Source organism: Nomascus leucogenys, chromosome 22a (genome assembly GCF_006542625.1).
Source record: "Nomascus leucogenys isolate Asia chromosome 22a, Asia_NLE_v1, whole genome shotgun sequence".
Lineage (NCBI taxonomy): Eukaryota > Metazoa > Chordata > Mammalia > Primates > Hylobatidae > Nomascus > Nomascus leucogenys.
Genome location: NC_044402.1, coordinates 50826547 through 50896681, shown reverse-complemented (window position 1 = coordinate 50896681; position 70135 = coordinate 50826547). Strand labels below are relative to the sequence as shown.

Sequence of the window (70135 nt, the reverse complement as noted above, 5' to 3'; positions counted from 1 at the left end):
TTTTTTGGCTGTTTTCAGGGCAGTATCTGTCATCTCTGAATGGTCACACTGGACATTTCTATTCCCACCCTTGTAATGGGACTCCCCAGCTCAGAGAAAGGGAAATTATCACCCATGCTCATTTATACCTTTAATGCCTCCACCCATTCCCTTGGTCCTGGCTTCTCGGTTGGAGGAGGGGGAGGAAAAGCAGAGGCATGAAATTGAAATGTCTGTTCTGCCATCTGCTGGGGATTTGCCTGAATAACAGGAAAGGCCTACATAAAATATATGCAGCCAGGAATAGAGGTTCCTTTTCCTGTTTCCTTCAGGAAATTTCCCCTGGGGCAGACAGAGCAACAGCAATGGACAGAGGAACAGGAGCAGGACCCAGGGGGAGATCTGGTCATATGTGTGCATTTCTGCCTCCCTGTCTGTCATTGTCCTTCCTCACCAGGCCTGCAGACCACCTGCGATGACCTGGCCTCTTGCCATCCTTAGCTGAGCCAAAATTCCATCACAAGGACACACAGGATGGCAGAAGCACAAGGCCTCATTCCTGCTGGGGCAGCCTCCTGCAGATGGCCTCAGAAGGGCTTCTGGGAATTTCTTTAAAACTTGCACTGCAGGCACCAATTACCCCAGTTATCCCATCCTTAAGTGAAAAATCAACCACAGAGATGATTTATTTTAATAGCCTTATTTCAGTACAGGCAGATGAAAAGTGTTTCTCTTCATTGGCCCATTAGTTACAATAGGGAGGGGTCACTGAGTGATCAGCGGGTGGTGGCAGTGACGACCACACCCTCTCACTGTGGCCCAACACTTTTGAGACAAGTTCCCACTTCTCCATTAGATGTGTCTTCTCCACATGCAGAAAATGTGGTCTCGTAGCTTCCCTTCTCAGTGCTGGATTGCTGGCGTTTCTTTTATCAGAGACATGAATATCTTTTTTCTTTGTGGATTTCTAAGACTTCAGGATTTCTTCAGGGAGAAATTGATTAAGGAGGCTCCTGTGTGGACCGAGTCCTCCCTGAGGGTCTGCTGGATGCCCCCAGACACTGTGTGGCTGTGTCCTCCAGGGTCCCCAAAGCTGGCACATTCTGCTGTGTACCCAGAGGTGGGGACAGATGCTGCCAGCTCCACCTTGCAGCTGCCACATGAAATTTGAGGTCAGAGAATTCTCTTGTCTTTAAAGGCCCCCACATTTGCCTTCTTCAATGTTTCAGGAAATCATAACTGAATTTAGAAAGGTTCCCTTTTCAGTTTACTCTCTGGAAAGAAATATACTGAAAATTCAGTTTATTTTCAAGTATTGAATAGAATTGAAAAGTCAAACTGTCAGTTTGCTTGCGGTGCACACAGAGAAATTGAGTGTTCCAAGCCATTGGGACATTTCTAGAAGTTCCATCCTTTTCCAGTAGGACATGAGTAAAGTCAGTGAGGAGCGAACCTGCAGTCCACGGGCACCTCCAGGATTGCGGGAGGAAACGCACACGTCTTTCTGATGTGTGGAGTCCTAAGGACAGAGCCTGAGACCCTGCATTTCCCAAAGTACTTGTCTTCTAAGCAAGTGTTTCTGCTACTTGAAATAAACTCGGGGGTGTGGAAGCCACCTTGCAACCAACCAAACACAGGTGAGAAAATGAATACAAAGTGTTCTAGGAGAAAGCAGAAAAGCCCATTGCCATCATGTTTCCTTATTTTTACAATTCTCTTAAACAACGTGCCTAAGGTTATAACCCCTCCCTTTTGTAACAACTTCCAAATGAGAAAATCATTGAAAGGGCATTAGTAAGTGGTGGATACAGAATAAATGCTGAAAATCAGTGCTTGATTCAAAGTAGTGATAGTCAGAGTCTCCCAGGTGTCAATAGAGAGGTGGGCCAGGGACTTTTCCCAGAGACCAGAAACAAGAGCCTCAGGGAGATGAGGATGTCTCACAGCCAGGGACGGGACAGTGAAGGGCCCCATGGGAGTGCATCCCAGGGGTCTGTTCCTGTTCAGACTCCAACGCTCAGCACCCAGTGCGGCACGTGGCAAGACCTCAGCAAATACGTCAGTTGGCTGGATGAAGGAGGGCAGGTGTGAGCCAAAGAAAGATTTTTGTTAGAGCATAAATGTAAAAGTGTTAATGAACCTACCTTGCAAGGAGATAGAAAGGTGGATGGGTGGATGGATGGATGGATGGACGGATGGATGGATGGATATTCATTTTCTCTGTGTGTGTGTACGTGTGTATCTATCTCTATATCTGTCTCTCTGCTCTTTCTCTGCATTTGCCATTGTTCCTTCACAATCATGGTTTCACTATCATCAGTAACATGTTTTTTTTTTTTTTTTTTTTTGAGATGGAGTCTCACTCTGTCACCCAGGCTGGAGTGCAATGGCATGATCTCTGCTCACTGCAGCCTCCACCTCATGGGTTAAAGCGATTCTCCTGCCTCAGCCTCCTTAGTAGCTGGGATTATAGGTGCCTGCCACCTTGCCCAGCTAATTTTTGTTTCTTATTGTTTTTTGTAGAGACGAGGTTTCACCATGTTGGCCAGGCTGGTCTCGAACTCTTGACCTCGTGATTCACCTGCCTCAACCTGGTCTTATAGGACCTTGCCTGTCTATTTTATTCATGGTCATAAGACAGAAAAAGGAAAGGAGTGTGTGGAAAACAAGATAAGGAAACAGATGCTTCTGACGTGGGGCAGTGGGGAGACAGGGGCTGCGCCTCACTGCAGAGTCCATCTGCTGAACACAGAGGGGCAAAAGCGTCCAGACAGCCATGCCCATGCTGATCAGAAGGGAGGGCTGCGCCTCTCGATCCTTCTACCTGTGTCTTTCAAGCTTTGCTGTCTAGGTCCAAGTTACGGCTATGAAAAGGGATTTGAGAATTCCCAGAGGGGCCTTTCAGCCTCTTTCCATGGCTCTTCTGCCCTTTCGAAAGCACAGCCAGAGATATCAGAAATGAAATTGTACATAATTCTTTTGGATTTTGTTGCAATCTTCGGAAAGAATTTTTGTAAATGCCAAGCTACATTTTGGCAACCCCATCAGAGTCAGGTGTGCCCAGGGCAGTCAACACAGGCCCTGGACTCTCTTTCTGGTTGGATTCTATGACAGCTATTTTGCCATAAGAATTCTAGAGCCAGATCTTGCTACACCACAATTGCTTCACGTTGCAAGACAAACAAATCTAACCTGAGTCCTGTGGATTCCAGGGCTGCTCAGGAGGAACCTCCATCCTAGCGTGGATGACCTCAGGTTCAGCCCCGTCTGCCCATTCAGCCCGCAGCCCGGTCCCAGAGAGCACTCAGTCAGAATCCGAGAGCAGCGCAGCGGCGCCCCCGTGTGGCCACAGGGCCGAGGACAGAGGAACCCGTTCCCCTTTCTCCCCAGCCAGGACCTCCCAGGCTCTCTCCTGCTCCCAGCACGTGGACAGGGCTCTGCACATAAGGGGGTTCCCGATCTCAAGTCAGGCTCTGAGTCCATCCAGCTTCCCAAAATCCATGTTGACACTGACGTTTCCTCCCACCACTGAGTGACTGGATTTTGGCTTCAGGGAAGAGATACCTCCAGGCCAAAACAGAGGGATCATATCTGGGGCTGATCCACCCCCAAACCATTGCTACCACATGACCCAGTGCGTCAGCCTCCAAAATGGGGCCTTGCGCTCCTGTCCCCTCCTTTGTTCCTGCTGCTGCTCCTGCAGGTGGAGGCTGCTCATCCCAGGAATCAACCTGTGAGCTCCAACCCTGGAGTCCAGGCCTGGGGCCTTGGTCCAGAGAGCAGAAGGGAGAAGAAATGGATCATAAGAGAAGGGGGAGAGTGGAAGGAACCCGGGGGAGAGAAAAATGGGAAGGGTCCTGTTAGAAGTTGTGTGTGCATGTGTGTGTATGTGTGTGTGTGTAGATCAGGAGGGGGTTTCTAGGGGCCTGGGGAAAGGAGAGCTAAGGGCAGGTGCTAAGGGGCCCAGCCTTGTTAATTCCAGGGTATGGAATTAATTCCAGGATACTGCACTTCCTGCAGTATCACTTCATGGCCATATCCAAGTCCAGCCCTGAGCAGCCTATGGTCACAGAAAATCGTGAGAATAACCAGAGAAAAATGACACGTTACATACCTGGGAACAATTATGAGAATGACCAGTCCATGTGTTTTTAATTTGTCATCAGAAACAGTGGTGGTCAGAAGACAATGAAATGGCATTTTTTTGAGTGCTGTAAGAAAACAACCTAACTCAGAATTACACATCCAGTAAAAATATTTTCAGGGAAGAAAAATGAAAAGGTGTCTCCAGATAAAATAAAACTAGGATAATTTGTTGCAAACATAACTCTATTACAAGAAAAATACTGAAGGAGTTTCCCAGGTTGAAAGAAATCATACCAGATGGTAACTTGAGTCTTCAGATAGGAGTGACCAACACTGGAAATGCCAAATATATGGTGGGAAGTTAAAGACGCTCTATTTTTTCTTAGTTTTTTTTAATAAATTTTTTTTTGAGATGGAGTTTTGCTCTTGTTGCCCAGGCTGGAGTGCAATGGTGCAATCTCAGCTCACTGCAACCTCCGCCTCCTGGGTTCAAGTGATTCTCCTGCTTCAGCCTCCCCAGTAGCTGGGATTACAGGCATGCGCCACCACGCCCAGCTAATTTTGTATTTTTAGTAGAGACGTGGTTTCTCCATGTTGGTCAGGCTGGTCTCGAACTCCCGACCTGAGGTGATACATGTGTCTTGGCCTCCCAAAGTGTTGGGATTACAGCACCCAGCTTTTTCTTAGTTTTTTTAAAAATGCAAATGAACAGCACTATCAACCGTCTTGATCTGACATTTACAGTCACTGTGTTCAATAACTCCAGAATATATATTTTGTAAAGTGAATATGGTGCATTCACTAACATAGGTCATATGTTGAGACATAAAACAAATAACAACATATTTCAAAGGACTGAAATCATACAGAATATGTTCTCTGACAAAAATAGATTTTATTAGAAATCAATAATAAGTTGTCTAGGGGCAAAAAAAGTATTGAAAATTTTAAATCTTCCTTCTAAATAACCTCTGGATCAAAGAAGAAAACATAAGGGAAGTTAGATAATATTTTCAACTGAATGATGATGAAAACATACCTTTCAAAATTATTAAATACTATTTCCAGTCTTTCTGCAAAGGACAGTGATCAAGAGAGTGTGGTATTGGCAAAAGGACAGACACATAGAGCAACAGAACAGAATGGAGAGGCCAGAAATGGAAGGACAAAAATAGAGTCACCTGATTTTGAATACAAGTACAAAGGTCATCCAATGAAGAAGGGAATCTCCTTTCAACAATGATGCTGAGCCGGGCACGGTGGCTCACGCTTGTAATCCCAGCACTTTGGGAGGCCGAGGCGGGTGGATCATGAGTTCAGGAGATCGAGGCCATGGTGAAACCCCATCTCTACTAAAAATACAAAAAATTAGCCGGGCATAGTGGCGGGCGCCTGTAGTCCCAGCTACTCGGAGAGGCTGAGGCAGGAGAATGGCGTGAACCCGGGAGGCGGAGCTTGCAGTGAGCCGAGATTGCGCCACTGCACTCCAGCCTGGGCGACAGAGCGAGACTCCGTCTCAAAAAAAAAAAAAAAAAAAAGATGCTGAAACAATTGGCATCCATATACTTTGGGAGGCTGGGGCAGGTGGATCACTTGAGGTCAAGAGTTTGAGACTGGCTTGGCCAACATGGTGAAACCCTGCCTCTACTAAAGGTACAAAAATTAGCTGGTGTGGTGGCTCATGCCTGTAATCTCAGCTACTCGGGAGGCTGAGGTAGAAGAATCACTTGAACCTGGGAGGCAGAGTTTGCAGTGAGCCGAGATCACGCCATTGCACTCCAGCCTCAGCAACAGAGAAAGACTCAATCTCAAAAAAAAAACAAAAAACTTGACAATACTTCACACCTTTAAAAAAGTAACTCAAAATGTATCATAGACCTAAAAATAATATGCACAGCCATAAAACTTCTAGAAGAATATAAAGGAGAAAATCTTAACCCTGAGTTTGAGTTTTCAGATAAAACACCAAAAGTACAATCCATGAAAGAGAAAACAAATCAATTACACTTTATCATAATTAATAGTTTTTGCTTTACAGAAACACTGGTAAGTGAATGAAAAGACAAGGCACAGACTGGAAGAAAATACTTGTCAAAAAACTGGAAGTTATAGATGTGACAAAGGACTCGTGAAGATAATATGTGAACAAAATTAAAAACACAGTAATTGGGAAAAAAAAATCTTGATTTTAGACAGGGCGCGGTGGCTCACGCCTGTAATCCCAGCACCTTGGGAGGCCGAGGCTGGCGGATCACGAGGTCAGGAGATCGAGACCATCCTGGTTAACACGGTGAAACCCCATCTCTACTAAAAATACAAAAAAATTAGCCTGGCGTGGTGGCAGGCGCCTGTAGTCCCAGCTACTCGGGAGGCTGAGGCAGGAGAATGGCATGAACCCAGGAGGCAGAGCTTGCAGTGAGCTGAGATCGCGCCACTGCACTCCATCCAGCCTGGGCACCACAGCAAGACTCCGTCTCAAAAAAAAAAAAAAAAAAAAATCTTGATTTTAGAAGTGGGTGAAAGATCTCAACAGACACCACCAAAGAAGATATATGGGTGGTAAATAATACATGAAAATATGCTTAAGATCATCTGTCATTAGGGAAACGCCAATAGGGTGCAGTGGCTCAGGCCTGCAATCCCAACACTTTGGTAGGCTGAAGCAGAAGGATCACTTGAGCCCAGGAGCTCGAGACCAGCCCGGGTAACATGGCAAGACAATGTCTCTACAAACAAACAAAGAAACAAACAAAAACTAACCAGGTGTGGTAGCATGCGCCTGTGATTCCAGCTACTTGGGGGGGTGAGACGAGAGGATTGCTCGAACCTGGGAGATGGAGGCTGAAGTAAGCTGTGATGGCATCACTTTACTCCAGCCTGGGCAACAGAGCGAGACTCTGTCTCAAAAAACAAAACAAAAGAAAACACCACAATAAAGTACTACTACACTATTAGAGTAGCTAAAATTTTTTAAACTTACAATAAAAAATGCTGAAAATATATAGAGCAACAAGAATTCCCACTCACTGCTAATGGGAATGGAAAATGGTAAAGCCACTTTGAAAGACAGTGTAGAAGTTTCTTATAAAGTTAAGGAGAGACTTACCATCAATCGTGCTCTTAGATATTTACCCAAGTTAATTCAAGGTTAATATCCACACAAAAACCTGTACATGAATATTTATGGCAGCTTTACATATGTTCACTAAAAACTGTAAACAACCAAGATACCTTTCAGCCATGCAAGACTAAGCAAACTGTGGTATAACCATATGGATCAAAAGAAATGAGCTATTGTCAGGCTGGACATGGTGGCTCACACCTGTAATCCCAGCACTTTGGGAGGCCGAGGCGGGCGGATCACCTGAGGTCAGGAGTTTGAGACCAGCCTGGGCAACATGGCAAAACTCCGTCTCTAGTAAAAATACAAAAATAAGAAATTAGCCAGGCATGGGGGCGAGCAACTGTAATCCCAGCTCTTCAGGAGGCTGACACAGGAGAATCACTGGAACCTGGGAGGCAGAGGTCGCAGTGAGTCGAGACTGCATCATTGCACTCCAGTCTAGGCAACAGAATGAGACTCTGTCTCAAAAAAAAAAAAAAAGCTATTGCCCTGGTGCAGTGGCTCATTTTGGGAGGCCAAGGTGGAAGGATCACTTGTGGTCAGGGTTCAAGACCAGTCTGGGCAACATACTAAGACACTGTCTATGTTTATTTAAAAAAAAAAAATAGGCCGGGCACAGGGGCTGATGCCTGTAATCCCAACACTCTGGGAGGCCGAGGCATGTGGATCACCTGAGGTCAGGAGTTCGAGACCAGCCTGGCCAACATGAAGAAACCCCGTCTCTACTAAAAATACAAAATTAGCCGGGAGTGGTGGTGCATGCCTGTAATCCCAGCTACTCAGGAAGCTGAGGCAGGAGAATCGCTTGAACCCGGGAGGCAGAGGTTTCAGTGGGCCGAGATTGCGCCATTGTACTCCAGCCTGGGCAACAAGAGCAAAACTGTCTCTCTCTCTTTCTTTCTCTCTCTCTCTCTATATATATATGTAAATGAGCTGTTAATCCATACATCAATTAATCTTAAATGCATTTTACTACGCGAAAAAAATGTCAGACACAAAAGGCTTCATTTTATCTGACTCAATTCATATACCATTCTGGAAAAAGCAGACCTATGGGGACAGAAAACAGATTAATGGTTATCAAAGATTGGAGGGAGAAGGGATAAAGAACATTCAAAGGGAAATTTTTAGGATGAAGTAACTGTGTTTTTTTTTTTTTTTTTTGAGACGGAGTCTCCTCTGTCGCCCAGGCTGGAGTGCAGTGGCCCAATCTCGGCTCACTGCAAGCTCCGCCTCCCGGGTTCACGCCATTCTCCTGCCTCAGCATCTCCGAGTAGCTGGGACTACAGGCGCCCGCCACCACGCCTGGCTAATTTTTTGTATTTTTAGTAGAGACGGGGTTTCATCGTGGTCTCGATCTCCTGACCTCGTGATCCGCCCGCCTCAGCCTCCCAAAGTGCTGGGATTACAAGCGTGAGCCACCGCGCCCAGCCGAAGTAACTGTTGTATATGGTAATAGGGTAGTGGATATATGATTCTATACATTTGTCAAAATCCAGGCTGGGTGTGGTGGCTCACGCCTGTAATCCCAGCACTTTGGGAGGCCGAGGGGGTGGATCACCTGAGGTCAAGAATTCAAGACCAGCGTGGCCAACATGGTGAAACCCCACCTCTACTAAAAATACAAAAATAAGCCAGGCATGTTGGTGGGCGCCTGTAATCCCAGCTACTCAGGAGGTTGAGGCAGGAGAATCGCTTGAACCTGGAGGTGGAGGTTGCAGTGAGCTCAGATGGCGCCATTGCACTCCAGCCTGGGAGACAAGAACAAGACTTCATCTCAAAAAAAAAGAAGTCATTGTTGTAAAAAGGGCACAGGCTTTTCTACAGATTTTTCTACCAGTGAAAAGATGTATACACTTGCCTGGCCTCATCATTCAGACCAATTCATAAAATAACAAATGCATGGAAAAAAACTTAAAAACACAATCATCATGTGACTGACTTCAAATCAGAGAGTATTGCTTGTTAATAGTGTTTATAAATTTTAATTCCTGATTGCTGAGACAATAGGTACATAAAATATTTAACCAAAGAGTTCAAAATAAAATTACCCAAATTACCTATTTATTTTTTATACATAGTAATTATTTTTTTTAAACATTTTGACTGGGCACGGTGGCTCACGCCTGTAATCCCAGCACTTTGGGAGTCCGAGGCAGGCAGATCATGAGGTCAGGATTTCGAGACCAGCCTGACCAACATGGTGAAACCTCATCTCTACTAAAACTACAAAAATCAGCCAGGCATGGTGTCACGCGCCTGTAATCCCAGCTACTCGGGAGGCTGAGGCAGGAGAATCGCTGGAACCTGGGAGGCTCCATCTCAAAAAAAAAAAAATCTTTTGGCTTTTGTTTGGGCCAGGAGTGGTGGCTCACGCCTGTAATCCTAGCACTTTGGGAGGCCAAGGTGGGCGGATTATTTGAGGTAAAGAGTTTGATACTGGCCTGGCCAATGTGTTGAAACCCTGTCTCTACTAAAAACATAAAAATTAGGGCCGGGCGTGGTGGCTCACGCCTGTAATCCCAGCACTTTGGGAGGCCGAGGCGGGTGGATCACGAGGTCAGGAGATCGAGACCATCCTGGCTAACATGGTGAAACCCCGTCTCTACTAAAAATACAAAAAATTAGCTGGGTGCGGTGACGGGCGCCTATAATCCCAGCTTCTCGGGAGGCTGAGGCAGGAGAATGGCATGAACCTGGGAGGTGGAGCTTGCAGTGAGCCAAGATCGCGCCACTGCACTCCAGCCTGGGCGACACAGCGAAACTCTGTCTCAAAAAAAAAAAAAAAAAAAAAAATTAGCTGGGCATGGTGGTGTGTGCCTGTAGTCCCAGTTACTCAGGAGGCTGAGGTAGAAGAATCACCACTCAAATCTGGGAGGCAGAGGTTGCAGTGAGCCAAGATCGTGCCACTGTACTCCAGCCTGTGACAGAGTGAGACTCTGCCAAAAAAAAAAAAAAGAAATTGTTTAGGGGATAATCACTCTCACATCATGGCTAAGTCACAAGGAACTTCAAAACGTTGGGGAAAAAAAAAAAAAACTCATCCCTGATAAGTGAGAAATAAAAAAAAGGTATAAAAAAACAGAAGTGACAGTCTTGTACTCTTAACAATCTTTACCACAGTATGAACTATTATTAACAGCAATCAAAGGTATTCCAGGCCTGGAAAGTGGCTGCCTCTGAAGATCTGGTCTTTTTGTAATGAAACAATGAATGCAACATGTTAAAACTCGGATAAGTAGGAACTCTGATTTTATTGTCAGCTGTACATTTTTGTCAAGTGCAAGATCAGCCTGCTAAGATGTGAATCTTCCAATAATGACTGAAGTAATAGCTTCGGCTGGCATTTCTTCTTCTGAGTCTCCATTTCCTCTACTGATGGTCACACAAACAAAAGTATACAATTGCAGTTGAGTTTGCTGTTATCAATAGCACTGTCGTCATGATTCTTACAGATTAAGTTTTATTAGCTGAGATCTAATTCCTGGCTCCTCTCAGAATCCACCGGTTCTGACTGCTCCCCAGTCGATGTTCTTGAAGAAATGCTCCTCTGGAAGTATGACAAGGGCATTGATGCAGAGCAGAGGTGTCTACAACAATAAATACAGGGTAAAGGCCATGGCCGTCTGGAGCTGCCCTGAGGCCCAACTGACTCCCCTCCTGCAGCTGTAGGCACATCTCCTTTCTTACTGGATTCAGTGCATGGGTTGATTTATGCAGGTTTCCTCCGCTCCTCTCAGATATTGGTCCAGGCAGCTAGAATGTGAAGAAGATTCAGAAACTCTTAACTCTATCTTCAAATAAACCAGACAGGGCTCCACTTCTAATGATGGTATACCAGCGTATTTCAGACTAATTCTCCCTCCAAGAACAATTACCAGAGCTCTTCAGCAGGTAAGAACATCCACAGAAAGTCTGGAGGGCTGCCCAGGCAGTGAGGATTTGATGGAGCCAGAGTTTAGAAAGAGGAAATCCCCAGGTACGTGAGCCCCATATTGGGTGCACTCTGGTTCAAAGTATTGGTCAAGTTCCGAGTGGAGGCTCAGAGCCCCAGAAGCTGAGTAGGGCTTTTGGCAGCCTCTACTGGTAGAGAAACTTGAAAATAGAGAATAGAATATTCGGCGGCTGTGCCAGCGCATCGAGGGGAGAGGCAGCCGCCGCAATGGACGTGTTCCTCATGATCCGGCGCCTCAAGACCACCATCTTCACGGACGCCAAGGAGTCCAGCACGGTGTTCGAACCGAAGCACATCATCGAGGGCATCCTCAAGCGGCCTCCTGACGAGCAGCGGCTGTACAAGGATGACCAACTCTTGGATGATGGCAAGACACTGGGCGAGTGTGGCTTCACCAGTCAAACAGCACGGCCACAGGCCCCAGCCACAGTGGGGCTGGCCTTCCGGGCAGGTGACACCTTTGAGGCCCTGTGCATCGAGCCGTTTTCCAGCCCGCCCGAGCTGCCCGATGTGATGAAGCCCCAGGACTCGGGAAGCAGTGCCAATGAACAAGCCGTGCAGTGAGGACCCCCAAGAGGCCCATTTCCCCCAATAAAAGAGATTTGGGAGTCTGCAAAAAAAAAAAAAAAAAAAAAAAAAAAGAATAGAATATTCTACAGAAACGAAAATGACTGAACTATTGCTATGCACAAAACATGGATGATCTTAAATAAATAAATAAATAAATAAATAAATAAATAAAGTTGAACAACGCAAGCCAGGCACAAAAAAAGTAGATGCTCTATGATTCCAGATATATAAATTCAAAATCAGAACAAACTGCTTCATGGCATTTACCAGCTGGGAGAGTGGTTACTTCAGAGGGCAGCAGTCCCTGTCTGGAGGAAGTACGGAATTGATGCTGGCAACCTTCTCTGTCTTGGCCTGTGGAGTAGTTATCACTGTGGAGAATTTTGAGTAGACTGAGCTGTACAGTTATGAGCTGAGAAATTTTGTTTGCATGTGTTACTCTCATTTTCAATGTTTATATATATATTTATATTAATATACACACACACATATATATATGTATATGCATATTTTTATTTTTTGTAGAGACAGGGTTTTGCCATTGTTGCCCATGGCTAGCCTAGAACTCTTGGACTCAAGTGATCTGCTTGCCTCAGCCTCCCAAAGTGCTGGGATTACAGGTGTGAGCCACCAAGCCTGGCCAAAGTTCATTTTTAAAACTTTTAGGATGTTAGCCAGGCGCAGTGACTCATGCCTGTAATCCCCACACTTTGGGAGGCCGAGGAGGGTGGATCACCAGAGGTCAGGAGTTCGAGGCCAGCCTGACCAACATGGAGAAACCCCGTCTCTACTAAAAATACAAAATTAGCTGGGTGCGGTGGCACGTGCCTGTAATCCCAGCTACTCTGGAGGCTGAGGCAGCAGAATCACTTGAACCCAGGAGGCGGAGGTTGTGATGACCCGAGGTAGCACCATTTTACTCCAGCCTGGGCAACAAGAGCGAAACTCTGTCTCAAAAAAAATAAAAAAAGACATAAATAAAAAAAATAAAACTTTTAGGATGTTAAGCCCCTCAAGCTCCACCTACAAAGTAGGGTAAAAGGCTGCCTAAAGCAGTGAAGATCAAGGAGTGATCTTGGAAGCAGCAGAGGGAGACTGTATTAGTCCATGTGTGTTGTTATAAAGGAATACCTGGGGTTAGGTAATTTATAAAGAAAAGAGATTTATTTGGCTCACAGTTCTTCAGGCTGTACAATCATGGTGCCAGCTCCACTAGGCTTCTGGTGAAGTCTCAGGAAGCTTTTACTCATGGCAGAAGGCAAAGGAGGAGCAGGTGTGTCACATGGAGAGAGATGGAGCAAGAGAGCTGCTAGGCTCTTTTAAATAATCAGCTCTTGTGTGAACGAATAGAGTGAAAACTCACTCATTACCATGGGCAGGGTACTAAGCCATTCGTGAGAGAACCGCTCCCATGACCCAAACGCCTCCCACTAGGGCCCAGCTCCAACACTGGGGATCACATTTCAACATGAGATTTGGAGGGAACAAACACCCAAACCTTATCAGAGATGATCCCAGCCACAGGTCTCAGAGAACCAGCAGAGGGCACTCCTCCGGGGTCCAGCCTGAGTGTGGAAATAGCTATCAGAATCATGTCAGAATGTTTCAGAACTCATGGGGAAAAGCTGAGACAGAAAAAAAGAAGAAAGTAAGAGGCTGGCAGAAATCAGCTAGGAACCTTGAGAAACTTGGTGTTTCATTGAAAGGTAAGATAGGAGTGCTTTGACTCCCGTCATCCCTAAGAAGATCACCAGTATCTGAACTGTCAGAGAACTCCTCTGCCCTCACAAAGCCAAACACTGATGTGCATGGCAATTTGGGAACTTCTGGAGGGCATCACACCAGACAGCCAACTTGTGCTGGGTCACTTGTCCCTCCCCCAGACTCGGGCAGTGTTGGCAGGGTGCCATATTGGGAGTGTAGCTTTCAGGGGACCGTGTCCTTCCCAGGGAACCCCAACCTTTGTATATTCACATCACAGAAGCTCCTGCAGCCATTCCCCCAGTGCCCACTTGGATTGTGGCAGCCACAGAGGGCTGGCTGGACCCAGTGGAGCTGCAGGGTTCCCAGTGGTCTAGCCATTAGGGATTGCTGCTCCTAAGGAAAGGGAGACTGCAGCACACAAAAAAAGCACCACTTGGGACAAAGGAGGCCAGACCATGTGCTCTTCTGTGTCCAAGAGCTCCTTGTTTGTGGGCTGAGTGACTGCACCACTTCCAGCAGAGTTGTGGACATTGTGTTCAGCTCTGTGCCGAAGCAGTGTAGTTCCATCCCAGCAGCCAAGCAGCCCCAGCGCTTAGGATCAGGCATGGAAAGGGGAAATTCTCCTGCCCTTCCCCCATCCACCACTGCTTCAAACACAGCATGGCCACTCCCATGGGAAATTGGCACATGTGTGCCAGAGAAGAGCCTTTCTAGGGCTATCAGGGGTGACTGTGTTTCCACTGGCAGTGTGGCCATTTGGGCCAGGTTTGTGTGAAAGACAGGGCCCTTTCCCCTCTCTACAGGGAGTGCCAGCATTCCTGCAGTGGAGAGCAGGAGAGCTGAAAAGCTGTGTAAAAGGCAGGGCCCTTTCCCCTCTCTACAGGGAGTGCCAGCATTCCTGCAGTGGAGAGCAGGACAGCTGAAAAGCTATGTGCAGGCCAGGCGCGGTGGCTCACGCCTGTAATCCCAGCACTTTGGGAGGCCGAGGTGGGCGGATCATCTGAGGTCAGGAGTTCGAGACCAGCCTGACCAACATGGAGAAACCCCATCTCTACTAAAACTACAAAAAAAATTAGCCAGGCATAGTGGTGCATGCCTGTAATCCCAGCTACTCGGGAGGCTGAGGCAGGAGAATTGCTTGAACCTGGGAGGTGGAGGTTGCAGTGAGCTGAGATCGCGCCATTGCACTCCAGCCTGGGCAACAAGAGCAAAACTCCGTCTCAAAACAAAAAAAAAAAAAAGAAAGAAAAAAAGAAAAGCTATGTGTTTGGGACTGAGGGAGGATGCTCTGCACCAAAGACATTTAAATGGTGAGCTGAGGAGAAGACATCTTTAATGAGTCTCAACTACATTGCAGCTTGGAGATAGAGAGTAGTTCTGGTCAATTTGAGTGTCCCCGATGACAGGACTGGGGAATGACAGGAAAATGGATGGCATTCTTGCCTGGCCAGGTCATGAAACTGGGGCAGCCCTCTCCTCATCTGTGGAGACCCAGGCACGTTTCACCAGAAGCTTCCCATGCCACCACTCCTGCCTGAAAGCTGCTGCCTGTACTCACCATCTTGGGGCAGCCTTGGGGATTCAGCTCTGCTCAGCTATGTCCCCCTCTCTGGTGCTGAGCAGGGAGCCCAGGCTGCTATACATTCCCTTACCAGCACATTTCCTGAGGCAACAGAGAGCTTTTCTAGGTATACAGTGATGAAGCATATACTCACAAGCTTCTGCTGCATAGGCGTTTAGGCATAAGCCCACCTACTGTTCTGGAGGCTGAACCATGCAACGCAATACAAATCAGTTGACAAAAGGGCACATGAATGGAAATAAATTTCTCATCTCTTCCAAAAGTGGAAATGAGATAAACTTCTTAAACCTCTGCCATCCTGGCCCTGCAGGAGGCTATGAGCCTGTTCACACTCCCAGTACATCACCACCACAACCAGCATTTGAGAAAGCCACCATACAAAGGCTATCTATAACCAAGGGACAGCTACAGAGTCTTTGACACTGAAAGCATCCACAACCAAATGCAAAGGACCTTAAACAACATACATTATAGTCACATCATAAAGGGGAAAAAAATCCTGCCCAAATGAAATAAATTCAAAAATAAGAAGAGAAAGTTTCTACAGATGAGAAGGAACCAAAGAAATGATTCTGGAAGTCTCTATGTTTTCTATTTTTTAAGTTCTTTGTTTCTCTGTTGAAAACAATAGAATGTTTTGAAAACATACTCTGAAAAAATAGAATGTTATGACATCCCCAAAAAATTACACTTTCTAGCAATAGATCCTAACAAAAATAAAATCTTTGAAATACCAAATAAATAATTCAAAATAATGATTATAAAGAAGCTCAATGAAATCCAAGAGAAAGTTGAAAACAACACAAAGAAATTTAAAAATCAATTCAGCATATGAATAAAAAATTTACCAAGAGATAAATATTTTTAAAAAATTAAACCACCTGGGCCAGGCGCGGTGGCTCACGCCTGTAATCCCAGCACTTTGGGAGGCTGAGGTGGGCGGATCACGAGGTCAGGAGATCAAGACCGTCATGGCTAACACAGTGAAACCCCGTCTCTACTAAAAATACAAAAAATTAGCTGGGCCTGGTTGCAGGCGCCTGTAGTCCCAGCTACTCGGAGGCTGAGGCAGGAGAATGGCCTGAACCTGGGAGGCGGAGCTTGCAGTGAGCCGAGATCGTGCCACTGCGCTCCAGCCTGGGTGACAGAGCGAGACTCTGTCTCAAAAAAAAAAAAAAAAAAATTAAACCACCTGGAAACAAAAAATTCATCAAAGTAGTTCCAAATGCAGCTGAAAGCTTTAACAATAGACTAGACCAAGCAGAAGGAAGAATTTCAGAGCTTGAAGATAGGTCTTTCAAATTAACCCAGTCAGACAAAAAGAAAGAAAAGAGAATTAAAATATGAACAAAGCCTTCAGGAAGTATGGAGTTATGTAAAACATAAGGGAGAATGAAGGGTAAAAAGTTTGGAAAATCTACTTGAGGAAATAATTGAGGAAAACTTCCCTAACCTTGGCTAGAGATTTAAAATCCAGATAGAAGATACTTAGAGATCTCCTGGAAAATACATTGCAAAATGGACTTCACCAAGACAAATAGTCATCAGACAATCTAAACTCAATGTAAAGGAAAAAAAATCCTAAAATGAGCAAGCGAAGAGAAAAGTGTCCTAAAAACCTATATAGGAAATTCCATCAGACTAACAGTGGATTTTTCAGGCCAGGCGCGGCGCCTCACGCCTGTAATCCCAGTACTTTGGGAGGCCAAGGTGGGTGGATCACGAGGTCAGGAGATCGATACCGTCCTGGCTAACACAGTGAAATCCCATCTCTACTAAAAATACAAAAAATTAGCCGGGCGTGGTGGCAGGCGCCTGTAGTCCCAGCTACTCGGGAGGCTGAGGCAGGAAGGAGAATGGCCTGAACCCGGGAGGCAGAGCTTGCAGTGAGCTGATATATCACCACTACACTCCGGCCTGGGAGAAAGAGCGAGACTCCGTCTCAAAAAAAAAAAAAAGAAAAAAGAAAAAAAAAAAGAAAATGGTACAGAAATGAAAGAGATGTTTACCTATTGAGCAAAAGATGTGTGGGTGTGTGTGTGTGATAAACAATACTAGAAAGAAAGAGGGCAAATGAATGATATGGTATTCTCTTCATAGTTAAGGTGTTCTGCTGTTTATATTTTTTTTTGGTGGGGGGCGCGGGGCGGACAGAGTCTCACTCTGTCGCCCAGGCTGGAGTGCAATGGCGTGATCTCGGCTCACTGCAAACTTCTGCGTCCCTGGTTCAAGGGATTCTCCTGCCTCAGCCTCCTGAATAGCTGGGATTACAGGCATGTGCCATCACCCCTGGCTAATTTTCCATTTTTAGTAGAGACGGGGTTTATCCATGTTGGTGAGGCTGGTCTCAAACTCCCAACCTCAGGCAAAAAAAAAAAAAAAGTTCTCAATGTGGTGGTGGTGTTGGAGCTGGGGCTTAGTGGGAGGTGTTTGGGTCATCGGGAGCAGATCCTTCATGAATAGATTAATGCCCTCCCACATGAGTGAGTAATTTATTACTCTGTTGGGGCTAGGTTAGTTACCAAAGAGCAGGTTGTTATAAAAGCAAGTTTGGCTGGGCGTGGTGGCTCACGCCTGTAATCCCAGCACTTTGGGAGGCCGAGGCAGGTGGATCACGAGGTCAGGAGATCGAGACGGTCCTGGCTAACACGGTGAAACCCCGTCTCTACTAAAAATACAAAAAATTAGCCAGGCGTGGTTGCAGGCGCCTGTAGTCCCAGCTACTCGGGAGGCTGAGGCAGGAGAATGGAGAATGGCCTGAACCCGGGAAGCGGAGCTTGCAGTGAGCCGAGATTGGGCCACTGCACTGAAGCCTGGGTGACAGACCAAGAATCCTTCTCAAAAAAAAAAAAAAAAAAAGCAAGTTTGGTTTCCTAAACTCTCTCTTGCTTCCCTGTCTCCCTGTGTGATCCTTTTGCACATGCCACTCACTTTTCCCCTTCTCCACCATGTTTTGACCTAACATTTGGCCTTCACCAGAAGCTGGCCAGATCCGGCACTATCCCGTTGAACTTCCCAGCCTGCAAAATCATGAGCTAAATAAACATCTTCTCTTTATAAACTACCCAGTTTCAAGTTATTCTGTTACAGTAATACTCAACAGACTAAGGCAGTCATTGAAAACAAAGTCAACCTGGAGGAGCCTTAAGGAGACATGATTAGGACTAAATACAATCTGATATCCTCGATGAAATCCTGTGACAGAAAAAGGAAGTTAAAAGAACTAATGAAACCTGGCTGGGCATGGTGGCTCACACTTGTAATCCTAGCACTTTGGAAGGCCAAGGCGGGTGGATCACTTTAGGTCAGGAGTAAGAGACCAGCCTGGCCAACATGGTGAAATCCTGTCTCTACTAAAAATACAAAAATCAGCCAGGCACGTAGTCACAGCTACTCAGGAGGCTGAGGCACGAGAATCGTTTGAACTCGGGCAGTGGAGGTTGCAGTGAGTGGACATCATGCCATTGCACTCCAGCATGGGTGACAGAGCAAGACTTTGTTTCAAAACAGAAAGAGCTAATGAAATCAAAATAAAGTTTAGTGATACTGTATTAATATTGTTTTACTGGTTGTGAAAAATGTATGACAGTGATATAAGATGTTAACAATGGGGCCAGGGGCATTGGCACACGCCTGTAATCCCATCACTTTGGGAAGCTGAGGCGGGTAGATCACCTGAGGTCAGGAGTTCGAGACCAGCCTGGCCAAGGTGGTGAAACCCTGTCTTTACTAAAAATACAAAAACTAGCTGGGCATGGTGGCACGTACCTGTAATCCTAGCTACTCGGGAGGCTGAGGCAGGAGAATGGCTTGAACCCCGGGGGCAGAGGTTGCAGTGAGCCGAAATTGTGCCACTGCACTTCAGCCTGGGCGACAGAGTGAGACTCCATTAAAAAAAAAAAAAAAAAAAGATATTAACAATGGGGAACTGAGTGTGACATATATGAGAACTATGTATTATCTTTGCAACTTTTGTGTAATCTAAAAGTATTCTAAAATAAATAAGTGTATTTAAGAAAAACAACAATAACAATCCTCAGAAGAGGAAAGCAATAGGGAGTTAAATAAAAAACAGTATACTTTTTAGTTTTCCCAGGGTTTTCCATCAAGGGGCTGGGAAGAGGGAGAAAAGACTGGAACCTCAGAGACAGTGCAGGGCTCCTGAGTTCTCTTGTCCTCTGACTACTAGGGCTGCTCAGAAATTGTCTTCATCCCCCTATTGATGTCAGGTTCCAGGGTCAGCCACCTCTGCCCAACTCAGACCACAGACATCCCAGCCTTTTCTGATTGCTCGATTTGTGTCTGAGACACCAGAGAAGTGGCACCCCCAAGTGGCCATAGGCCTGAGGACAGACGACCTGAGCCCCCTTTTCTTCTCGCTGGGGACCTCCCCTGCGTCTCCTTGGGCTCCCAGAAGTCAGACAGGGTTCTTCATGCAGGGGCAAGTGTTTTAGTCTCTTTGGGCTGCTATTTAAAAATATATATCATAGACTGGGAAACACTGCCCTAGCTAAGTGATGGAGGTTAACATAATCATTTGCTAAATCAGGCTGGGCGCGGTGGCTCACGCTTGTAATCCCAGCACTTTGGGAGGCCAAGGCGGGTGGATCAGGAGGTCAAGAGATCGAGACCACGGTGAAACCCCGTCTCTACTAAAAATACAGAAAATTAGCCGGGCGTGGTGGCGGGCACCTGTAGTCCCAGCTACTGGGAGAGGCTGAGGCAGGAGAATGGCGTGAACCCGGGAGGCGGAGCTTGCAGTGAGCCGAGATTGGGCCACTGCACTCCAGCCTGGGTGACAGAGCGAGACTCCGTCTCAAAAAAAAAAAAAAAAAAAATCATTTGCTAAATCAACTGGGTAATATACACTCTTGGTATGTTGTATTGAGAGTATTGCATTTCATCTCTGTGTTCTTCTTCCCCCAAACCTATAGCCCTGTCAAGCACACTCAAATTAAGGGAGATTTTACAATATGCCTCACCAGTACTCCTCAAAAAATACCAAATTATCAAAAACGAGGTCGAAGAAATTGTCACAGACCAGAGGAGGCTAAGGAGATATGAAGGGGACTAAATGTAATGTATCCTGGATGGGATCCTGGAACATAAAAGTGATGTTAGGGAAAAGAATAAAATCCAAATAAAATAGGAGTTAGTAACAATGTCAATATTGTTTCATAACCTGTCACAAATGTATAATAAAATAAGACATTAATAATAGGGGAAACTGAATGTGGAACATACGAGAACTATGTAGTATCTTTGCAACTTTTCTGTAAATCCAAAAATATTGTGGATTTGATTTGATTTTTGAGTTTTGCTCTTGTTGCCCAGGCTGGAGTGCAATGGCACGATCTTGGCTCACCACAACCTCCACCTCCCGGGCTCAAGCGATTCTCCCGCCTCAGCCTCCTGAGTAGCTGGGATTACAGGAATGCACCACCACGCCCGGCTAATTTTGTATTTTTAGTAGAGACGGGATTTCTCCATGTTGGTCAGGCTGGTCTCAAACCCCTGACCTCGGGTGATCCGCCCACCTCGGCCTCCCAAAGTGCTGGGATTACAGGTGTGAGCCACCGTGCCCGGTCAATATTTTAGATTTTAAAAGGATATTTTTATAACTAGTGCTCAGGAAAGAAAAAGAAAGTGGAAGTAAAAATTATCTACTTTTCGGGCGGCTCACCTTCACTCCCTCATTGACACCCAGCCTCCACGCCAGCCATATCTGTCTAGTTTAGACTGCAGCCCAGTCCTCTCCCAGGCTGCTCAATCAGAATCCAAGAGAGCAGAACATTGGCACTCATATGTGGTCACCGGGCTGAGAACAGAAGACCGGACCCCTTTGGCCTCCTCAGGTTGAGACCTCCCCATTGTCACCCCTGGCTTTCAGCAACTGGACAGGACAACGTACCCAAGGGGGCGCCCCAGTTCTGTGTTAAGTTTGGAATCTGAAGTGTTTCCCAAATCCACGCTGACAGATGTTTCCTCTCCACCTAGTGAGCATGGATTCTGACCTCGGGACAGAGCGAGGTTTCCAGGCCATAACAGGTGGTTCCCAGGTTACAAGTGGACCCCACAAACATACTGTCACTTCTGCTGCTGCTTCCAGGGACAAATGTGGCTTATCCTGGGGACCAACCCCTACTCTCCATCCCTAGGATGGGGGAGAGGAAAGGAAATTCTCAGGGCATTGGCCTAGGGAGTTGGAGAGGCTACTGGTGAAGTGAAAACAGGAACAGAATAGGGACATTAGAGATAAAGGGGCATAGAAAGGAATCAGCTCTGATGATGACACCTGTGTAGGATCAATGGGCTCTGCTTGGGGAGAGGCTCACAGGTTTCTAACTGGGGTGGTGTTTTTCGCATGGATGATAATTACAGCTGTGTCAGTTTTATAAGGATCAGAAAACTACACTTAAATTTTAGGCAATTTTCTGTGCTTACCAAGATAGTATAATGTGCTTACACACGAAGAAAGGGAATAAGACAGGGGGAGAAGTGATTGTAGGAATTAGGTTCCTGTTTCCTTGCTAGCTGTCAACCAACGGTTGCTCTCAGTTTCTGGAAGTTACCTGCATTCTTTTGCTCATGGCTACCTCCATCTTGAAAGACAGCCATGGTACAGTGAATACTTCTTTTGCTTTGAATCTTCCCAACTTCTCTTTGATCTTTGTTTTTTCTGCCTCTTAAGGAGTTCATGTGGTTAGATCAGGCCCAACCAGATAACCTGTTTTATGGTCAATTGTCTTGGGACTTCAATTACAACAGCATAATCCCTACATAGTGGTACAGATGGTCCCTGATTTACGATGGCTCAACTTATGGTTTTTCAACTTTATGATGATGTGAAAGCAACACACATTCAGTATAAACTGTACTTTGAATTTTGATATTTTCCTGGGTTAGAGAGTATGATAGTCTCTGATGGTGCTGGACAGCAGTAGTGAGCTGCAGCTCCCATCAGCCACACAATTATGATGGTAACAACTGATACTGTACTCTACAGTGTACTGTATGCAACCAGTTACATGAGATAGTCAACGCTTTATCATACAGTGGGATTTGTGTTAAGTGATTTTGCCCAACTGTAGGTGAATGTGTTCTGAGCACATTTAAGGTAGGCTAGGCTGAGCTAATATATTCAGTAGGTTAGGTGTATTAAATACATTTTCCACTTAAAAATATTTTTCACTTACAATGGTTTTATCGAAACATAACCCCATTTTAAATTGAAGGGCATCTGTACTTAGATTAGTATTTGACTGAATAACCAGGGGAAGCAATCTTGAGGGGGAAAGCATCTTTAGAATTCTGCCTATCACAGTACCTTGGTGGGCTACTGCAAATGAATGTATCCCATTAGAACTTCTCTACACCTCTAATTACCTTTTGTCTTAAAGTGGCTAAGGTGAGATAAAGGGATCTAAAGGGATCGGGAGCATGGAGGGAGAAACCAGTTCTGTTCCATTAAAGTTGCACATTTACTTTCAGTTTCTTGCTGCATGGCAAGCTTTCAATGTTCTCAGCCCACCCAGTACTTTATATTGGGCAGAAACATCCTGATGGCTGATGCCATCGGTTTTGGCCTTGGATCTAGCACCCACAGCCATAGGCTCTGGCTGAGTCCATGGGGTTTGCACCTTCAGGCTGACTTGAGCTTGACTTGAACAGGGGTAACCTTGAATGAGGAGGATTCCATCCACTACCAAGTCAACATTTTTTTAAAGTTCTCATCAGGTTTCAACATAAGGGCTAGGGGAATTTTTCAGAGGAACAGGGCAGACTGCAAGCATTTATTTACATTTCTTTAGGTCAGTTTGTTGTTCATCAATGGATCGCCTTCGTCAGTACGGTAACACCAACCCAGAGTACTAAGAGGCTGAATATGCACTTGATTTCCCATAGTACTTTGTCTCAGGGAAATCTTACCTAGAGGACCAAATCTTCCTGATGGCAGCCAGGGCTCACTGCAATGAAAATATGAGACCTTTTACTGTTGCCTACAAATGGTTCTAAGGTTGGGCCCGCAGACTGCAGGAGGCGCTGATCTGTAAGGCAGCACAGTTGTTGCCATTCTTTCTTAACAAGAATTGACATGCTACCTCCTTATACCCCCCACTGTCTCAACTCCCAGGTGATCCAGCTAAAGTGTAACGATTTGGTTGGCTCTGCCAATAGCTATTGTTAATTTCCCTCCTTTCACATTTACTGTGTGTCTCTGTAATTTTCTGTGGAAAAATTGCAGATGCTAGGATGAAATAACTTTTGTCAGACTCAGATAAAATAGGGCCAGGCCAGGCGCAGTGGCTCACACTTGTAATCTCAGCACTTTGGGAGGCCGAGGCAGGCAGATCACCTGAGGTCAGGAGTTCGAGACCAGCCTGGCCAACATAGTGAAACCCCATCTCTACTAAAAGTACAAAAATTAGCCGGGCGCAGTGGCTCACGCCTGTAATCCCAGCACTTTGGGAGGCAGAGGCGGGAGGATCACGAGGTCAAGAGATCGAGACCATCCTGGCTAACACAGTGAAACCCCGTCTCTACTAAAATACAAAAAAAATTAGCCGGGCGTGCTGGCGGGCGCCTGTAGTCCCAGCTACTCGGGAGGCTGAGGCAGGAGAATGGCGTGAACCTGGGAGGCAGAGCTTGCAGTGAGCCGAGATTGCGCCACTGCACTCCAGCCTGGGCGACAGAGCGAGACTCTGTCTCAAAAAAAAAAAAAAAAAAAAAGTACAAAAATTAGTCGGGCGTGCTGGCACGTGGCTGTAATCCCAGCTACTGGGGAGGCTAAGGCAGGAGAATTGCTTGAACCTGGGAGGTGGAGGTTGCAGTGAGCCGAAATCACACCATTGCACTCCAGCCTAGGTGAAGAAGCGAGACTCTGTCTCAAAAAAAAAAAAAAAAAAAAGGCCAGGAAAACATGAAGGAGAGGAAGGTCATGCTTACATGTTTGAAGTAAGAATTGTTTTGTTGGGCGTGGTGGCTCACGCCTGTAATCCCAGCACTTTGGGAGGCCGAGGCGGGTGGATCACCTGAGGTCGGGAGTTCAAGACCAGCCTGACCAACATGGAGAAACCCCGTCTCTACTAAAAATACAAAATTAAGGCCGGGCGCCGTGGCTCACGCTTGTAATCCCAGCACTTTGGGAGGCCGAGGCGGGCGGATCACGAGGTCAGGAGATCGAGACCATCCTGGCTAACACGGTGAAACCCCGTCTCTACTAAAAAATACAAAAAATTAGCCGGGCGCAGTGGCAGGCGCCTGTAGTCCCAGCTACTCGGGACGCTGAGGCAGGAGAATGGCATGAACCTGGGAGGCGGAGCTTGCAGTGAGCCGAGATTGCGCCACTGCACTCCAGCCTGGGCAACCGAGCGAGACTCCGTCTCAAAAAAAAAAAAAAAAAAAAACAAAATTAGCCAGGCATGGTGGTGCATGCCTGTAATCCCAGCTACTTGGGAGGCTGAGGCAGGAGAATCGCTTGAATCCGGGTGGCGGAGGTTGCGGTGAGCCGAGATCATGCCATTGCACTCCAGCCTGGGCAACAAGAGCGAAACTCTGTATCAAAAAAAAAAAAAAAAAAAAAAAAGAATTGTTTCAAAGTACTTTTTAAAAACTCCACAAGAAATCTTTTCTAGGGAGCGGGGAGGGATAGCATTAGGAGATATGCCTAATATTAAATGACGAGTTAATGGGTGCAGCACACCAACATGGCACATGTATACCTATGTAACTAACCTGCACGTTGTGCACATGTATCCTAAAACTTAAAGTATAATAAAAAAAATGATAATAAGAAGAAATCTTTTCTAGCCGGGCGCAGTGGCTCACGCCTGTAATCCCAGCACTTTGGGAGGCCGAGGCAGGCAGATCATGAGGTCAGGAGTTTGAGACCAGCCTGACCAACATGGTGAAACCCTGTGTCTACTAAAAAAAAAAAAAAAAAAAAAAAAAATTAGCCCGGTATGGTGGCATGCGCCTGTAATCCCAGCTACTCGGGAGGCCAAGGCAGGAGAATCCCTTGAACCCGGGAGTTGGAGGTTGCAGTGAGCTGAGATGGCGCCACTGCACTCCAGCCGGGGCAACAGAGATCTCAAAAAAATAAAAATAAAAAAATAAAAGAAATCTTTTCTTCATCCTTCATGAATGTCCTGTCACAAGGTTTATCAGCAGACATTCTTTTTTTGTTTTGTTTTGTTTAGAGATAGGGCCTCACTCCATTGCCTAGGCTAGAATGCAGTGGTGCAATCATAGCTCATTGTAACCTCAAACTCCTGGGCTCAAGCAATCCTCCCACCTCAACCTCCTAAGCAGCTAGGACTAAAGGCATGTACCACCACACCTGGCCAAATTGTTTTCATTTTTTCTAGAGAAAGGGTCTTGCTATGTTGCCCAGGCTGGTCTTGAACTCCTGGCCTCCAGCAATCCTCCCTCCTCAGCTTCCCAAAGTGTTAGCATTCTAGGCGTGAGCAATGCGGCCCAGCCTAGACATTGTTTAGTACTACAGTAATTCAGATAAGATGCTCTGGAAAGAACACTTGCCCAGTAGTGGCAATGCCTCCCAAGTAGCTGGGATTACAGGCGTCACCGCCACCGGCTAACTTTTGTATTTTTAATAGAGACAAGGTTTCGCCATATTGGCCACGCTGATAACGTTTCGCCATATTGGCCACGCTGAGGTCGAACTTCCGACCTCAGGTGATCCACCCCCTCGGCCTCCCAAAGTGCTGGGATTACAGGTGTGAGCCACCGCTCTCGGCTGCGTGTTTTAATCATAATACTTTGGTCTTTTTTTTTTTTTCCGTAAATACTTTCCTCTTTTTTTTTTTGTTTTTTTTTTGAGATGAAGTTTCACTCTTGTTGCCCAGGCTGGAGTGCAGTGGCGTGATCTCGGCTCACTGCAACCTCCGCCTCCCAGGTTCAAGTGATTCTCCTGCCTCAGCCTCCTGAGTAGCTGGGGTTACAGGCGCCCGCCACCACGCCTGGCTAATTTTTGTACTTTTAGTAAAGACGGGGTTTCGCCATGTTGGCCAGACTGGTCTTGAACTCCTGACTTCAGGTAATTCACCTGCCTCGACCTCCCAAAGTGCCGGAATTACAGGCGTGAGCAACCGTGCCCGGCCTTTTTCTTCTTCTTCTAGAGTCTATTAAGACTGGGAAAACGAAAATCCTAGCGCTAGTTGGGACCAGCAGTTAGTTGGTCGGAGGCTCGAAGTGGTGGCCGGGCTGTCTATGATTGATTCTTAGGATAGGAAGCTCGACCTTAGCTGACTCACCCTCTCAGCTGGGTCAAGGGGCAGGTTCTCGGTGGCCTGATGACTAGGAGGGAGTGGAAGCGGGCGGGGCCGGGGCGGGGCCGCGGCGCCGGGACTGCGGGTGCTGGGCTGGAGCGCTCCAGCGGCTGGTCCCTGGCAGACTCTGCTCCCCTAAATCGCGGTCCGCTGCGCGCGTCAGGTGAGTAGAGCGGCGGCGGGGAGTCGCGCTAGCGGTGGTAGAGGCTGATGTTGGATGTTGTCCCCACTCTTCTGACTCTTCGGCAGGCCAGGGGAGCCCCGCACCCCTAATCTTAGAGGGGCTTCCAACCTCTGGGGTCCTCCGGGGAAACGTGGATTGGTCTGGGGTGTAGCCAGGTGCCCTGTCCACTGTGGGCACGCTGGGGATTCGGGGCCGAGGAAGGGCTCCTGGCACGTGTTGAAAAAGTCGGCATCCCAGAAGGAAGATTCTGGGCAGATGGGCATCGGGGAAGGTAGTCCCAACCAATGGGACCGTTTCTGAGCACATAAGCATATTCAGTGGGTGCTAACAAGAGCCTGCTTTGCCAGGCAACAGCGAGCAAAACCTGCTTTGTTCCCGGTCACCGGAAGCTCCAAGGTTGGGGTTTCAGAGCTGGGCGCGCAATGGCAAGCTAAGCGCGGAGGGCCAGGCCAGGAACGCCCACCAGGGCGGCGATCTGGTGGGTAGGGGCAGGGCAACGGCTGGAAAGGGTCTCTGAAGCCCTGAGCAGAGACCCAAGGGCCGTGCGACTGCAGGAAGGCTATTTTGCTTGGCTGACAGGCAGAAAACTCACGTGGCTGGAGTAGCAGGGTTGGTGACGACAAGGGTGAATCCCACTAAATCTTGCAACTGTTTGGGGTGTGAGGGGTGAAGTGAATTCTCATCATTCTCAGAATTGCTGTGGATAAAGGGTTTTGGGTTAGAGAGAGATTGGGTGCACTCAAAGGACTGAAAGATGGCGACGACACATTCCCTCAGAGGATTTACATTCTGGAAGGGTGGGGACAGGCCCCGGTACAGATAAGCCCACAGGGCGGACTCCAGCCCTTACAGTCGAAAGTCTGATGAGTTATGCCCAGTCTCCTTCCTCCTCCCGCCGGTATGAGGTCTGGGGCCCCGTGGATGAAGGAAGTTCATGGGAGGCAAACGTGCCTGGGCAAGCAACAGCTGCAGAGATTCAGTCCCCACGGGGGTTAGGATCCACAGTTAGGACCTAGGGCCTCTTCCTACCGCCTCCAGCAAATGCCATTTTGAGGACTAGCGGCAGCAGTAGGTCTTCTCCGCCAGAGAACTAGAAGGCCAGGTTCTTGAGGGAGCTGTTACTAAGGCTGTTTTTCTTTTTTTCTTTCTTTTTTTTTTTTTTTTTTTGAGACGGAGTTTCGCTCTTGTTGCCCTGGCTGGAATGCAATGGCGCCATCTCGGCTCATTGCAACCTCTGCCTCCCGGGTTCAAGCGATTCTCCTGCCTCAGCCTCCCTAGTAGCTGGGATTACAGACATACCACGCCAGGGTAATTTTGTATTTTTAGTAGAGACAGAGTTTCTCCATGTCGGTCAGGCTGGTCTCAAACTCCTGACCTCAGGCGATCCGCCCGCCTCGGCCTCCCAAAGTGTTGGGATTACAGGCTGAGCCACCGTGCCCGGTCTTATTAAGGCTGTTTTGAAGTGCAGCTGGCTGGAAAGTGGAAGAATAATCCAAGATCTGCATGCCTCATAAAAGGAGTGTGAATGGTTTTGAAAGATAGGAAAGGAAAGGGAGAGAGAAGAAAGAAAGAGGAAGAAAGGAAGGAAATCAAATTCATATCCCAGGAATGCAGCTTTCATGACAACATTTTGGAGATCCAATTAACTCTATTCCTCGAGGGCGTTTTTCCTTGCTGTGTTTTCAGTTCTATTAACACTTCTCAAAAAGTGAAAGGAAAAAATAGTCAACAGGGTTTTTTGGTCTTTATTCTTTTCTTTCTATCTCTAGTGAGGGAGATGTGGGTGAGTGACTGTCGGCAGGAAAAGCTGAGAGTTCAGCTATGTTTGCATCTGAGCAGGAAATTTCCAAGGATGAGCAGGGAACTCCAGTGCTGGGCTCATTGTGAGCCCTGAATAAGTGATTGCTCTTGGGTTGTTAGCAGTATTCTTTACAAAGATCTGTGTATACAGTGGTTCCCCGTATGCACAGGTGATACGTTCCAAGACCTCTAGTGGATACTTTGTTTTTGTTGTTGTTGTTGTTTGAGTCAGAATCTCGCTTTGTCACCCAGGCTGGACTGCAGTGGTACAGTCTTGGCTCACTGCAACCTCCACCTCGAGGGTTCAAGTAATTCTCCTGCCTCAGCATCCTGAGCAGCTGGGACTACAGCGTGCCACCACGCCCAGCTAATTTTTGTATTTTCAGTAGAGATGGCATTTCTACATGTTGGCCAGGCTGGTCTCAAATTCCTGCCCTCAAGTGATCCACGGCGCCCCACCCCAGTGGATATTTTGAAATCATGGATAGTACCAAATCCTGTATACACTATGTTTTTTTTTCTATACATACATACTAATGATAAAGTTTGATTATAAATTAGGCATGGTAAGAGATCGACAACAGTAGCTAGTAATAAGATAGAACAATTACAGCAATATATTGTAATAAAAGTTGTGTGAATATCTCTCAAAATAACGTACATTGTAAATCTTAGCAACCTCAGCATATGATTATTTTTCCTTTCCTTAAGACAAGAATTTTTACCTTTTTATTTTATGGCTTCTCTTTGCATATCTGAATTTCCAGTGTCTCCACTCTTGTGCTTTAGGGTCATTGTTAAGTAAAATAAGGGGTTCTTGAGCACAGGCAACTGCTATACTGCAATAGTCAACCTCGTAACTGAGATGGCTAGCTACTAAGGAACTAATGGACAGATATTGTCTGCAGTGTGGATATGCTAGTCAAAGGGATGATTCACATCCTGGGCAGGCCAGAGAGAAAAGGTACAGATTTCATCACGCTACTCAGAATGTTAAGCAATTTAAAAGTTAGGAATTGTTTATCTCTGGATTTTTTTTTTTTTGACGGAGTCTCGTTCTGTCTCCCAGGCTGGAGTGCAGTGGCATAATCTTGGCTCATTGCACCCTCCACCTCCAGGGTTCAAGTGATTCTCCTGCCTCAGCCTCCCAAGTTGCTGGGATTACAGATGTGTGCTACTATGCCCAGCTATTTTCTTTTTGTATTTTTAGTAGAGGCAGGGTTTCACCATGTTGACCAGGCTGGTCTTGAACTCCTGACCCCAGATGATCTGCCTGCCTCAGCCTCCCAAAATGCTGGGATTATAGGTGTGAGCCACTGTGCCTGTCCTCTGGATTTTTTCATTTAATATTTTTGAACCATGGTTGACCATGGGTAACTGAAGCATTGGATAGCAAAACCATGATAAGCGGGAGCTACTACATGTATTGAAAATCCAGATCACAGAATTGTGTGTGTGTGTGTGTATGTGTAATTTGGTCATGGAAGAGATCTTAGAGAGTGTCTCCTTTATTCTCACATTTCTGATGAAACCAAGTCAGAAAGAATAAAGAGACTCACTCAAGGTGATCTGTGACAGATCCTAGCCTGGTTACCCCAGCTACATGATTTCCAATGGTACTGAGTCTAACATTAACATTAGGTTTAAACATTAACTTTTGTAGATCAAGAATGTCCACTTGTCCTTGGAAAATTATTTAGCATCTCTGCATTAGGTCCTTAAGACAGGGCCAGTAATTGTTACCTCATTGCTGAGAGCATCCAATGGCACACAGCAGGGGTTTAGTAACTGCTGGCATTCCCTGACCAAATAAGGAAGCTGTTTCTTACCCTCCCACTTGCTGATATGTTTTGTTTTTCTCTGACCTCAGGTTTCTAGAAGCAGGGTAGAACAGAGGGCAGACACCTAGCCCAGCCTGATGTTACTAAACAATGGCAGCTGGTGAGCCAAGGGTGACCAGGACCCTGAACTCTGTGGCCCCGGCTTTGAGGGAAGCAAAGTTGTTCTCAATTGTGGAAGAGGAGAATTTGGACAGCAGAACAAAAAAGGAAGACAACCTCTTGGAGCAGATACATTTGTCACAGGAAGCCACATCAAACCCTGGGGCCTTTGCTGGGCCTTTCCATCTGCCCAGTTACTGGGAGGTAGATAGCCCCAGGAAGGAATCCAGTCAGCCCTGGGCACCAGGCCAGGAGTGTATAAAGCTAGAAAGAGACACCACAGAAGAGAAGATGTTTGAACAGCTGAAGCCAGTTGAACCTGTACAGAAGATGCTCCCATGGGTGGGCGAGGTATCTGCTACCCTGCAGGAAGCCATGAAGAGAGATTGCTGGAGGGAGGCATGGGTGAAGAAGGTGAGGAGACTAAGCTAGAGAGAGGTGGGGTCCAGGTCCTGGACTCCAGGAGCCCTTTCATGCATGCTCCTGCCTGCAGGTCAAATGAAATCTCAGATTGTTCCAGACTGAACGACATCCAGAAAAAGGAGCTACAAGACCTTTCTCCATCTCCCTCACCACCCTGGCATCCTTCATGGAGTACTTCCTGAAATTTGTTAGAGTGGCAGCATTTTTTCTTTTGCTTTGCTTTCCTATTTCTATTCTGCATATCCTCTTTCCTCTCTCCCACATCTTATCTTTCTCCCTTTCTCTTCATCTTTCCTTTCCTTTTTTTTTTTTTTTTTTGAGACGGAATCTCGCTCTGTCACCCAGGCTGGAGTGCAGTGGCATGATCTTGGCTCACTGCAACCTCTGCCTCCCAGGCTCAAGCAATTCTCCTGCCTCAGCCTCCTGAGTAGCTGGGATTACAGGCATGCGCCACCATGCCCGGCTAATTTTTGAATTTTTAGTAGAGACCAGGTTTCACCATGTTGGTCAGGCTGGTCTCAAACTCCTGACCTCATGATCTGCCTGCCTCAGCCTCCCAAAGTGCTGGGATTACAGGCGTGAGGCACCACGCCCAGCCTCCTTTCCTTTCTATAGTTCACAGTTGCTGGCCTTGTGTCTGTCTTTTAATATTTCTCTCTTCCTTCCATGGTTTTATCTTTCTCTTAGGTTTTAATTCTCTGAATCTTGAGACTGGATGTTAATTTTGTATACACACACACACATATTTATATAAACTTCTTGAGTCTCTCCTGTTCTTCCAGAAGCCAGTCACCTTTGAGGATGTGGCAGTGAATTTCACCCAGGAAGAGTGGGACTGTCTAGATGCCAGCCAGAGGGTCCTTTACCAGGATGTTATGTCGGAAACCTTTAAGAATTTAACATCTGTGGGTAAGAGGCTGGGCTTCCCTCAGCAAGCCCCCTGTCCTAAGGGCTCTGGAACATCTGGTTTCCCTGGACAGGTAGATCAGCTTACAATTAGTTTCACTGACCCCTGGTTCTATGCTTTCCAGGTGTGAAAGATCTGAGTCACTAAGCTCAGTGGTAAAGAGAAGAAATGATAGCCTGCATGAAGGCAAAGATAACACTTGTAACATGATGACAGTGTTCTCAAAATATGCAAATTTTTCCATTCATCAAACAAATATTTTGATGACTAAGTCACTCCTGAGAACCAGGTACTTTGCTAGCAGCTGGCCTTTTGAATGTCTCCTTTCTGCATCTACGTGTCCCAGGTTATGGTTCTTAAACAAAGGCTACAGGAGGTAGCCTGCTGTCCCCATCAGATGTGAAGGGGCCACACCTGGGACCAACTCAACTCTTTCTCATTCCCACACATCAGCCAGAATCTTTCTGCATAAGCCAGAGCTAATCACCAAGCTCGAGCAAGAAGAGGAACAGTGGAGAGAGTTTGTCCATCTCCCAAACACAGAAGGCCTTTCAGGTAAGAATTGCCAAGCAGGGAGGAAGGAAGAAAGGGCCCAGGATAACCCCTGAACGGATGGAGAGCTGATGGAGAGGACGAATGCTCTATAGATGCTCTCCTAGTGTACCTCTGTCCAGCCTGGTCAGACTAGGAGTTGAGAGAGAGCTTAATATCATAGGCTCAAGTCCCTTGACTTCAAGTTGAAGATCCAAGTCTTTTTTTTTTTTTTTTTTGGGACACAGTCTCGCTCTGTTGCCAGGCTGGAGGGCAGTGACACAATCTTGGCTTACTGCAACCTCCACCTCCCGGGTTCAAGCGATTCTTCTGCCTCAGCCTCTCAAGTAGCTGGGACTACAGGCACGTGCCATCATGTCCAGATAATTTTTGTATTTTTAGTAGATACAGGGTTTCACCATGTTCGCCAGGATGGTCTTGATCTCTTGACCTCAGGTAATCCACCCACCTCGGCCTCCCAAAGTGCTGGGATTACAGGCGTGAGCCACCGCACCTGGCCAGCTGAACATCTAAGTCTTTTAGGAGAAATAAATGTCTTCAGTTTCTAGAGATTGAGATATGACCTGAAGGTTGCTTATGCCCGTGACACTGCTCTGATTAAAATGTTCTTTCCAAGAGAAAAGAGAAGCAAAGGAGATAGGCTTCATGCTGGGTTGGAGTAAGGGAGGCTTGTCCCTGGTAGTAAATAGTTGAGAGAGATATCAAGCCAGGCTGACTACACTTTTTGGTTTTCCAAGACAGCCCTGGTTTATACTTCTCATCCCAGCTTGATTATTAATAACACCTCTTTTCACCCTCAAGTGGCCCAATGTTCATGATGCATTATTATGTGGGTGTCTGTGGAGTGTCTATGGGAGTTTGAGCAATATTTAGAATGAGATAAGATAGATTTCACGAAGTGTTATTGTAAGTTAAAATTTAATTTCTGACGGTGTTGAAAGACTCCAGTAAAATTTTTATTTGCTTTTAATTTGAAACGCCAAATTTTTCTTTTTTTCTTCTTATTTCTAGCCTATGAGACCCAAGGGTGAGGATGAATGTGTTGGGTGGGAGAGCAAGGGCAGAGACAAGAAGTGTCTTGGGCTGAATGGAGAGCTGTGTTGGAGTTCTTCTTCTTCTCCTTCTCCTCCTTCTTCTTTCTTCCTTTTTTTTTTTTTTTTTTTTTTTGAGACGGAGTTTCGCTCTAGTTGCCCAGGCAGGAGTGCAGTGGCGCCATCTCGGCTCACTGCAACCTCCGCCTCCCGGGTTCAAGCGATTGTCCTGCCTCAGTCTCCCTAGTAGCTGAGATTACAGGCAGATGCCATGACGCCCAGCTAATTTTTGTATTTATAGTAGAGACAGGGTTTCACCATGTTGGTCAGGCTGGTTTCGAACTCCTGACCTCAGGTGACCTCGGCCTCCCAAAGTGCTGGGATTACAGGTGTGAGCCACCATGCCCAGCCTCTATTGGAGTTCTTATAGTGAATTTTGTGTTATTCTTCCTCATTCACTATAGAAGGCAAGAAGAAAGAGCTTCGAGAACAACAACCCAGTCTGAGAGATGAGGGGACTAGTGATGACAAGGTCTTCCTTGCATGCAGAGGGGCTGGCCAGTGCCCCCTATCTGCCCCAGCTGGGTCTATGGACAGGACCCGGGTGCTTCAAGCATCCCAGGCTGGGCCACCCTTTTTTTGCCACACCTGTGGTAAATGTTTCAGCAGGCGCTCCTACCTCTATAGCCACCAGTTTGTTCACAATCCCAAACTGACTAATAGCTGCAGTCAGTGTGGGAAGTTGTTTCGGAGCCCCAAGTCCCTCAGCTATCACAGACGCATGCATCTTGGGGAGAGGCCCTTCTGTTGCACGCTCTGTGACAAGACCTACTGTGATGCTTCTGGACTAAGTCGTCACCGCCGCGTCCATCTGGGTTACCGGCCCCATTCATGCTCTGTGTGTGGGAAGAGCTTCCGGGACCAGTCTGAGCTCAAACGCCACCAGAAGATACACCAAAACCAGGAGCCAGTGGATGGAAACCAGGAGTGTACTTTGAGGATTCCAGGCACCCCTGCTGAATTCCAGACACCCATCGCCAGAAGCCAGAGGTCCATCCAGGGGCTTTTGGATGTGAACCATGCACCAGTGGCCAGGTCCCAGGAACCCATATTTAGAACTGAGGGTCCTATGGCCCAGAACCAGCCATCTGTCCTTAAGAACAAAGCACCTGTGACCAGGACCCAGGCAGCCATCACTGGAACCCCCTGTCAGGATGTCAGATCCAACTCTCATCCAGTGAAGCCCTCAAGACTCAATGTCTTCTGTTGCCCCCATTGTCCTTTGACTTTTAGCAAGAAATCCTATCTCTCCAGACACCAGAAGGCCCACCTCACAGAGCCGCCCAACTACTGCTTCCATTGTAGCAAGTCTTTCAGCTCATTTTCCAGGCTGGTCAGACACCAGCAGACCCACTGGAAGCAGAAGAGCTACCGTTGCCCTATCTGTGACCTCTCCTTTGGGGAGAAAGAGGGCCTTATGGATCACTGGAGGGGCTATAAAGGCAAGGAACTGTGCCAGAGCAGCCACCATAAATGCCGGGTGATCCTGGGCCAGTGGCTTGGCTTCTCTCATGATGCCCCCACTATGGCTGGGGAGGAATGGAAGCATGGAGGTGATCAATCTCCCCCAAGGATCCATACCCCCAGGAGAAGAGGCCTAAGAGAGAAGGCCTGCAAAGGAGACAAAACAAAGGAAGCAGTGAGCATCTTGAAACATAAATAAATGGCCTTTCTGACTGAGCTCTTTCTTTGTGTTTGGTTTTCCTGAGCACTGACCTCTGGGGTAATGAGGCTGGAGTAGAGGGAGACAGGTGCGTGGATAAGGAAGGAAATACATAAAAGAAAAGGGGTTAGAAGTGTGCATACGAAAACTTGTATTATATTTATTTATTTATTTATTTATTTAAGACAGAGTCTTACTCTGTCACTCTGGCTGGAGTGCAGTGGTATGATCTCAGCTCACTGCAACCTCCGCCTCCTGGGTTCAAGCGATTCTCCTGCCTCAGCCTCCCGAGTAGCTGGGATTATAGGCGCCCACCACTATGCCCAGCTAATTGTTTGTATTTTTAGTAGAGATGGGGTTTCACCATGTTGGCCAGGCTGGTCTCGAACTCCTGACCTCGTGATCCGCCCACCTCGGCCTCTCAAAGTGCTGAGATTACAGGCGTGAGCCACCGCGCCCGGCCAAAACTCGTATCGTTATTAATTAGCACCTAGCTTGTTTGTGTCTGACCATCAAGTAGTAGTTGTTGAATAAACAGTGGATACTCTGATAGATATGAAGATAGGAGGAAAAGGATGAAAGGAAGGAAAGATTCTGAGACCTGTGGAAGATGTGTAAGTAGAAGGAAAACATTCTAAAGCAGGCATGTTGCCCAGCTTTCATTTTTGCTTCCTCAGGTCCCTAGTAGGCTACCAAGACAAGGTGGAGCTCTGGCTAGTATTCTGTAGGTTTCCCCCCATCTCCAGGTTTGGGTTGGAGCTACCCATATCCTCACTCTTCAGCTCACTCAGCTCTCTCTTCAATGTTTTGCACTCTTCCTCTTCCTTCCCTTCACATGCCTCTCAGTTTTGCGCAATCAGGGCTGGAGTCTTGGAAGAAACAACCACCATTTGCAAAGTTATCATACTGTAATTTTCAGTGAGGAGATTCCTGGCCTCCAGTTCATGGCAGAGACCATCCTGTGTTGCTCTCCAGTACAGGTGTCCTCTGATGGAGAGAGGGGCACCTGCCTGTCCTTAGTCAGAGAGGGCTTCCAGGTGGAAGACTGGAGAGAGAAATGGAAAGAAGGGTAATAAAAATGGGAAAATGAAGGAAGAGAAAAGGTAGATGAGAGAAGAAGGGAAATCAATTCTACTTGGAATTCAGAGTGTTCCTGAAAGTGCAAATTGGAATGTCCCCATAGCAAAGATGCCAGTGAGTGTGCAACTTGATGGATGAGATGTCCCCAAGGACCAATCCCTGGGCAACCAGGCTCTCCTCCACCCCTGCCAAGATGTGACATCACTCAGAAGGGATTTCCTAGAAGAAGGAGAAAATAACTTGAAAAACCTATGTCAGTAGTATGTATCATAAAACCATTGAACTAGGGAGAAGAAAAGCCCTTTGGGTCATCTTGTCTCCATTCCTGCCTCAATGGTCGATCTGAGAGGTGAGGCACTGGGCAGTTGCTGTGGAATGGGCAATGAGACCAGCTAGGGTGGGATTCCTGCTTAGGGGCAGTGAAGGAGGAATGAATCAGGTGGCAGATGGGAGTGCCTCCAGCTTCTCTGCCACCTGTAAATGTGTCTCTAACAGCTGGCCTCTTTCCCCTCTACCTCCCAGGAGGAGTCTTCCCTCCACCCAGGCTCTCCAGCTCCTCCTTTCCTCTGGGAATGTGATCCCTCAATAGCCCCCCTCTTCCTCTTGTTGCTTCTGTTTCCCTTTCCTGGCTTTTTATTCTCTGCTTATAAGAGAGAGAAGAGAACTTACTTAGCTCTTCAAGGAATTGCCCTGAAAACAAAAAGAAAGAAATAAGTGATCAGTGGAAGATGAACAGCACCTTCCCCACATCCTCCCTATGGACATTTGGAGTGACCCACACTGCCCTTTCCACTGGGGGGGCCCACAGATCCAGTAAGTGGTTCTCTTCACAGTTTCTCAGAAGCACCTGGGGTTGGGCATGGGGACAGAGGAATAAGGAAATCCCAGCTCCCCTAATCTTGAGTCCTGTTTCTATTCTCTTTCGGCTTCCCATTCAGAGCTGACTTGGTCCCCCACTATTTGGTGGTCTTGCCTGCTGCCCAGCCACTGCACCTGCTAGTCTTCGATGTAGCCAGTTGTAGCAGATGATCAAGGCAACCAGGGGTCCAAGAACCGGCACAATTACAAACAGGGTTATCTTCCAGCAGGGCACCCTCAGAAAGTGGGGATCTGAATTGTTCACCAGAACAAACAGGGTTAACATGTGTTCCCCTCATGCCCCACCCACCTGTCTTTTTTGGTTCCTTAACCTGGGGTCCTAGAACACCAAAGGACTCTGGGGACAGAATTCAGAGAGTCCACAAACTGGGATGAGAAAAGTACTGCCTCCTTATTTTCAATAACTGGATTTAACATTTTCTTTCATTAAAAATGTAACAACTGCCAGGCATGGTGGCTCACGCCTGTAATCCCAACACTTTGGGAGTCTGGGGTGGGCGGATCACGAGGCCAAGAGTTCAAGACCAGCCAGGCCAACATGGTGAAACCCCGTATCTACTAAGTGTAAAAATTAGCTGGGTGTGATGGCGCATGCCTGCAATGCCAGCTACTTGGGAGGCTGAGGCAGGAGAATCGCTTGAACCTGGGAGGCGGAGGTTGCGGTGAGCCAAGATCCTGCCCCTGCACTCCAGCCTGGGCCACAGAGCAAGACTCTTGTTGATCCCACCAACACCCATTCCCCCAAGTCTTGGAAAAAACAAAACAAAACAAAACAAAACAAAACATGTTACAACTAACCACAATATGAGCAGTACCTGTGACTTAATTACCAATGGAAGCCATAGATGTTTTCATTCCCATTAGAGTTATTGCAGAAATCTTGAAATACTGTTTATGTTTATTAGTATTTTGAAATTAAAGGTTATTGGTCTGGGCCTGGTGGCTCATGCCTGTAATCCCAGCACTTTGGAAGGCCGAGGCAGGCAGATCACCTGAGGTCAGGGGTTCAAGACAAGCCTGGCCAACATGGTGAAACCCCATCTCTACTAAAAATACAAAAATTAGCTGGGCGTGGTGGCATGCGCCTGTAGTTCCAGCAACTTGGAAGGTTGAGGCAGGAGAATCGCTTGAACCCAGGAGGCAGAGGTTGCCGTGAGCCGAGATCGTGCCATTGCACTCTAGCCTGGGTTACAAGAGCAAAACTCCATCTCCAAAAAAAAAAAAAAAAGAAGAAGAAGAAAGAAAGAAAGAAATTACAGGTTATTAGACTTGCTGCTACATTACTTAATGTATTACTTTTGCTAAAGAAACATTTACGGCCGGGCACGGTGGCTTCTGCCTGTAATCCCAGCACTTTGGGAGGCCAAGGTGGGTGGGAGGTCAGGAGGTCGAGGCCAGCCTGGCCAACCTGGTGAAACCTAGTCTCTACTAAAAATACAAAAATTAGCTGAGTGTGGTGGCGGGCACCTGTAATCCCAGCTACTCGGGAGTAGCTGAGAATTGCTTGAACCCAGGAGGCAGAGGTTTCACTGAGCGTAGATCGCGCCATTGCAGTCCAGCCTGGGTGACAAGAGCAAAACTCTGCCTCAAAAAAAAAAAAAAAAAAAGCCGGGCGCGGTGGCTCAAGCCTGTAATCCCAGCACTTTTGGAGGCCGAGGCGGGCGGATCACGAGGTCAGGAGATCGAGACCATCCTGACTAACACGGTGAAACCCCGTCTCTACTAAAAATACAAAAAATTAGCAGGGCGTATGGGCGGGCGCCTGTAGTCCCAGCTACTCGGGAGGCTGGGGCAGAAGAATGGCGTGAACCCAGGAGGTGGGGGTTGCGGTGAGCCGAGATCGCGCCACTGCACTCCAGCCTGGGGGACAGAGAAAGACTCCGTCTCAAAAAAAAAAAAGAAACATTTATGTTACTATATCACAAATGTGATTATCGGTTGATAATTATATTTCAATACAATGATTGTTTTTGCAATCCTATGTGTTCTATTTTATGTGTATATTTAAAAACATTCTGCAAAGGGGTCCTTTAGACTTCACTGGAGTGCCAGAGAGATTCATGGTACAAAAAGGAGTTAAGACCTTTCATAGTCAAGTCCTCCAAAACAGATACTATTCCTCCTCTTTGGGTGTGTAAAGACGTGTGTGTGTGTGTGGTGGGGGGGGGGCGGTCCACACACTGGTCTAATTTCATAAATCATAGGATAGAACTCTGTGTGCCAGGTGACAAGAGTAGAGTCACCTACAGGCTCGGGAGGAGGGGCAGTGAAGGAAGTTTGCTCAGAGAAGGTACCATCTGTGCCCTAATGACACCTTCTAGTTTCTGCAACATTTATCTAACAAATATTTGGATGCTCTTCTGTTGCCATTGTCTTTAGGCATTGGGCAATCTGCAGTGAACAAAAAGGCTATAAACCATGTCCTTGAGGGGTCAATTCCTAGTGGGGTTTGGTGGCTTTTCTATTCCTCCATGAGGTCTTCTCTGATTAGTCATGTTCTGTACTCATGGAAACATCCTGAGTTTGTAAAGCAGAAATATAAGTACAGGTGATACAGTTGTGTCTTGTTTTTGTTTGTTTCACCTCCCCAACCAGACATCAGGTTTACGTGTCAACAATCTATTTACCAAAAAAAGTAAAAATAAAAAATAAAAAAACAGTCTATTTACCTCTGTTTTGCCATTCCTGAAAAGAGAGATCATGTGCATAAGGAGTTAAACAGAATAAGATAACGTTTTCATAAAGCAGTTAGAATAGTGCCTGGCACATAAAAACAGTACATGAGTATTTTTATTATGATTTTACCAATCCTAAATGCAAATGACTTCTTATTTAAAGAAAGAAAAGAGAAGAGAGGAAGGGACCCAACCAGGAGCCAGGGGTCCTTGTTCCCCCAGGTGACTGGAACTAGAGTGAAATACCAAGTTGACCTGGGAGGGCCTAGATATGCCAGAACTTACCAAAAGTCCGGTGGAGATTCTCTGAAAGAGAAACAAATGGAAATGGGTTTAGCAGGGCACTCAAAAAGGATCTTTTATCCTGAGTCTTTGTTATTTAATTACTTAAAATTTGTTCTAGGCACGACACACCCACCATAGAGAAAGGGAAACTGAGGGGAAAACAGGGTATTGAGAGAGAGAGAGACGTCCGAGAACGCTACAATATCCGTTATGCCAAAAAACTGAAGGGCAAGAATTGGGAGAAATGATGACTGGAACTCACCTATCTCTGCTCGAAGTTTTCCTAAAATAGAAAAAGGCAACATTTTAGTTCCTGCATGCTCTGGCTCTCGGTGGGGACCCTCCCACACCCAGCGCCTGGGCCCCTTGTGCAGGCTATTTCTCTGCGGCCCGGAAACAACCTTAGGAGAGTAGGAAGAGCACTGGATTTAAAGCCAAGGGTTGCGGCTCTTTCTCTAGCTATAGTCTAGATACAATAGCGAATGAAGAATGTGAGCAATGCCCCAAGCCAGCACAAGGATCTACTACCTCCCAGCTGCTCTTTGCCCCTTTTCTTGGATTCTCAGTTCACAGTGCTGCTCCAGCCCACCGCATTGCCGCTTTGTAGATCTAAAGCCACTTCCCATCTGAATGAGGAAGGAGGAGCTGAACATTTAGTGAGTAGCTAGCTACTTTGTGACTGGATTTGTAGTAGGCACTTTGCATGACTTTAATCCTCCCTACAATTTAGGAGGGAGGATGTTTTCTCTATTTGACAGACAAGGCAACTGAGGCTTGGAGAATCAAAGAATTTTGCTGTTTAGTTCAGTACCTGAGATGGAATTCAAACCCAGGCTGCCTGACTCTAACATTCAGATTCTTTCTGCTCAGCCGTGTGGGCTGAAGGCCTTTTTCTGTGTGGAAGTAAACAAGCAGGCATCTGGGATGAATTCAAGGTGAGAGAAAGGACTTTATTGTTGATCCCACCAACACCCATTCCCCCAAAACATTCCCCATACCCTCCTTGCTACTTTCTCCTCTCCTCTTAGTAACAAATGGGAGGTGGGGCATGGGGAGGAGTGGAGACTCTTCCTGCTCTGGCATTGGGGAGACACTTGGTAGGAGGAGAAGGCTCAGAATGAAAGCTCTAGGCAAAAAAGAGGAGCTTCATCAGCAGCTGAACCTGAGTCCTCAGTGTTGAATGGAGAAGGAGGAAACAATTTTCGAACGCCTACTGTGTGGTAGAGACTTTCACTTCAGTATCTTTATTCAAAATTCCTAATAGCCTAGACCTGTCTGACTTTGAAGCTCACACACTCCCAAGTTGCATAGAGCTGCTACGTATGACACAGAGGCCTCAGCTCTACCACTTATAAGTTATATCGGTTTGAGTAAGTCACTGAACTACTCCTGGCCTCAGTTGCATCCTCTGTAAAATGGGGTTACTATATGCCATAGTTAGCTCATAGGGAAATGCTAAGTCCGATTATTCATATGAAAGCATTCCGTAAGATGTAAAACTCTTTCATCATGGAGTTATTTTTTTTCTTTATCACTCAATAGTGAGAAGAAGTTCTGAACCCAGAAGTCACCCACAAATACATGTTAAGTGGTGTAGCTCCAAGAAGCCAGCTCATTTAAAGGAAGGATCCTGATCCACCCACCCTCTGCCCTGTACCTCTCAGTCTGTACTGCAGGCAGAGGAAGACAAGGCCAACAGTGATCTGCAGGAGGAGCACAGGCAGCACCGCGAGGAGAACCAGCACTCCAGGGCTGACCCAGTAGAAAGGATCTGAAAGGCAGGACCGACATTGCCCAGAGCTGAATCCTCAACACTCAGCATGGTGCCTGGGGCCCAATAAATCAGGTCAAATAAAGAAATGAATATCCTCAGGATTCAAAGAAGGTGATACAGAATTGGTCCCTGAGCTTAGCCCTGAAGGAAAAACGGTTTTTTTTTTTTTTTCCAGGAAATGCTAGTGATTTAGAATGACAAGTGGTTTAAAGTCAAGACTGTGTATTGGGTCAGGCTGGGAGAGTTTTAAGGAGCAGCTAAGGAATTTAGATCTGATCCTCAAGGCCGTGGGGGTGCACTGAAGGATTCCAAGCTGAGAAGTGACCACATCAGATTTAGCACCTACAGGACTGGAGAAGATAGGGAGAAATGTTAAGAGACTGTGATAACAATTAAAGTAAAAAACAACACGAACCTGAACTAGGACAGTGGTAATGGTATAGGAAGTCAGGGGATTCAAAGCTTAAATAGGGAATAAAAAATACATATTTATTTTCAGTAACCTTGAAACTGAAATTTAGTGTTTATTTTAATTATGCTTGTAAGCAATACACCACAGTAATATGAACAGAACCTTTGACTTTGTCGTCAATAAAAATCACAAATATTGGCTAGGTGCAGTGGCTCACACCTGTAATCCCAGCACTTTGGGAGGCCGAGGCGGGCGGATCGCCTGAGGTTGGGAGTTCGAGACTAGCCTGACCAACATGGAGAAAACCTGTCTGTACTAAAAATACAAAATTAGCCGGACGTGGTGGCACATTCTTGTAATCCCAGCTACTCGAGAGGCTGAGGCAGGAGAATCGCTTGAACCCAGGAGGCGGAGGTTGCGGTGAGCCAAGATCTTGCCATTGCACTCCAGCCTGGGCAACAAGAGCGAAACGCCATCTCAAAAAAAAAAAAAAAAAAAGAAAGAAAAATCACAAATATTTTCATGTCACATTAGAAAAGTCACAGAAATCTCAAACTATCGCTTATGTTCATTACTATTTTGAAATTACACTAATTACTAGGGCCACCCTAACTCTTCTTAATTTAATATTTTGATAACTGTATTTTGGTATAAATGTTTTATTTGGTGTATTTAAAACATTCTTCTGGCTAGGTGTGGTGGCTCTCCCCTGTAATCCCACCACTTTGGGAGGCCAAGGCAGGAAGATTGCTTGAGCCCAGGAGTTCTCGAGGCCAGACTGGGCAACATAGTGTGAGACCCTGCCTCTATGAAAAAAAATTAAAAATTAGCTGGGCATGGTGGCACAAGCCTGTGGTCTCAGCAAGTCAGGAGGATCACTTGAGCCTGGGAGGTGAAGGCTGCAATGAGCCATGATCGTGCCACTGCAACCCATCCTGGGTGACAGAGTGAGACACTGTCTCAAAAAAAAAAAAAAAAATTCTGAGATGGGGTCTATCAACTTCATCAGCTTGCCGAAGGTGCATGACACACAACAAAAGGTTAAGAGCCCTCTTCTAGAGCTTTTAAGAAGGTAGTTTACAGCGGGCGCGGTGGCTCACACCTGTAATCCCAGCATTTTGGGAGGCCAAGGTGGGTGGATCACTTGAGGTCAGGAGTTCGAGACCGGCCTGGCCAACATGGTGAAACCCTGTCTCTACTGATAATACAAAAATTGCCAGACATGGTGGTGCACGCCTGTAATCCCAGCTACTCGGAAGGCTGAGGGAGGAGAATTGCATGAACCTGGGAGTTGGAGGGTGCAGTGAGCTAAGATCGCACCATTGCACTCCAGCCTGGGCAACAAGAGCAAGAGCAAAACTCCATCTCAAAAAAAAAAAAAAAAAAAAAAAGAAAAGAAAAGAAAAAAGAAAAAGAAGGTAGCTTACACAGGATTCAGTAACTGAACAGATGTGCAGACGTGGAGACGTGGAGTAGGTTGAGCAATGAGGGAGGGGGACCTTCACTTCTGTGGCTCCCATCTATTTCCCATTCTAGGTCTGCTCCTCAGCATCCAAAAGCTCCACTCTAATCTCCATGTGCGATGCTGCAGCTGAAGCCCTTTTCATCTTGATCTCTGCTTTAAGGGAGCTAAGTAAGGATAATGACATCAAAGGTAGGGATACATCACAGCTAATAACGTTAAACTGGTCCAGGAGGGTTGCTTAGGTATAATTACAATCCTTCAAGCTGTAGACTAAGGCTTCTGTCTATTATTGTGTTCCCTAAAAGAAGATGCAGCGACCTTTACTTTCAAGGTTTTTTTTTTTTTTTTTTTTTTGAGACAGAGTCTCGCTTTGTCTCCAGGCTGGAGTGCAGTGGCGCGATCTCGGCTCACTGCAAGCTCCACCTCCTGGGTTCACGCCATTCTCCTGCCTCAGCTTCCCAAGTAGCTGGGACTACAGGCACCCGCCACTGCGCCCGGCTAATTTTTTGTATTTTTAGTAGAGATGGGGTTTCACTGTGTTAGCCAGAATGGTCTCGATCTCCTGACCTCGTGATCCGCCTGCCTCGGCCTCCCAAAGTGCTGGGATTACAGGCGTGAGCCACCGTGCCCGGCCCATACTTTCAAGTTCTTAATGGAAGTTACCTGTAGCAATGTGATTTAGTGAGTATATACTTAAGGGTTTTTTTCTCCCAACCCCCCACATTTTTCCTTTCACAAATAATTAGAAAAGAGAGAAAAGCAGACATTATTAGCCTCTGCATGTAAAGCAACAAGAAGTATAGAGTATCACTGATGAACTATATTTGCCAAAGTAAATCAAACACAAATGTCATTGCACCTGCACATCTATCAGTTTACAGAAAAACACAGGGCATGGAGGACCGTATTACATAGCAACTTGGGAATGTCGTCAACAAAATTCAGACCGTGGGAAACCCTAAGGGCAAAGGTCAACAGGTGGGTCACGTTTGAATCTCGCTAAAAGAAACCAACTGTAAGAGTATATTTATAAAACAATCAGGAAAATTTGACCATAAACGGGGTATTTGATGATATTAAGAAATTTTTGTTGAGTTTTTAAGATGTGATAATAGTATTGTGGTTATTTATTTATTTATTTAATTATATTATTGTGTGTGTGCGTGTGTGTGTGGCTTTTTTTTTTTTTTGAGACGGGGTCTCACTCTGTTGCCCAGGCTGGAGTGCAGTGGCACGATCTCAGCTCACTGCAAGCTCCGCCTCCCGAGTTCACTCCATTCTCCTGCCTCAGCTCCCAAGTAACTGGGACTATAGGCACCTGCCACCAAGCCCGGCTAATTTTGTTTTTGTATTTTTAGTAGAAATGGGGTTTCACCATGTTAGCTAGGATGGTCTCGATCTCTGGACCTCATGATTCGCCCTCCTCGGCCTCCCAAAGTACTAGGATTACAGGCGTGAGCCACCGCATCTGGCCTATTTATTTTTTAAAAAATGTTCTTCGCTGGGTGCAGTGGCTTGTGCCTGTAATTCTAGCACTTTGGGAGGCTGAGGTGGGAGGATCGCTTGAGCCTAGGAGTTTGAGACCAGCCTGAGCAACATGGCAAAACTCAGTCTCTACAAAAAATACAAAACATTAGCAGCGTGTGGTGGTGTGTGCCTGTGGTCCCAGCTACTATGTAGGCTGAGGTGGGAGGATGGCTTCTGCCCGGGAGGCAGAGGCTGCAGTGAGCAGAGATCATGCCACTACACTCCAGCCTGGGTGGCAGAGACAGATCCTGTCTCAAAATAAATAAAAAGAAAAAAAAGAAATGATCATGCTGCCTAGGATTTACCTCAGTAATTGAGTAGGGGAGGGTGGTAATGAGTGGGGAGCCGGTGAAGTGGGTGGTCCCTGGATTGACAAGTGCTGCAGCAAGGTGGTAGGCACTTGGAGGCTCATTATAAGATTATCTCTGGTTTGTATGTGGTTTTTTTTTTGAGATGGAGTTTTGCTCTTGTTGCCCAGGCTGGAGTGCAATGGCGCGATCTTGGCTCACCGCAACCTCCGCCTCCCGGGTTCAAGCGACTCTCCTGCCTCAGTCTCTCAAGTAGCTGGGATTACTGGCATGCGCCACCATGCCTGGCTAATTTTGTATTTTTTAGTAGAGATGGGGTTTCTCCATGTTGATCAGGCTGGTCTCGAACTCCTGACCTCAGGTGATCTGCCCGCCTCGGCCTCCCAAAGTGCTGGGATTACAGGCGTGAGCCGCCGCGCCTGGCATTTGTTTTTATGTTTCATAATGAAGAATTTAAAGAAAGGATTAGAGACAACTAGTAATAAAATCACAAAAATGACAAGAAAAAATAAGTAAAAAAGAGACATTAGAAACTCTTCAGAGAAAGAGCAGAAGTAGTTACACCTGAGACTTGCAATAATAACATTACTTTATCTCATTCCTAAATTTGTCTCAACTTCCTGGCTCCGAAGCCTAGGCAAAGGGTCCCTTTTTACTTGTAAAACAGTTTCCTTTTAGATTCTTAGGCATGCAGACTAAGAGGTGGGAACAGGAGGTTGGAATGTGGTTAGCAACCCAAAAGAGAACTTTCTCCCCTGAGGCAAAGTCTTTAGCTGCTTTTCTTTTTGTCTTCCTTGTTGTTGTTGTTGTTGTTGTTTAATTTTTATTTTATTTTTTTATTTTTTTTGAGACGGAGTTCACTTTTCTTGCCCAGGCTGGAGTGCAATGGCATGATCTTGGCTCACTGCAACCTCCGCCTCCCAGGTTCAAGCGATTCTCCTGCCTCAGCCTCCCAGCTGGGATTACAGGAATGTGCCACCATGCCAGGCTAATTTTTTATTTTTAGTAGAGACAGGGTTTCTCCATGTTGGTCAGGCTGGTCTCGAACTCCCAACCTCAGGTGATCCACCGCCTCGGCCTCCCAAAGTTTTGGGATTACAGGTGTGAGCCACTGCACCCGGCTTGTCTTCCTTTTTTGGTGTGGTGAAACTGAGGGAGTTTGTTGAGAGAGGCAGTTGCTGAGCTAGGAAGTTGTTGAGTAGGAATGAGAAAAATCTGCAAACTGGAGAGGGTCTCACTATCAAACTTTTCGACAAGTAGAATTTCCCCAATAAAAACAGCTGTATGAAGAACATTCTGAGACACACAAAGCTATTTCCATATCCCTGCAGGCAGTCTCTAGAAATAGTGCTTTGTTGTTCCACATACAATGCCATCTTCTGGTCCCAGCACTGCAATGGTCACTCCCACCTCCAAGATACAATAGTGATCAATTGTCTGATGTTTGCACTGCAGGTGGGGAGGAGGAAAAGGCAAAGGATCTGACCCACAGGCTCTCAAAACAGTTTAGTTCTTCAATTAAATAGCAATTAACTTTCAAAGCTCTCCCTCCATCCACTTCACCTTGTCCACATCTTAATCATCCTGCGATAGAGCAAAAAATATTCTCCAAAATCACCCATCATGCAAAACATGTTGAAAATGAAATTCTGAGGCCGGGCACCATGGCTTATGCCTGTAATCCCAGCACTTTGGGAGGCTGAGGCGAGTGGATCACCTGAGGTCAGGAGTTTGAGACCAGCCTTGCCAACCTGGTGAAACCCTGTATCTACTAAAAATACAAAAATTAGCTGAGTGTGGTGGTGGGCACCTGTAATCCCAGCTACTCAAGAGGCTGAGGCAGGAGAATCACTTGAACCCAGGAGGTGGAGGGCGCCATTGCACTCCAGCCTAGGCGACAGAGTGAGGCTCTGTCTCAAAAAAAAAAAAGAAAGAAGAAAGAAAGAAAGAAAGAAAGAAAGAAAGAAAGAAAGAAAGAAAGAAAGAAAGAAAGAAAGAAAGAAAGAAAGAAAGAAAAGAAATTCTGCAATTCTGCAGAATGAAATAGTGGAGGTGCAGCCAAAAGGTGACATCTCCTTTCTATAATTATATTTAGACATTTGATTTACTCGCTTATTCACTAGGACCAAGCACAGGCGTGTGTGTGTGTGTGCTCACAAATACAGGGTTGTTTTTTGTTTGTTTGTTTGCTTGTTTGTTTTTTGAGACGGAGTCTCGCTGTGTCCCCCAGGCTGGAGTGCAGTGGCGGGATTTTGGCTCACTGCAACCTCCGCTTCCAGGTTCATGCCATTCTCCTGCCTCAGCCTCCCAAGTAGCTGGGACTACAGGCGCGTGCTACCACGCCTGGCTAATTTTTTTTTTTTTTGTATTTTTAGTAGAGACGGGGTTTCACTGTTTTAGCCAGGATGGTCTCGATCTCCTGACCTTATGATCCGCCCGCCTCAGCCTCCCAAAGTGCTGGGATTACAGGCGTGAGCCACTGCGCCGGGCCCAAGGGTTTTGTTTTTTGTTTTTGTTTTTTTTAGAGACGGGTAGGGAGTGGGGTGAAGGTCTTTGCTCTGTCACCCAGGCTGGAGTGCAGTGGTGCAATCATAGCTCACTGTAACTGCAAACCCCTGGGCTCAAGCCAGCCTCCCGCCTCAGCTTCCTGAGTAGCTGCAAGGGAAACCACCATGCCCTAGGGTTTTGTTTTTGTTTTTGTTTTTGTATCCTACAGCAGCTTGCTCTTATCACTCAATAATACCTTACAGAAGGCCTCCAAACCATCTGGCCTTGTGCTAAAATAATCTTTTTAATGCCTGCATAATATTCACAGTATGGCTACCATTGTTTATTCAGTCACTTACCTACTCAAAGGCATTGATTTTGATCCCGATTTCCTTGCTACTCTGAATAATGATGCAACAGACATCTCTAAGCATGAGTTTCTGTTTATTGATGTGTACATTTGTATGGAATTCATTCTCAGGAGTGAGATGTTTGGGTTGAGGGATCTCATCTCAGTTGAGAGAATAATTGTTCTTGGCCACCCAACAGTTAATACCTAATAGTATATGGCACTACTCACCTTCTACTTTCAATTCCATTGCTGCCTCCTCTTGGTAAGAATGATCTCGGAAGAAGCAGGTGAAACCTCCTTCATCTGAGAACCTTACATTCTGGATCCTGAGAGTCACCTTTCCCTCACCAATGGCATCTTTCAGCAGCTCTGTCCGGCCCCGATATTCAGGTGCCTGCTCTCCATCTTGGTCCCTGCCGTTTCTGTAGAGATGAACCACCCTAGAGAAGGGGGGGCGGTACCACCCCACCTCCATGCCTGTAGCGTTCTTCCCAGGAGATATGCGACATGGCAATTCCACTTCATCCCCGACCAGAGCCCGGATAGGGTGCCTTGGTCCTATCACTCTGAACTGCCCTGTCCAAGACACCAAAAGGAAGAGATTTAAGATCAGAGGGAACCTTGGCAAGCAAGCCTGTCATGAGAAGGGCTGCTTCAAAACAGGGAAGGAAGAAGACACTCGACTTTTAAATGAAATTCTAGAGCCAGGGAGGATTGCAATTGTGCAATTGTGTTCTTCTTCCTTTTTTTTTTTTTTTTTTTTTTGAGACAGTCTTACTCTCTGTCGCCCAGGCTGGAGTGCAGTGGTGCAATCTTGGCTCACCGCAACCTCTGCCTCCCTGCAACCTCCGCCTCCCAGGTTCAAGTGATTCTCCGCCTCAGCCTCCTGAGTAGCTGGGATTACAGGCGCCTACCACCACGCCCAGCTAATTTTTGTATTTTTAGTAAAGATGAGGTTTCACACTGTTGGCCAGGCTGGTCTCGAACTCCTGACCTCAGGTGATCCACCTGCCTTGGCCCCAAAGAGCTGGGATTATGGGCATAAACCACCACACCTGGCCCCAAGTTTCCTTCTTGAGAACAACAACAACAACAAAAAAGACTCTGGTTATAGAGATACTGTGAATGTCCTGGACAGAACATTCTAGCAATCATCTCCTCTCAGCATCTGCCCATCTTTTTGCCAGCTGCAGCCATCTCTGACTCTTCAGCCCAGCCTTTAGGTTCCCTCTTGGAAGGTGGTGCAGCATCTTGAGGTTGAATCCTCCCATGGGCCTCCCTGTTAGGACTTGGCCAAATTGCTGCCTATTCTACCCTCAGAGGTTTTGCTTTTGTCACTCCATCCACTTTAACTGTCTCTCCGTCACTTCTCACTATTCAGTCCTTGTTCATACCTTGTTTCCCAAATTCTCCTCTGAGATCTTCCACCCTGGGGATGGCTCTATTTCACTCTTCCTTCCCCTGTATCTTCCACCTCACTGTGGCTCCTGGACCCTGACCCGAACAAGTTCCGTGTTTTTTTCTATGTGGATGTGTTTCTTAAGTCAGACTCTGAGCTACTAAGAAACAAGGCTGCTTTCTCCCCTAGACCTGGAGAGTGGATGCACTGGGCCTCTGTTAGTCAGGTGGTTCCCTGAGGATGGGAATCTTTCTGGTTATTTCTCCTCTGCACGTGACAGCTGGGTTCCTTTATAAAAACCTACTGGTGCCTGATTATGCAGAGCAAAGTCTCAAACATGACAAGATATTATAATTCCACAAACATTTATTGAGATTTACTATGGACAGGCACTGCTAAGCATGTTACATATTTCATGTAATTCTGATGAGAACTCCAAGAGGTTGTTATTATTTAATCTCAATTTGAGAGGTGAAAAGACAAAGCTGGAAAGACAAGTAAGAACTAGTTCAAGGAAAGCCTTGAGTTAGTCACATTAAGGAGTCTGGGTCGGGCGCAGTGGCTCATGCCTGTAATCCCAGCACTTTGGGAGGCTGAGGAGGGCAGATCACTTGAGGTCAGGGGTTTCAGACCAGCCTGGCCAACATGGTGAAACCCCGTCTCTACTAAAAATTAAAAAATTAGGCCTGGCGCAGTGGCTCACGCCTGTAATCCCAGTACTTTGGGAAGCTGAGGCGGGCGGATCAGCAGGTCAGGAAATCAAGACCATCCTGGCCAACATGTGAAACCCCGTCTCTACTAAAATACAAAAAAAAAAAGAAAAAATTTAGCTAGGCGTGGTGGCAGGTGCCTGTAGTCTCCGCTACTTGGGAGGCCAAGGTAGGAGAATCACTTGAACCAGGGAGGCCGAGGTTGCAGTGAGCCGAGATCATGCCACTGCACTCCAGCCTGAGCAACAGAGGGAGACTCTGTCTCAAAAAAAAAAAAGAGTCTGGACTCCATCTTGAAGGCTGTAAGAACCACCCACGGAAGGTTTCTGAGGAAGGGAGGCATGTCAGCAGGTCTATGTTTTAGAAAGATAATATAGCAACTTGAGGATGATTGAAGGAGCTAAGCCCTAGGAAACTAGCCTTTCTGTTTTCAGGGTCTCCCCAGGGCAGGAAAAAACCATGCCTTACCTGCATAGCTGGAAGACACTTGGAGGAGGAGGAGGAGGGGGAAGGAGCAGAGGCAGCTGGGCAGAGAGGGTCTCGATAAGCTTGCCATCTCCACTGTTCCTGGGGACAGAGAGCCCCCGCAGCAAGGTCAAGCCAAGTGGAGGCCCTTAGGGTGCATGACCCCTTACTGCTGAAAAGCCCGAGGGAAGATCTTGGAGGGCAGTGCTGCCTGGGCCCTGCCTCCACTCCGGTAAGTGCTGCAGCTGTGCCCGCAGAAACAGCCCCACGTCACCCTTGCCAGGCACTCAGACAAAAGGGCTACAGACTGAGGGGATGACCAGGGTTTGCCTTCCCCACCCCCCCAGAGCAATGGAGCAGAGGCTGCCTGGTACTGGGCTTTCCTCCCCCACTCCCTCCTGTAGATCCAACCTTTGAAGGGTCTTCCAGGGGCTAATTAGTGAGGAAGGATCACTTACAGGACCTCAGGAAGAGGCTTGTTCATGGAATATGTAAGGTTCCTCCAATCCACCCCAGCCCTACCGACTAGTCAAAAGAGAGAAATTATTATTGGTTCTTAAAAAAAGAAAGAAAACGTAGATTTTTTTTTCCTATTTCTATTATCTCACAACTGTCATCACCAGACCATCCTTCTTGATGTCTAACCTCCCTTTCTTCTACCGCGAATCCAAACTCTGTTCTGTACATTTGTATATGTGATAGGTCACTTGGGATTTGTTAGTTTCTTGTTCCCAAAGAATATTTTTAGGGAAGTCATGAGATGAATGTCAGGTGTGCTCAGAGAGGCAAGGTTGGAGGAAGGGAGACCAGCAAGGGCAGCAACTAACTATGTCAGTCAACACAGGCAGAAGGGACAGAGCCAGCATACAGGACACACTCTCCAGCCTTCACATCACTTGCCAGTTTCCTCAGTGTCACAGGGGAGAGTGAGATCTGGAATGGAAAATGACCTTTCTCTCACCTCTGGGCTCAGCTGAGAATTGCAAGCGTGAGACCAGCATTGGTAGCACTGGTTCCAAAAATAGACTTCCCAATCTTTTTTTTTTTTTTTTTTTGAGACAGAGTCTCGCTTTGTCACCCAGGCTGGAGTGCAGTGGCACGATCTCGGCTCACTGCAAGCTCCGCCTCCTGGGTTCACACCATTCTCCTGCCTCAGCCTCCCGAGTAGCTGGGACTACAGGCGCCCGCCACTACGGCCAGCTAATTTTTTGTATTTTTAGTAGAGACAGGGTTTCACCGCGTTAGCCAGGATGGTCTCGACTCCTGACCTTGTGATCCGCCCGCCTCGGCCTCCCAAAGTGCTGGGATTACAGGTGTGAGCCACCGTGCCCAGCCAACTTCCCAATCTTAAGGCAAGTATGCCTCATCAAATAAGGAAAAAAGGCTCAATTTAGAACCGTGCTGTCCAATGCAGCAGTCACTCCCTGCAAGTGGCCACTTAAAATTAATTACAATTAAATTAAAAATTTGGTTCATTGATTACACTAGCCATGTTTCAAATGCTCCATAGCACTACAGCTAGTGGTTATCTCATCAGACAACACAAATACAGAACATTTCCATCGTCACAAAAAATTATATTGGGCAACACAAAAATTCATATTGGGCAGCAAGGGGTAGAAACACAACTGAGACATACATTTCTGCTTTTGTCCGAGATGGGCATAAGGAGCTAGAAGGACACTAAGGTCAGCTGTGTTTGGGAACTGCTTATTCTTTCACCCTGCAAGGCAGCCAGCTTTTGGACACAAGCAGTGTTTGGCTACTCTGGTGCTGTGTGGCTGAAAGTCAAGATTGCAGGGGTGAATCCCATGGAAAAAGTGGCCACTGTGGATCCCTGGCTTTTTACCAACTGGGGATTTTCTCCTTCAAAAACCTAAAATGTCCTGGGACACTTTTTCTCCCTGATGCATATTCAGGTAGGAGAGTTATGCACAAGATGCTTCTGGGCAGGGTTTGGGGGCGATAGGATGTATGCAATTGTCCAGCACCAAGCAAGCTGTCAAAAGCTGGATGGGAGAGCAGGATGAGGGTGGAGGCATGTGGGAGCAGAGAGGGTCAGGAGCCTGCCGAGCCATCACAGCCACTTCGGAGAAATCACAGCATCTCTGAAAACAACAACAAAAAAAACTAACCACCTTACTGAGATCTTCTATGTGCCGTGGTTCTAAGTGGTTTACTTGCATTAACACCTTTAATCCTCACAATAACAAAACAAATATTAAACTATTATCACCCATATCTTACAGGTGAGAAAAGGAAGGTACAAAAGAGGTAAAGGAACTTGCTAAAGTCACACCACTAGGGAGTGGCAGAGCTGCGATTTCAAGCCAGGCTTTCTAGTCCTAGAACTGGCTCTTTTAACCACTACAATACAAGGCTTCTGAAGAGCTCAGCTTATTTACTTTCATGCCCTCAACTGCCTCAAGTTTCCTGAAAGGGGAGGATTCCTGGAGCTGTGAGAGCAGTCCCTTGGCTGACATGGTCTTTGGACAAAGGTGATATATACAAGGGAACGCGAGAGGGGCCACCAGCAAAATGAAGCCAGTGGTGTTGCCACTTGCAGAAATCTGGGGTATAGGGGCCGGGCCCGGTGGCTCACGCCTGTAATCCCAGCACTTTGGGAGGCCGAGGCAGGCAGATTACCTGAGGTTGGGAGTTCGAGATCAGCCTGACCAACATGGAGAAACCCTGTCTCTACTAAAAATACAAAAATTAGCTAGGCATGGTGGCGTGCGCCTGTAATCCCAGCTACTCGGGAGGCTGAGGCAGGGCAATCCCTTGAACCCAGGAGGTGGAGGTTGTGGTGAGCCGAGATCCCGCCACTGCACTCCAGCCTGGGCAAGAAGAGCAAAACTCCGTCACAAAATAAAATAAAATAAAGAAATCTGGGGTATGGGAACATCAGGTATTGCCAGGAATAGAGCTCAGTGTAGATGTGTCCTAGAAGTGAAACCACCCTGTATCACCCTGGGAGCTGCTCATTTCTTTCAGCATTTAAATATTATTTTAATTGATTTTGTATAGCATATGTTATGAGATCCTGCAAGTATTCTTGAGTTCTTGAGTTGCCTCTTTTTTCCTTTCTTTTTTTTGAGACAGGGTCTCTCTGTCACAGGCTGGAGAGCAGTGGCGTGATCAGGGCTCACTGCAGCCTTGACCTCTCAAGTTTAAGTGAACCTTATGCCTCAACCTTCCGAGTAGCTGATACAGGTATGTACCAGCATGCCTGGCTAAATGAAAACTTCTTTTCTTTTCTTTCCCTTGGTCTCAAACTCCTGGACTCAAGTGACCCTCCTCCCTCAGCCTTCTGAAATGTTGGGCTTACAGGCTGAGCCACCACATGCAGCTCAATTTTCTTCCAGTGTTGCTGTCCTCAGTAATTTCAGCTTAATCTGCATCTCTCACCATGTCCAATGACAGACCATGTACACAGTAATATATTCAGAGTGACACAATGAATACAATAAGTGTGTGTGGTAATTTTTTTTAACATGCTGTATGCTGTCCATATGTGAAATAGTAAGCACTCAATAAATAGTAGCTTTCCTACATAAATACCCAGCAACAGTGCTGTATAAGCTTTTACAGATAATCTGTAAAATATATATATTTACATTATTTATGTTATCAGAAGTGATAATAGACACACTGTTTTGATTCTTGTTGTCCACTTAATTCATAATTCCACAATAATATATAATATGGCTTTTTTGTACTTTTGAAAATTGATTGTTAGCTGGGCGTGGTGACATGCATCTGTTGAGCCCGAGAGAGAGGCTGCAGTGAGCACTGATCATGCTGCTGCACTCCAACCTGTGCGACAGAGTGAGACCCTATCTCAAAAAAAATTTTTTAAATAAAAATAGATTCTTATAAAGTAGCATACTTTGAAATCTCAGCCAGCCAAAGCCAATCTGTATTTTCTCTAAATCCTTCCATTTGTATATATACCACGAGAGGGCGCTCCATGAAAGTCACTGCCTGTGAGGACTGCAAGCAGCGCTCACACATCCCTCCCTCTCCCTCCTCCCACCTGTTTTACATAAATGGTAACAATTTATCTTGAAGCTCTTTCCTTATCAGTACCTAAAGAACATCCTTGTTATTTTTATACAGCTTACAATATTTTATTGGCTGAATATAATATAGTTATTTAAGTAGCTTCACAAGACATTTAGACTGTTTCAGTTTTTTAAATATCTATTTTTACTAGGTTGAAGCAAAAATGTACTCAATTAATTTAAATCAATACATATTTAAAAGCAAGTGCTATGTGTCATACTTTATATTAGGCCCTGATTATAAAAGTTTCAGCAAGACAGACAAGACTCTTGCCTTCATGAGTTATATTCTAGTTGTATTGCAGTTCTATTCCAGTTATATGTTACCTAAAGGCACAAATTGATCAATGTCAGGCCATCATTTTCAACCTTTTTGCTCTTACATATAATTTGGCAATGAATATCAGCCTACTAAGGCCAGCTACATATTTTGAGGGGCAAAATGAAACTATGGACCTCCTTGTTTAATAGCAGGAAAAGGCCAGGTGCAGTGGCTCACGCCTGTAATCCCATCACTTTGGGAGGACCAGGTTGGAGGATTGCTCGGGCCCAGGGGCTCGAGTCCAGCCTTTACAACATAGTGAGACCGCATCTCTAGTTAAATAAATCTATTAAAAAATAATAAAATAGAAAATAAAAAGCAGAAAAAAAAAACCAATCTTTTCCTTTTTTCTGTGGTTCCACTGTCAACCTATTATGTGGGTTTTTTTTCTTTTCTTTTTTTTTTTTTGAGATGGAGTCTTGCTCTGTCGCCCAGGCTGAAGTGCAGTGGCGCAATCTTGGTTCACTGCAAGCTCCGCCTCCCAGGTTCAAGCCATTCTCCTGCCTCAGCCTCCCAAGTAGCTGGGACTACAGGCGCCCGCCACCAGGCCGGGATAATTTTTTTGTATTTTTAGTGGAGACGGGGTTTCACCGTGTTAGCCAGGATGGTCTGGATCGCCTGACCTCGTGATCTGCCTGCCTCGGCCTCCCAAAGTGCTGGGATTACAGGCGTGAGCCACCGCGCCTGGCCTTTTTTTTTTTTTTTAATTTCATGTCACACTCCTTCAGGCACAGAAGTACCTGGGGGAAGCGCAGACCTTCACAAATGCCTAGGGCCATGCCTTCCATTTGGCAAGGGAGGTAAGTAGGCCTGACCGCTCCCCTCCTTTCCACTGTTCCCAGGCCCCTGCTGGGAGCGAGCCTGCACAGAAGGTCGTGGAGCTGGCAGCTGAAAACCAGTCCTGGGGAGGCTGGGAGGCATGGGGAGCAGGACCTCGCTTGGGCCGAGGCTCCAAAAGTCTCTAGCCCATGTTCTGCTTTCTCATCGGACTTCATTATAAGACACAAATTGAAAGATAAAACTATTAAGAATTTCAAGACAGGAACCACAGAGCTTTAGAACCCAAACACAGTATCCCTTCTAAGCACGGGGCCCTTGTGTGACTGCCCTGGTCACTCACCCGTGAAGTTTACTCTGCTTTCTACACTGGTAGAATAGTTTGTTCAGAGACCATGTTTTTTGGTAATTTCAATAAATATTGATAAATTGCCCTGCACAAAGTTGTATACTTCACTGTACCCTGGCTTTCTCCTTAGTGAGTGAGGGAATAATATCATCCACCTCATCAGCGTTATCATGAGAACGACATGAATGAGTCCCTGTGAACTGTGAATGGTACACAGTAACCACTCAGTAAATGCAGTCATTAGCCCTTACATGCAGTGATTTTCTTCTGGAACTCCCTCTAGTGGCATATATATAAAGAGGAATTCACGTTTTCTTTTCTACTTTTGTGGCCCTATTTCCCATAATATTTGTGTGTTTAAATTGGTCTAGGTATTCCACTGAGGCTCAATGACTGATAGACTATAAAATGTCTAATTTACGTCAATTTAGCCAGATGCTTCCTAGGTAGGTCGGAGAAATGAGAACACTGATCCGAATCAACGTGAGGCAGCTCCCAGCAAGTGAGCGCTTGTAGCGTGTGTGAGCATGGGTGCTGTGGTGAATGCAGCCCGGGGCTGCTCTTTCATACTGGTTTATTTCTTTTTCTTTTCTTTCTTTCTTTCTTTCTTTCTTTCTTTCTTTCTTTCTTTCTTTCTTTCTTTCTTTCTTTTTTTTTTTTTGACGGAGTTTCGCTCTTGTTGTCCAGGCTGGAGTGCAATGGCACGATCTTGGCTCACTGCAACCTCCGCCTCCTAGGTTCAAGGGATTGTCCTGCCTCACCCTCCTTAGTAGCTGGGACTACAGGCACCCGCCATCACGCCCGGCTAATTTTTTGTATTTTAGTAGAGACGAGGTTTCACCATATTGGTCAGGATGGGCTCGATCTCCTGACCTCATGATCCGCCCGCCTCGGCCTCCCAAAGTGCTGGGATTACAGGTGTGAGCCACCGCGCCCGGCCTGGTTTCTTTCTTTTTTTTTTTTTTTTTTTTGAGACAGAGTCTTGCTCTGTTGCCCAGGCTGGAGTGCAGTGGCACGATCTCGGCTCATTGCAAGCTCCGCCTCCCAGGTTCACGCCATTCTCCTGCCTCAGCCTCCTGAGTAGCTGGGACTACAGTTGCCCGCCACCATGCCCAGCTAATTTTTTGTATTTTTTTAGTAGAGACGGGGTTTCACCGTGTTAGCCAGGATGGTCTCGATTTCCTGACCTCGTGATCCACCCGCCTCGGCCTCCCAAAGTGCCGGGATTACAAGCGTGAGCCACTGCGCCCGGCCTACTGGTTTATTTCCCTAAGTAACACGTACAGTGTAGAAAAATTAGAAACGATATGGAAAAATGTAGAGAACAAAAAACTAATTACGTTCTACCAAAGGTTTAAATTTTATCTATCAACATTTTTTCCATTTTTGTGTATTCCCTATTGTTAGTCTGAGATTCACCAATATTTTTATCTTTCAAAAGGAAAAACATTCAGCTTCTTATGAGTCAAGTGAGTCAGGCACTGAGGCTTACCCCTCCCCCCCCACCAAAAGGAAATGGGTTTGCGCTGATTTTAACCAAAATGCTATGGGTTGTCCTGTGTAAGAGGCTTTGGGCTGTTCTGTAGGTCCCCGTGGGGTAGAACAGTTGGGTGCGAGACTCTGAAGGCAGATTTCAGCTCAAAAGAAAGAATTTTCCCTCCTTCAGAGCTGTCCAACCGTGGTGGGAATGAGTGGGAACTGCGGAAGTGAGCTTCCCATTCCTGGATTTTCCAGCCAACATAGAACTAGAGGTTAGGCCACATTATCCTAATATTTTTGCCTAGCTGTAGGATGATACAAGAATATAAATTTTCCTTCCCCATCTTCTCCCGCGTTTCCTCGCCTCCTTTCCGTTTCTTTGGCCCCTTCGCTTTTCGCCACCTAGCGGCAGGATCTTGCTGGGTAAGGACCAGGAAGCTCTCCCAATCTGACCCGCAACAGCTGACGTCACGGCTTCACCACCGAGAATTGGTTGCCAGCAGCCCTTGGGGGCGGAGAATAAGGCGCAGATTACAAATAGGTCAAAGAGAGGTGCCTGCGAGCGGCGCAGTGACACCCCGTTCCTAAGGGCAGAGCCTTTCTTGCCTTTCGTTTCGGACCCACTGCCCTTGGTTACGTGCTTTTCCTCCGCTGTCCGCTTCGTTTATCTGCTTTAACCCAGCCTGGGCTAGGTAGGCCTGAAGCCTATAATGTTGCTTGGCTGTTGCTCAGGAGAAGAAAGGCCCAGGTGGCCAGTTTGGCAACTGGCACAGTCCCTGTGAGCATCCACCTGCTGATGGTCCTTCTGTCACTACGTAGTCGCTCCGACGCCAGGAAAGTGCGGTGGTGGCCATTTTGGAACTGGGCAACTTTCACTTCGCCGATCATCTTGGGGTCTGGCCACCACAGTACTTTTTTTATTATTATTATTCTGGCAGAGAACACTTTATGGAGGGATGATTATGTAGCCTAGAATTTCTAGAGTTGTTTCAGGACTCATAATATCCTCATTCCAGAATATAAGAATATAGAAGCTTGGAATACTCAGATGCAAATTCCAGCACCACCCTTTCCTAACTGATTGAGGAACACATCTGACTCTAGTCTACGGTCCTGTGGAAAGACCTGTGACCCTAGGCCAAGAGCTTAAAGAAATCTCTTTTTTTTGTCCGGGCGCGGTGGCTCACGCCTATAATCCCAGCACTTTGGGAGGTCCAGGTGGGTGGATCACAAGGTCAGGAGTTCGAGACCAGCCTAGCCAATATGGTGAAACCCCATCTCTACTAAAAAAAAATACAAAAAAAAAAAAAATTAACTAGGCATGGTGGCGCGCGCCTGTAATCCCAGCTACTCGGGAGGCCGAGGTGGGAGAATTGCTTGAACCCGGGAAGCAGAGGTTGCAGTGAGCCGAGATCACGCCACTGCACTCCAGCCTGGGTGACAGAGCGAGACTCCGTCTCAAAAAAAAAAAAAAAAAAATCTCTTTTTTTTTGAGACGGAGTTTTGCTCTTGTTGCCTGGGCTGGAGTGCAGTGGCTCAATCTCGGCTCACCGCAACCTCCACCTCCTGGATTCAAGCGATTCTCCTGCCTCAGCCTTCCGAGTAGCTGGGATTACAGGCATGCGCCACCATGCCCAGCTCATTTTGTATTTTTAGTAGAGATGGGGTTTCTCCATGTTGGTCAGGCTGGTCTCGAACTCCCGACTAAAGGTGATCCACCCGCCTTGACCTCCCAAAGTGCTGGGATTACAGGCGTGAGCCACTGCGCCTGGCCATGAATAAATCTCAATTTATTTAACTGTAAAATGATAATTCTGTCACTCACCTCGTGGTGCTGATGTGAGGATTAAATGAGACAAGGTACATAAAGTGCTTAGGCCTGTGTCTGGCTCCCCCAAAAAACATAACACCTCTTGTGCAGCACCTGTGCTTAGAATGTTAGCCAGTGAGGGCAGGACTTCGTCTTATTTTCCCTGTGCCCTCCTGGGCATTGAATAGTGAGTGATACATAATAGAATAAATTTGCTGAAAGAATGAATGACAAAGAATCCCCGCCTGTAGGTCTTTAGCCTTTGTATTCTATTATCTTTTAGGCTGTGGGCTCACCTTCAGGCATCTTCTTGCCACTCTAACCCCTCTAGGCTGATAATTACACTTTTACTTGCTCTAGGTCACAGCAATCTGTTAACTACGAGGTTAGTATTTTTATTAGTATTTTTCACTTTTTTTTTTTTTTGAGACATGGTTTCACTCAGCTTACTGCAACCTCTGCCTCCCAGGTTCAAGCGATTCTCCTGCCTCAGCCTCCTGAGTAGCTGGGATTACAGGCACCCGCCACCACGGCCGGCTAATTTTTGTATTTTTTTTTTTTTTTTTTTTTTTTTGAGACGGAGTTTCACTCTTGTTGCCCAGGCTGGAGTGCAATGGCACGATCTTGGCTCCCCACAACCTCCGCCTCCCAGGTTCAGGAGATTCTCCTGCCTCAGCCTCCCTAGTAGCTGGGATTGTAGGCATGTGCCACCATGCCCAGCTAATTTTATATTTTTAGTAAAGACGGGGTTTCTCCATATTGGTCAGGCTGGTCTCGAACTCCCGACCTCAGGTGATTCGCCCACCTTGGCCTCCCAAAGTGCTGGGATTATAGGCATGAGCCACTGTGCCTGGCCTTGTATTTTTTTTTAGTAGAGATGGGGTTTCATCGTGTTAGCCAGGATGGTCTCGATCTCCTGACCTCGTGATCCGCCCACCTCGGCCTCCCAAAGTGCTGGGATTACAGGCGTTGAGCCACCGCGCCCAGCCTAATTTTTGTATTTTTAGTAGAGATGGGGTTTCACTGTGTTGGCCAGGCTTGTCTCCAACTCCTGACCTTGTGATCTGCCTGCCTCTGCCTCCCAAAGTGCTGGGATTACAAGTGTGAGCCACCGCGCCCGGCAGATAATTTACTTTTTCATACACCACCTGATATATTTTCACAGTGAGCATATGGCCTTTATAATAATGATTTTTTTGTTGTTGTTTAAGTTACAAACAAACCTGAAAAAATATTTGCTTTTTAGAAATGCTTAGTTTCTGAAAGGACCTAAGTTTGCCTTGTAACTAGTACCATCTAATGGTCAAACTGAGCTATTGCGCTGAGGTTGGACACAGGAAGCTAAGGGAAGACAGGGATGTGGGAAGTTCAACAGGGGTATGCTATGGAATAGGGTGATAGAACTTTGTGGATGACATACCAACATCACTTGCTGAAGTTGTGTAGAGTTTATTCTTACTGAAACAGTAATCCAGAAATTAACTCATATCTAGTGACTTGGTGGTATAGCATACCAACACTTTTATGCCAACCACTGGAGAAAAAGTGTGTTCCTATAGCATTTTCTTTTCTTTTTTTTTTTTTTTTTTTTGAGACGGAGTCTCGCTCTGTCGCCCAGGCTGGAGTGCAGTGGCGCAATCTCGGCTCACTGCAAGCTCCGCCTCCCGGGTTCACGCCATTCTCCTGCCTCAGCCTCTCTGAGTAGCTGGGACTACAGGCGCCCGCCACCACACCCGGCTAATTTTTTTGTATTTTTAGTAGAGACGGGGTTTCACCGTGGTCTCGATCTGCTGACCTCGTGATCCGCCCGCCTCGGCCTCCCAAAGTGCTGGGATTACAAGCGTGAGCCACTGCGCCCGGCCTCCTATAGCATTTTCACACTCTGAAAACATTTGTCTATGATTGTATTTATTTCTCACAATAGTATGTGAGTTAAAGAGATCAAATAGTTTTATTCGTATTTTACAGATGATGAAATTGAGGCCAGACGGGTTGTGACAGGCTCAAGGTCAGTCAGAAAACCATTGTCAGAGCAAGACCAGACTGGCATTCTTTTTCAGGTGTTTCTGCTGCAGTTGGGGGCAGAGATATGCAGGCTTAACTTTTATAAATATAAAAGAGATGCTTCACTGGGAAACGTGAAGAAGTGGTTCTCTGAGGTTTTTGTACCATTTCTTAGCCTTTTTGTTTTATGCAATTTTTTTTTTTGCCCCAACCTGAACTCTATGTTTAGAGAGGTGATTTTCAGCAACAAAGCTAAATTTGTGTATAATTTATTTCTTTTTCTTTTATTAATCAAACATGTTTTAACTTGTAACTTTTCTTCTAAAGTCAGCATCATGTGTATACATATGCGAATAATTCCACTCCAAGGTAAGGAAACTTTAAGGATATTTTAATTAGTGCTCACAATGAATATGTGTATCTGTTCTGCTTTTTAAATAATAAAGATGGAGCATGACTTTCTTCTTGTCTTTCTGTATTCCAGTTTTAAAATCATGGGCTGGGCGCAGTGGCTCATGCCTGTAAACCCAGCACTCTGGGAGGCCGAGGCAGGCGGATCACTTGAGGAAAGGAATTTGAGATTAGCCTGGCCAACATGACAAAACCCTATTTCTATCAAAAATACAAAAAAAGTAGCGGGCATGGTGGCATGCACCTGTAGTCCCAGCTACTTGGGAGGCTGAGATGGAAGGATTGCTTGAGGTTGGTTGACAGAGTGAGACTCCCATCTCAAAAAGAAAAAAAATCACCATACCACATTGTAGGAGCTATGAAGGGGGACATCATGCTTAGCTCATGTGTGTGATCCCAAAGTGCCCTACTCCATAAATATTTATTGACTAAATGAGAAAAAAATCTTACAGCCAGGTAAGTTTCTTTTTTTTTTTTTTTTTTTGAGACAGAGTCTTGCTCTGTTGCCCAGGCTGGAGTGCAGTGGCGCAATCTCTGCTCACTGCAAGCTCCACCTCCCAGGTTCACCATTCTCCTGCCTCAGCCTCCCGAGTAGCTGGCACCCGCCACCACGCCCGGCTAATTTTTTTTTGTATATTTAGTAGAGACAGGTTTCACCATGTTAGCCAGGATGGTCTCGATCTCCTGACCTCATGATCCGCCAGCCTCGGCCTCCTAAAGTTCTGGGATTACAGGCGTGAGCCACCATGCCCAGCCATAGCCAGATAAGTTTCTTTTGCACACCTGTAATACTTTCAATGGTAGTTATGGAAGGTGATATTAAATAACAATAATATTTTCTGGGCCAGGCATGGTGGCTCACCCCTGTAATCCCAGTACTTTAGGCAGGAGGGTCACTTGAGGTCCAGAGTTCAAAACCAGCCTGGCCAACATGGCGAAACCCTGTCTCTACTTCAAATACAAAAATTAGCCAGGCATGGTGGTGCACGCCTGTAATCCTAGCTACTGGGGAGGCTGAGGCAAAAGAATTGCTTGAACCCTGGAGGCAGATATTGCAGTGAGCTGAGATTGCACCACTGCACTCCAACCTGGGTGATTTTATATATATATATATATATATATACACACACATATATATATATGTAAATATATATGTATTTATTTTTCTTAAGAGCCCCTTAAGAATAATATCAATACACAGGCAGAAAAAAAGCATTCCAAGATCTTTTTCTTCTTTTTTTTTTTTTTTTAGATGGTGTCTTGCTCTGTTGCCCAGCCTGGAGAGCAATGGCACGAACTCGGCTTACTGCAACCTCCACCTCTCCGGTTCAAGTGATTCTCCTGCCTCAGCCTCCTGAGTAGCTGGGATTACAGGTGTCCACCACCACACCTGGCTAATTTTAGTATTTTTAATAGAGACGGGGTTTCACTATGTTGGTCAGGCTGGTCTTGAACTCCTGACCTCGTGATCTGCCCACCTTAGCCTCCCAAAGTGCTGGGATTACAGGTGTGAGCCACCGTGCCTAGGCTTTTTTCTCTTCTTCTTCTTCTTCTTCTTCTTCTTCTTCTTCTTCTTCTTCTTCTTCTTCTTCTTCTTCTTCTTCTTTCTTCTTCCTTTCTTCTTCTTCTTCCTTTTTTTTTTTTTAATACAGATGGGGTTTTGCCATGTTAGCCCCAAAGTGCTGGGATTACAGGTTTGAGCCACCGTGGCTAGCCTTTTTTCTTCCTCCTCCTCTTCTTCCTCTTCCTCTTCTTCTTCTTCTTCTTCCTCTTCTTCTTCTTCTTCTTCTTCTTCTTCTTCTTCTTCTTCTTCTTTTCTTCTTTTCTTCTTCTTCTTCTTTCTTCTTCTTTTTCTTTTTTTTAATAGAGATGGGGTTTTGCCATGTTAGCCTCAAACTCCTTGGCTCAAGCAATCTGCCTGCCTCAGCCTCCCAAAGTATTGGGATTACAGATGTCAGCCACTGAGCCAGGCCTAAAACTTTTTATTTTCTAAAGCTGAAATAACTTCAGGATATAATTTACAGATATCATGACCCCTTGGGGTCCACAGAAGAAAATCACTCAGGAGTTAAAATTAAGAGAAGGGTCAGGCACAGTTGTGAGTGCTGTAGTGCCAACTACCCAGGAGGCTGAGCAAGAAGAATTGGTGGAGGCCAGGAGTTCAAGAGCAGCCTGGGCAATAGAGTAAGACCTGTCTTTTAAAAAAGTAAAAGTAGGCCAGGTGCAGTGGCTCACACCTGTAATCCCAGCACTTTGGGAGGCTGAGGTGAGCGGATCATCTGAGGTCAGGAGCTCAAGACCAGCCTGGGCAACACGACGAAACCCCATCTCTACTAAAAATACAAAAAATTAGCCGTGTGTGGTGGTGCACGCCTGCATTCCCAGCTACTCAGAAGGCTGAGGCAGGAGAATCACTTGAACCCAGGAGGTGGAAGTTGCAGTGAGCCGAGATCGCACCATTGTACTCCAGCCTGGGCAACAAGAATGAAACTCCACCACAAAAAAAAAAAAAAAAAAAAAAGTAAAAATAAAATCACAAGGAATTGTTGGAGGAGCCCAGTCCATTCTATTTGTACCTCTATTTTGAGCCATTTCATCCGCTTCCCTGACCAGTTCATCCATCATCCCTCCTCCCCATTAACCACCAGCTTACCTTGTACTCTTCAGTCTTAGAACCCACATTACCTTCAATCTTCTTTGTAAAATGTTGGTAAGAAGTTAACAAATTCAGGCTGGGGGCGGTGGCTTATGCTTGTAATCCCAGCACTTTGGGAGGCTGAGGTGGGAGGGTCACTTGAGGTCAGGAGTTCAAGACCAGCCTGGCCAACATGGTGAAACCCCATCTCTACTAAAAGTACAAAAATTAGCTGGGCATGGTGGTGGTTGCCTATAATCCCAACTATTCAGGTGGCTGAGGCACAAGAATTGCTTAAACCCAGGAGGTGGAGATTGCAGTGAGCCAAGCTTGCACCATTGCACTCCAGCCTGGGTGACAGAGCAAGACTGTTTAAAAAAAAAAAGTTAACAAACTCAAATTCAAGAATCCTTTCTTAATACATTTCTCCTGCTATTTTCCATTTTTCCCATGGTGGAAAATAGAAAATAGGATGGCATCACTTGAGTTGGGCATAGGGAAAGAAATTTCAAACAGGGCATGAGTTCTAGGATTTAGAACAGCTAATGAAGGAGTAGAATTAAAGAAGATACCCCACCTAGCCTAGCCTGCTAGCTGTTTGACAGTAACCAGGGATAACAGGGGAACAGTTAAGGTTCTTCAGATCATTGTCTCTTTCTTTTTCTTCTCCCCTCCCCCATCCTACTTATAATTATTCAGACAGAATGAAAGTTTGCTGCAGGCACAGGTGAAAATTTTCCACTTGTGTCCCTATTTCATAGCAGGATCTTGAGATAAGACCAAGGAGAATGATCCTTGGAAAAGTACTTTCTTAAGAGCAGCAAATGGCTGAACGTGGTGGCTCATGCCTATAATCCCAGCACTTTGAGAGGTCAAGGCATCTGAATCACCTGAGGTCAGGAGTTTGAGATTAGCCCGACTAACAAGGTGAAACCCCATCTCTACTAAAAACACAAAAATTAGCCGGGTGTGGTGGCAGGCACCTGTAGTCCCAGCTACTCAGGAGGCTGAGACAGGCCTGGGAGGCGGAGGTTGCAGTGAGCTGAGATTGCACCACTACACTCACCTGGGCAACGGAGCAAGACTCCATCTCAAAAAACAAAACAAAATAAAAAGGCAGCGAGAAGAGAGAGAAGAGAAGTAAGGCCCTCTTCCTGCTTGCTCTACTCCTATTCCCAATGTGGGCCACCATTAGCGCTGCTATGTGGAGCAGAATTTGTGCATGCACCAGAGATTATACTTGCAATGCTATCAAAATACTCATGGGTGGTGGGGGATGCATAGAGGTCCTGCCAGGTCTAATGCTGGTGAGGAAGCTTTAGTTTGCTAATGGTAAGGGCTCCTGGGCAGTACAGTAAGGGTACCGAGCATAGTTGCATCATGGACAGCAAAATGGCAGCACCTAAAAATAAGGCAAGTAAGTAAAGCTATTGCTAAAAGAAAATATTGATAAACGCTGGTAAGTCTTTTTGGGAGAGGGATTCTGCCTATGGCTCAGCCAAGGCCCCCTGCTCTATGGCAGGGTGAATCTTCTGGATCTTCTGCTAACAGAAATCTTACCCACATAGTGACAACCCCAGTGGTTTAATCCTTAGCAGCATTGCTGATATGCAGAGGACTCTCAGGGAGAGAGACCCCTGGATGCCTTGAGGATGCTTCCACATCTTGTCATTGGGCTGGGCAGGGTCTTTGGAGTCACTAATCTCATGTTGGCTTGTTACATGTGAGACACTGTGCAGATTATTAAACATGTTTGAGTTTCAGTTTTCCCATTTTGTAAATGGGAAGAATAATATCTATATCAGAGAATGCTATAAGGAGCAAGTGAGACAATCCAAGTAAAACACACAGCCCAAAACTGGTTATAGTAACATAAATGCTATTATTATTATTATTATCCTGTAACTTATAGGGTGGAATGACTTAAATGTGTTTCGAATGTGTCACTATTATGGCCCATGGAACAAAGCATCCCATTTTACCAATACCTAGTAGGTCTTCAACAAACAACAGAGACCCGCTAGATTAATAGACTTGGAAACTAGTGTGATCATTCTGTACAATGGAATGAATCTCATCTCTGAGTCAGAAAATATGTAACTCTTTTAGTGGTATAAAATGAGCCACATAGTCAAAATCTCTGCTCTCCAGGGGTTTATGGTCTGGTCAGGAAAGCAAAGGTAAATACACGATTCCATAGTTACCTTAATTACCACTGAGATAAGTTTTGTGGTTTTATTTTTATTTTGAGACAGGGTCTCTCTCTGTCACCCAGGCTGGAGTGCATTGGCATGATTGCAGCTTACTGACCTTGACTTCCTAGGCTAAAGCGATCCTCCTGCCTCAGCCTCCCAAGTAGCTGGGACTACAGGCTCATGCCACCACACTCGGCTAATATTTTTAATTTTTGGTAGAGACAGAGTCTCCCCATGTTACCCAGACTGAGATAAGTTCCTTCCTTCCTTCCTTCCTTCCTTCCTTCCTTCCTTCCTTCCTCCCTTCCTTCCTCTCTCCCTTCCCCTTCCCCTCCCTTCAGCATGCACCACCACCCCTGGCGAATTTTTGTATTTTTAGTAGAGAGGAGGTTTCACCATGTTGGTCAGGCTGGTCTGGAACTCCTGACCTCAGCTATCTGCCTGCCTCGGCCTCCCAAAGTGCTGGGATTACAGGCATGAGCCACTATGCCTTTTCTTTTCTTTTCTTTTTTCTTTTCTCCTTTTCTTTTCTTCTTTTCTTTTCTTTCTCTCTCTGTCTTTCCAAAAAACAAACAAACAAAACAATGACTACAGTATGCCATATATGAGAGTGGCTAGTGGGATTGGGGAAACAGGGTTCTAAGTCTGGGGAATTCAGGGGAGGCTTTACTGAGGAGGCGCCATTTAAGCTGTTAGTAACATGAAAATGGTGTGGGGTGAGGAGGCTGAAGAGGGCACCACGCCCAGGCAGAAGGAGCTGAGTGTGTTTGGTTTCTGAGTTGAAAGTTAAGGAATTTTAAAGAACAGCAATCAGATGACCATGGCTGGAGCACTGTGAGTGAAGGGCAGAAGGACCTGAGACTTGACTTTGAGGCCAAGCTCTGGTATTTATTGGCTGTGTGATCTTATGAAGTTCATTCAAACTTTCTGAGCTTCAGTTTTCCTATCTGAGAAATGGACATATTATCATATAGAAACAACAGAAAGAATTAGGAGAGCTAATGTGAGAATTCTTTGTAAATTATGCACCAATAAGGTATTCAGTTTCTGTGCAGATCTAAGTGTAACAAATACTGAAAGCATCTGAAGGTGTGTATGAGTCATGTCTGCTTTTTAGGTCTTCAGAGTGATGGCTTAGAAAGACAGGCAAGGAAGAGTAAACTCAGCAGGTGTTTGTTTACTCTCAATTGCTAAAAGCCAAGCCTGCTTCACATCTGTTCCAGGCTTTCCCTCCACTAGGACTCAGTGGTTCCTGTGGTTCTCTGGACTAGGGTAAGATTAATCTGACCCGCTGTAATAGGGTCATGAATTTGACGTGATCAGGTTTTCATACATGGTCTTTATGGAGATCCTTACTGGCATTTTAAAATTTATTTTATTTTATTTTATTTTATTTTGAGATGGAGTCTTGCTCTGTCGCCCAGGCTGGAATGCAGTGGTGTAATCTCGGCTCGCTGCAACCTCTGCCTCCCAGGTTCAAGCAATTCTCCTTCCTTAGCCTCCCCCGTAGCTGGGATTACAGGCACCTGGCGCCACGCCCAACTAACTTTTTGTATTTTTGGTAGAGATGGGGTTTTGTATTTTTGGTAGAGATGGGGTTTCGCCATGTTGCCCAGGCTGGTCTCGGACTCCAGTTCAAGGGATCTACCCGCCTCAGCCTCCCAAAGTGCTAGGATTATAGGCGTGAGCCACCACGCCCAGCCCTCTTACTGGCATTTTTATCATATTTCCATGAACAGAATTTCTAGTCTGTTGCCTCTGACTTGTTCATTTGACTCCTAAAACATCTATCTGTAAACATCTTCTCATGTTTATAAACAGTTTCACATATCCTTTTCTGCAATTCCAAAATTCACAATACTCTGAAAACCAAAATTTTGTAACTCATTTGGTGGCAAAACCTGGCCTGACTTGCATTCATTCTGTGACAGAACGAGATGTGAAGCTATTTATAGTCTTTCTTTACCTCATCTAGTGTAAATAGCCATACATTTAACGTGAAAATATATTTTTGCTTATTATGGGCTTTAGACCTGCATACACATATTAAATGATAGATTTTTGAGTATTGTGTAGCTTCTAATAGAAAAATCTGGGTGCTGTATCCGTTTACTCTGAGTATTATTTGATTAGTGTGCTTTGAATAAGTGAACAATCATTTTAGGTACTTGAACAGAATATGACGAGAGACAGAAATCTATTGCAGCAAAATGAACAAACAAAACTCCCAGCAACAGGCCGGGCACGGTGGCTCACGCTTGTAATCCCAGCACTTTGGGAGGCCAAGGCGGGCGGATCACGAGGTCAGGAGATCGAGACCATCCTGGCTAACACGGTGAAACCCCGTCTCTACTAAAAATACAAAAAATTAGCCGGGCGTGGTGGCGGGCGCCTGTAGTCCCAGCTACTCAGAGAGGCTGAGGCAGGAGAATGGCGTGAACCCGGGAGGCGGAGCTTGCAGCGAGCCGAGATTGCGCCACTGCACTCCAGCCTGGGTGAGAGAGCCAGACTCCGTCTCAAAAAAAAAAAAAAAAAACAAAGCCCCTAGCAACCAATTACATACACACATTATGACGCATATGTTTTTCAGATTAGTATGAATAATTATTTGTAGATATTCACACCAGTATATACTTAATTACACGTTTAATTACATATAATACTTATTTTGAGATCTTTAAAATGCTCATTAAATTTGTGTGTATGAGAACTGAAACTGTTTTTTTTTTTTTCTGAGACAGTTTTGCTTGTTGCCTAGGCTGGAGTGCAATGACACAGTCTCGGCTCACTGCAACCTCCAACTCCTGGGTTCAAGCGATTCTCCTGCCTCAGCCTCCCAAGTAGGTGGAATTACAGATATGCACCACCATGGCCGACTAATTTTGTATTTTTAGTAGAGATGTGGTTTCTCCATGTTGGTTAGGCTGGTCTCAAACTCCTGATCTCAGGTGATCCGCCCGCCTAGGCCTCCCAAAATGCTGGGATTAAAGGCATGCGCCATGGCACCCGGCCGGAGAACTGAACCTTTTCTAAGTCTGTTAACATGACCTCATTATCCTGTAGACGAATGGACAAAGAAGCTTTCTATTTTCCTTTTTGTTTCTTAGGTTAATCTAGCATTTAATTACATTGTGTTCATTCACTTATTATATAAAGGTGTACTTATTGAGAAATTATTTCTAGAGGCAACTTCACAGTGTCAACGTTGTAATCTGGTTATTGGCTCTGTGCACTCCTGAAACAGGGGTAGGATCCCCACTACCTCAGGGATTCTTGTGGGTGAGGGTGGTAAGTGCTAGCGCAGGTATTCATAGTGTGGCTTTTTAATTTCACTGAAGTTTTGTGACTCCCAAACTGGGCTCACCTGTACATGCCTGTAAAGACATGATAGAAATAGCTTCATGAGCTTCCTATTTCCTTTTA

The 70135-nt window shown here is 46.0% G+C and overlaps 3 protein-coding genes across 8 annotated transcripts; 2 read left to right on the top strand and 1 right to left on the bottom strand.

Annotated features, from left to right (window-relative positions):
• The first annotated feature begins 11315 nt into the window (after nt 1-11315).
• On the top strand, nt 11316-11757 carry LOC100604447 (elongin-B). Its single transcript, XM_003282707.3, has one exon. It carries the CDS (start codon nt 11352-11354, stop codon nt 11706-11708), a length of 357 nt encoding a protein of 118 aa, XP_003282755.1. The 5' UTR covers nt 11316-11351; the 3' UTR covers nt 11709-11757.
• A 14603-nt stretch (nt 11758-26360) lies between these two features.
• On the top strand, nt 26361-34865 carry ZFP57 (ZFP57 zinc finger protein). Of its 2 annotated transcripts, XM_003272016.3 has the most exons (5): nt 26361-26451; nt 30143-30626; nt 31418-31544; nt 31996-32097; nt 33590-34865. In XM_003272016.3, exons 2-5 carry the CDS (start codon nt 30204-30206, stop codon nt 34846-34848), a joined length of 1911 nt encoding a protein of 636 aa, XP_003272064.2. In that variant the 5' UTR covers nt 26361-26451; nt 30143-30203; the 3' UTR covers nt 34849-34865. The 2 variants fall into 2 exon arrangements, with proteins under 2 accessions (XP_003272064.2, XP_030658923.1); XM_030803063.1 differs by lacking the exon at nt 30143-30626.
• A 110-nt stretch (nt 34866-34975) lies between these two features.
• MOG (myelin oligodendrocyte glycoprotein) lies at nt 34976-50986 on the bottom strand. Of its 5 annotated transcripts, XM_030803064.1 has the most exons (9): nt 50670-50986; nt 48321-48668; nt 41425-41538; nt 40030-40050; nt 39768-39788; nt 39477-39492; nt 36922-37038; nt 36598-36618; nt 35006-36147 (listed from the first exon to the last, which is right to left on the bottom strand). In XM_030803064.1, exons 1-8 carry the CDS (start codon nt 50755-50757, stop codon nt 36606-36608), a joined length of 738 nt encoding a protein of 245 aa, XP_030658924.1. In that variant the 5' UTR covers nt 50758-50986; the 3' UTR covers nt 35006-36147; nt 36598-36605. The 5 variants fall into 5 exon arrangements, with proteins under 5 accessions (XP_003272055.1, XP_012358697.1, XP_030658924.1 ...); XM_003272007.2 differs by lacking the exon at nt 39477-39492 and having other exon boundaries at nt 34976-36147; XM_030803065.1 differs by lacking the exon at nt 39477-39492 and having other exon boundaries at nt 48321-48663; nt 50670-50965.
• Between the last annotated feature and the right edge of the window lie 19149 nt (nt 50987-70135).

Bases quoted from the DNA above. Each gene is read 5' to 3' on its own strand.
- LOC100604447 (XM_003282707.3), top strand. From the start codon at position 11,352: ATGGACGTGTTCCTCATGATCCGGCGCCTCAAGACCACCATCTTCACG.
- MOG (XM_012503243.2), bottom strand. From the start codon at position 50,757: ATGGCAAGCTTATCGAGACCCTCTCTGCCCAGCTGCCTCTGCTCCTTC. The intron at 40,051-41,424 runs GTACAGGGCAGA...TTTCTATTTTAG, and splicing joins CCTGCAGTACAGACTGAGAG to GAAAACTTCGAGCAGAGATA. The intron at 39,789-40,029 runs GTGAGTTCCAGT...TTTCTCTTTCAG, and splicing joins AAAACTTCGAGCAGAGATAG to AGAATCTCCACCGGACTTTT.
- ZFP57 (XM_003272016.3), top strand. From the start codon at position 30,204: ATGGCAGCTGGTGAGCCAAGGGTGACCAGGACCCTGAACTCTGTGGCC. The intron at 30,627-31,417 runs GTGAGGAGACTA...CTGTTCTTCCAG, and splicing joins GGGAGGCATGGGTGAAGAAG to AAGCCAGTCACCTTTGAGGA. The intron at 32,098-33,589 runs GTAAGAATTGCC...CATTCACTATAG, and splicing joins AAACACAGAAGGCCTTTCAG to AAGGCAAGAAGAAAGAGCTT.